This window comes from Canis lupus, chromosome 30, assembly GCF_048164855.1.
Source record: "Canis lupus baileyi chromosome 30, mCanLup2.hap1, whole genome shotgun sequence".
Lineage (NCBI taxonomy): Eukaryota > Metazoa > Chordata > Mammalia > Carnivora > Canidae > Canis > Canis lupus.
The window spans coordinates 17049690-17121778 of record NC_132867.1 but is presented as its reverse complement, the minus strand read 5'-3'; the positions used below and the strand labels follow the sequence as shown (position 1 = coordinate 17121778).

General features: G+C 34.7%; 1 long non-coding RNA gene across 1 annotated transcript; it reads left to right on the top strand.

Moving 5' to 3' along the window:
• The first annotated feature begins 32901 nt into the window (after positions 1–32901).
• LOC140621489 (uncharacterized) lies at positions 32902–53945 on the top strand. Its single transcript, XR_012021206.1, has 3 exons — positions 32902–33549; positions 33651–33700; positions 51715–53945. It is a non-coding gene; the product is annotated as an uncharacterized lncRNA (long non-coding RNA).
• The last annotated feature ends 18144 nt before the right edge of the window (positions 53946–72089 follow it).

Here is a 72089-nt window from a genome sequence, read left to right as displayed (position 1 = left end):
TGGATTCTGCAAATCACCTTGAATTCACTGGACATGTATGAAATGACTTCCAATGATGCCTTTAGGATATTCATGTCAATAATGAAGCATCTTTCTAAGGATTAATTATAGATAAACAACTAAGAAATCAGCAGAACATTTATGGAATAATAAAAATTAATAACTTCTTAAGAGAAAAGGAACTTCAACAGCTTTCCAGCTTTCTTTTGGGCTCTAGAATTAGATGTTTTCCTCTCAACTATAGCTTATTTTCATTCTATTACAGAAAATCCATACTGCTACTATTAAATTATCCTATTTGGTTTTCTGTCATTTCTTAGCTAAGGCATAAACATTAGTAAATTTATTCCTATACTTAATTGAAAATACAATTAATTTTATTAAAATATTTGTTATAATTTTCTGTAACTTTTTAAAGAAAGACAAATAACAATAAAGTGATTTTACCATCATTAATTTCTAAAAGGTACAATTTAGTTCCATTTACTACAAACTGCTCCCCAAGCAGAATTTACCATATATTTAATGTCAGTATAAATATTAAAGGCAAACTCAATTTCCCAGCTTTATCCACATGAGACTGAAATTCAAAATTTCTGGGGAAGATAAATGGCCTGGTGTCTTTGATAAACAGAAACAGGAAATAATAAGGCATTTATGGGAGACCATATTTGGAAATACTTGACTAAGAAAAGCCAAAAACCATATGGTACATACACAGAGAGTCCTTCTCTTTTCTCTGAAATGATGCAAATTAAAAATGATGTCCATGTCTATGTAAAAATTGCCTTACTACTATGTATTTTCAGATTCCTAAAAATGCATGCAAAAACATCATTTGACCTTCACATTAAATAGAAAATATACTAGCAAAAATTATGGAAGCCATCAAGTAACTTGTCAAGGAATAATATTTTGGTACTATTTTGTGTATTTGTAAAACTAAGCACCAATTATCTGCAGATGGCATGCCTTTGATGCAACACTAACAGCAAGCATCATAGTGGTTACAGAGAGAAACCTCTCATGGTATTAATCAAAATAATTTTTAATATGTCATTTTGATAAGCTGAATTTATTCCTCCTCAATGAACATCAATATTTATTAAATTGGAAAAAAGCACAATTATCTTATAGAAGTTCCAGTTAATATCTACATGAAACATTTTTTCTTTCATTTTCAAGTGGAATCAAAATAGTAATTATATAATCCATATTTGGAATTGTTTACTTAATTATTTGTAAAGAATAAGTTATTATGTTCCTTTAGTCATTTTATTGCTGAGATATTAATTAGCTTTTAAATATAATTTCTATATCACTGATGGACTGATCAATGATTGGTAGGTGATCATCTTGTGACTATGAATTAAAACAGAAAGGTTTTTTTTCACAAGTTAAAATTATATGCATGAAATGAGTGAGATTGAGTGAGATAGATTTTTTATCATAGATGACACAAATTATTATTAAACAGGATGTGAAAAAAAATTGTTGTTTCTAATTATTGTTTATTATTGCTATTTATTTGAGTTGGAAATCTCTAAAACCTCCATTCCTGTGACAGCCAAACTTTACCAAAGAATCACAGAAATCTCAAGATACAAGCTATCTAAGGCAACACTGTCCAATAGAACTCTCTGGGATGATAGAAATATTCTAGTTTGTTAACACCTAATAAGATAGTCAAAAGCCCTATGTGTCTTTTGAACATTTGAGATGTGGAGAATACAATTGAAAAAGTTAATTTTACATTTTATTTAACTTTAATCAATTTAAATGTGAACAGTCACATGAGCCTAGTATTGTAGAATGTGGGTTATAAAGCTCTCTGCCCATGTCTCTTTGGTTCCAGATCTCTAGTATTTCTAAGAAAGTGTGATCAGAAAGAGAGCTAATGTTGTAGCTCTAGGACAGCACTTTTCCATCTAAAAGACCTGATGAAACTGACTCTCATATCGTAATTCCATATGACCCTGACATAGCTCAAGATTATTACAGAAAAATACCTTACAGGCTGGGATGGACCAAGATAAAATAGAACCCTGGTATTTTTGAGTGCTCTAAAAAGAGTACTTACTCTTCCCACCCTATTTCTATCTACTCCCCTCTCCCTACCAAAAAAATGCCCACAAAAACAAAAACAAAAACAAAAACATTGCCAGACTCATCAAAATCTCCGAGGTCCGTACCTCATGAGCAATTTCAAGATCAACAGACTAAGATTGCCTTTCCTCTCTACTGACATGGTTGAGAAATTCCACTTTATCCTCACTGAAATTCTTAGACTTGCTCTTCCATGCTAACTGGCTATCACTGTCTCTATGGACTCTCAACCTTACCTCTGAATCCTTTTCATAATTCCTCTTCCCTATGTTCAATAAGAGAATGACTTCTGACTTTGGCCTTCTTTTTAAGTTTTTTTTTTTTCTTTTAAAATATTATCTCCCTGCCAATCTTATCTACTCTCACAGCCTTCACTGCTAAGTTTACATAGGTATATCTCCCCAGTGTCCACTCCTACTCTTTCCTAATTTCCAGTCCAGGATTTCTAAATAACAGTTACATATTTCACCCTGAATGCCTTGGCACCAGTTCCAATTCAAGACATTTTAAATTGAACCTTTCTTCCTTCCAAAAACAACAATAGCAACCAAGAAAAAAAAAAAAGAAAGAAAGAAAGAAAGAAAGAAAGAAAGAAAGAAAGAAAGAAAGAAAAACCAAACCAACCAAACAAAAAACAACCCTTTCAGTCCTCACCCTATTTTGCTAATGATTCTAGTTATCCATGATCAAAATCCTTGTCTTTGACTCATTTGTTTCATCCTTAAAATTTGAAGCACCAAAGTGGTTAAATTCAGAACTTAGATTCAGAAGAGAGCAAAGCTAGACCTGACCTTTGTTCCAACCATTTACAGCTTGCATAACTTGGGTATATTATCTCAATTGCCTAAACCTTATTTCTTTGTCACGAAACATGAAACTAATAATAATTGACATCTGTAGAGTTTAGTTCAAAGTACTTTATGTCTATTAACATATTTAGCCTTTACAAATCTATGAGGTAGATCCGGTCATTATTTCTTTCAGATAGATGAGAAAACTGAAACACAGAGAGTTAAATAAATTTACAAAAGCCACAATAGTAAGTGGCTGGGATGCAATCCCAGACATTCTGGCTCCAAGACCGTAACCACCATACACACTGTCTTCCTGATAATAACAGCTTATCTCACAGTACTGCTGTGAGGATAAAATTCAGTGAAGTCTATAAAATACTTGTCAATATCAGTTGCTATTATCATCATAAATTTCTAGATCACCAAAGACAGAAGTAACCTTTCCACTATATGATTTTCTATAGTACTTTTGGATCACAGTGTTTATGTACTGCCTCATACCATATCACTTGACAATCATGTCTTATTGCACCATATAGATTATAAACTGCTTGAAGCTAGAAATAGTGTATAAAATTATCCCATGCTCAAGAACTATGAATAGAATTAATGGATGCGAAAGACTTTTAAAATTGGTTCTTATGACCCATCTCCATTTCGCAGTCTTAAATCCTAGACTTTAGAGTTGTCCTCTAGTTTATAGATGGATAAACTGCTCACACTGATAATTCATGCTTCTCCAGTTTGTGATACCTTTGCCAGAGCTCTCCTCCTCTATATTGAAGTACTTTCCAGTTCCTGTTCACTTGTTTCTGAATGTGGCTTATTCCTATGTTCTACATGCTGTACCCCAGGTTGGTCTCACACTCTGACATGCCCAATCTCTGTGCATACTCATTCCAGAATGTACTCAGAACCTAGAGCTTAAACACAGATACCATGCCCAAAAGTTACACCCACAATCACCTAGACTACAAGGAACATATGTGGCATTACCAGGAAAGCACTAAATTGAGATGCACTTTCCTATCATTTCCAAATAGATACTCTGTGAAAATCAACAGAAAGGGGCTATGTTCTTAAGTGTTAATTGTTCTGCTTATTAAAAAATAATACTTAAATTTCTCAAAAACTATAGACATAAAAAGTTTTCCCCGGTATGTGTTAAAAGTGCTAATTATAAAAGAATGCATATGATATGGGCCAACTGATGTATATAAGGATGTATATATGTAGAAAAAATGTATGAAAGGTTGTATACCAAAATGAGCATAGGTTATATTTAAAACAGAGGTTATGAATAATATCTCTATTTCTTGTTCAGCTGCATCTTCCATTTTTTTACCATAAACATTGACCATTCATATAACAAATATAGCATTTAACAATCTACTGAGGAACAACATTTTCATAAACTCTTGCTATTGTTTTCAGGCCCACAAAATTAGCAAACTATCTAGCAGTATTTTACAACAGTATTCTGAAGCAATCAATTTTGATTATGGCTTTTTCTTTAGGATCTTACTTAACATCCATTTTTCAGGGGAATTTTTAATTGTTTTTTTTTCTTTCTGGCATCAGCTACATGGATCACTGATGATATATATGCTGCTTTAAATGTATTCTAAATTTCAAGGACATTTTTGCTCAATCTGTAACTATGCATCTTTCTTAGGCAGTCAATTTTGCTGGTCCCTTGAGTTGTTGCCTAAAACAAGATTTGCTTTACATGTGCAAGTTTTTTACATCATCTTTCCAGAAAATAGAGTACTCTAAAAGCAGGGTAAGTCATTTGGGTTTTACCTAGGTCTTTTTAAAGAACAAACTGGTCATTTCCTTTGGAGGAATAATAAAGTTTAAGGTGGCACGTAGCAATTAACAAAACAAATGACATGCCTTCTATACACCCATACTGAAAAAAATTCTAGCCCTATAAAGAGGTATGAAAAGAAAATATATACATTTTTATATAATAAATGTGGTCTTTAAACCATTGCTAACCAGCATATTGTATTAACACAGCAATCAAGTTATACAGTGTTCCCACCTAATAACAACCAGTCTGTTTTCTAAAGAGAAGTAATGCTGATGACCAGAATTTCAGCCCAGAGCACTAATAATACATGGATAATTCTAGATGGAGCTGTGATAGTAAAAATCTGCCTGCACCTGCATAAAGCAAAACATCAGTGAAGAAAAGTGAAAAAGCAATCCAGAAGAAGAAGGCAAGCAATAAGTATACTGTATAGACGCATTTGTATGAGGCAAAATATAGGTGCATACACAAAAATTTTAACTGAGATATTCAAAATTGTGTGAACACTGTTATGTCTCTCTGTGGTGGTATTGTAAGAGGTTTGCAATTCAACTCCTGCTAGCAGCTTTAAAACTGGAACTTTAAGATTTAGGGATAAAAATTATTCTATCCAAATATCTGCAGAAATTTCAAGTTTCTGCCCCTTAGGATTCTCAAAACTAGTCAGCTACAGGGAAGTTTGACTTTCCATTGATTGGAGCACCTGTGTCTAAGAAATTCTACCTAAAAGAACTTTTAAGTTGTGAATTTACGTATTTTTGTTACCATATATTTTTCTTGAACAAACTTGTGGACTAAGGATCCAGTATGATGAAAGATTTTCAATATTTGGCCCATGCTTACGGTACAATATGCAGCAGAGCATGAGGAAGAGATTAGATTTGGAATCAGAAGTCCTGATGTTCAGTCCTCACTGTGTGACTTATTAACCTTGTGACTTTGCCAGTCAAAACCCTGCTTTATTTTGGGAATTTTTATATTTTTAAAAGATGTATTTATTTATTTGAAAGAGAGAGAGAGAGAGAGCCTGAGGGAGGGGCAGAGGGAGAGAGAGAATCTTAAGCAGGCTCCATACCTAGCATAGAGCCATGTGTGGGGCTTGACTTCATGACCCTGAGAATGCGACCTCAGCTGACATCAAGAGTCACATGCTTAACCAACTGAGCCACCCACGCACCTGGATTTTGGGAATTTTTAAAAATAATATTTTGTCACAGGAATTTTGGAAGGATTGACATGAAGGTGAAATGAAGTTACATACAAAATTGCATAGTAAGCTATATATATATATATATATATATATATATATATATATATATATATATAAACGCTCAACTGCTGAGCCGCCCAGGCATCCCAATATTTGGTGATATTATTATTAATTCTCTCTCTCTCTGATAGTAGGTATGGAGTGTGAAGGGTTAAGAGTGGCCCTCTAGCTTTTATACTTGTGTTTAATCTCTTTTAACATATATGTATTTTGGTTCTGAAGCTCATTTTTGTGAGTCTACACTTCATGTATTTGTGAAATAGTGTTGAATTGAACTTCTTGTTACTTATATCAAATTAAATCTCTGTATCCTGAAAGCTCAAGTGGAAACAATAACAACAGCAGAAAATAAAACAATAATAAACACTCATCATACAGAACTTACTATGTCTCTGAGATGATAATGGGTGCCTTTAATTCTTCTGTAATTCCCCACAATGACCAGATTTATAAAAAGGAAACTGGAGGACTCCTGGGTGGCTCAGTGGTTGAGTGTCTGCCTTTGGCTCAGGTCATGATCCTGGGGTTCTGGGATCGAGTCCTACATCGAGCTCCTTGTGGGGAGCCTGCTTCTCTCTCTGCCTATGTCTCTGCCTCTCATGAATGAATAAATAAAATCCTAAAAAAAAAAAAAGAGGAAACTGAAATATACTGAGGACTAATTAATGTTGCCCAAGGAGATTCAAGTAAGGCTTTCCTGCCTTACTTTCTAGATTCTTTGGGTGTGATCTTATTCACTCTTAATCTTTATCGTATCAGACTAATGTTGAGCTTTTTAGATAAAGCTAACAGTACCAAATCACGTTGCCACATGTATCTTGACATGTGGCAAACATAAATTCAAACTCAAATTTAGAAGTGCAGGGATGAGAATAGACTATTTTTGCTTTTAGATGAATTGTATGGTTCCTCAAAAACACCTTTATGCTGTATCATACCTGGAAATTTGTTAGTCTTTTTCAGCATTTTTAAAATGTGCTTAAATTACATAACATCATAGAATTTATCACTTTAACTATTTTAAGTGTACAGTTTAGTGGCATTAAGCCACATTTACACTGTTGTGCAACCATCACCACTATATATCTCCAGAACTCTTTCATCATCCCAAACTGAAAATCTGTATCCATTAAATAATAACTCATCATCTCCCCACTCCCTGGGCCCATGGTAAACACTGCTCTACTTTCTGACTTCATGTATATGACTATTTTAGTTATCTCATATAATTGGAATCATACGTTATCTATTCTTGTATGTCTGGTATATTTCACTCAGCACAATGTCTTCAAGGATCATCCCTGCTGTAGTATGTATCACGAATTTCATTCCTTTCTAAGGCTGAATAATATTCTAGCACATGTATATGCCACATTTTTCCCCCATTGATCCATTTATCATTGAACATTTGAGTGGCTTTCACCATAAAAATGGCTTTCACTAATAATGCTACAATAAACTTAGGTAAGTAATTCTCTGTTCAGGTTCCAGTTTCCAATTCTTATTTATGTATCCAGAATGTTAAGCCTTCTTTTGATACAGTGGATCACCTATATTGTATCCTTTGGGAATAGAATTCAGTAATTCCTTGATCCCTTTATATAATAACAGCCTGAATTTCATCTTCCAAAAAATACTGTTTGATAACTGCACTATGCAGCCCATGCTGAATAGATTACATTTTTCTTGCCTCTATCCTTGCAGCTTAAAACATTAGTCTTTAAGCTACATGATAATAAAAGTTACCTTTATTATAAAACTAGTTTATAACTCATCATCTTTAATTTACTTGAAATGGTTGGAAAATTTTCAAATTCTCAAATTTTATAGAAAGAATTTCCAGAGTTAAAATATATTATACTTGATAGCATACACAAATACTCATTACATCATTTTTTTAAGATTTTATTTATTTATTCATGAGAGACACACAGAGAGAGAGAGGCAGAGACACAGGCAGAGGGAGAAGCAGGCTCCATGCAGGGAGCCCAAAATGGGACTCAATTCAGGGTCTCCAGGATCATGCCCTGGGCCGAAGGCAGGTGCTTAACCACTGAGCCACCTAGGCTGCCCTCATTAACATCAATTTAGGCTAATAACATCCTACCCTGACTCTAAGCCATAATTTGAATTTTTTGATTTTTGTAATGTAACATAGAAGATGTAACATAGTTTTTAAAATCATGTCAAAATATAGCATAAGAAAGACAGGACAGAAAATTAAAATACAGAAAATATGATGTGCTCTAATAACTTAGACAGTAACATATATTTTTGTGGCCTGGTTTCCTCACAATAGACTTATATGAATATTAAAATTACCTAGAATCTGTGCCTTTTTATGTCCTCACGCAGTATGTGCTGCTGTGTGATTCGAATCTGGTGCTGAATAAAAAAACATTTCCCAGATAAACTGTGGTCCATCCAGACAATGGAATATTACTCAGCACTAAAAAGACATGAGCTATCAAGCCATAAAAAAAGACATGGAAGAAATTTAGATGTATAGTACTGTGTGAAAGAAGGCAATGTGAAAAGTCTATGTACTGTATGACTCCAACTCTGTGACATCGGGGAGGAAGCCGACTATGGAAACAGTAAGGGGCAGCCAGGGTGGTGCAGCGGTTTAGCACCAGGGCATGATCCTGGGGACCCAGGATCGAGTCCTGTGTCAGGCTCCCAGCATGAAGCCTACTTCTATCTGCCTCTCTCTCTCTCTCTCTCTCTGTCTCTCATGAATAAATAAAATCTTAAAAAAAAAAAAAAGAAAGAAAAGAAACAGCACTAATATCAGTGGCTGCCAAGGGCATGGGTGGCTGCCATGGGTGAATAGAGAGGGATGAAGAGGTGAGTGCAGAGGATTTTTAGGGCATGAAAGTACTCCGTATGATGCTGTAGTGGTGGATTCATGTCATTATACATGTGTCCAAATCCATAGAACATAACCAAAGGTAAGCCCTAACGTAAACTGTGGATGTGGGTTTAAAGTGATATTGTAGGTTCATCAACTGCAACAAATGTACTACTCTGGGGGAACTTTGCAAATGGAAGAGTCTATTTCCCAGGATCATGTCTACTCCCAATATGTTGGGAGTAGGAAGTGTATGGGAAGTTTCTATACCTTTCAGTTTTTCTCTGAACCTGAAACTGCACTAAAAAATAAATTCATTCCGCTTCCATTCCAGACTTGGTTCCGAGTAATAGAAAAAGGCAAAAGTAAGTAATTCCAGTATTTCCTTAGTGAGTGTGGTTCTATTTCCCACACTTAACTAGATTTCTTTGCAGGGTAATTCACAAATTTCTTATTTATTTTATTCTTTGGTGACATGGCAAGGTAACACTTTTGATGGATTTACATCAAGTTTTTCTTATGGAAATTTCAAAATTCACTCTTTGAATAAAACTTTCTAAGGGTTAGGTATATTCATATGTCCACTAATTTACTCTGTGACACTTGTTGGTGATACTAAATCTATTAGCCACTCTGTACTAGACATTATGCTACATAATTTAAACATTTAGTTTTAAGTACATAAAACTGTGGGTGCCTGTTTTTAATCTATAGAAAGGCAATTTCCTATGGATCATTATGAGATTTTTTTTTAGCTCATTTATTCCTCATAAAAACCATGGGATCCTTATGTGACTGCTATTTTATTTTACAGATTATGAAATTGAGGCTTAGAGATGTTAACTATGTATCTTGCTCAAGGTTACATACATAGCAAATATTAAAGTTGAGAAAAGATTTTAGCAATTTGACTCTACAGGCCATTGAAAGAACTACTGTATTACATTAAAGCAAGATAATATACAGTGAAGTAGACTTTGTGGGAGTTTTGCTTCTCTTCCAAACTCCTTCTCTATGATTACCTACTCAAGGGATATCACTACTCAAAGTAGGGCGAGATCACAAACAGCAGCACAATGTCACCTGAGAGGCCTTAGAAGTGCCAAATCTCAGGCATTGTGATACTGAGTCTTAATCTGCATTGTAATGAGGTTTCCAGGTGATTCCTTTGTCCCTTGAAGTTTGAGAAGAACTGACCTCAGCTATCTTAATTTTTAAGACAATGAGCGGATGCAAAACACTTAATCTACATTCCAACAGGTAAAAAAAAAAGTAAGTGTACAAGTAATACAAACAGGAAATAACATTTTATAGGTGATTTCATTCTACACAAAATGAATCTTACAAATGCATGCAACCTCTCCCGCCTTTTTTTCTCCCCACAAACCTCTTGAACTTATTTAGGGACTAGGTATCTATTACATTCCAACACCCATGAGAGCGTGTCTTGTTTGCTGTTTTACTTCTTGCAATACACACAAAAGGTATCTTTTCCTTTCCTTCTAGAACTTTAGGGTTTTGGATATAATCCCTGACATGGTGACATGGATTATTTTTTCCCACTAGATGGCAGTAACAGCAATTTAATAATACATTTTATAAAGCAATTGCCGACTTGCCACATGCACAGCAAACAATGACTCTTTGTGAGTTTCATGAATTGCTGGTTTTAATATAGGGAGCAAGAACTTAGTGACAAATTAGAGTACACTTTTCTCTATTGATGTCTATGTTTGAATTTCATTTTGCTTGCTTTCCAAAATTAAAAGCAGTCTTGTTTGCATATCTCTTCCCCTTAGCTATTAGAATCAGCTAAGAATAATTTTCACTTGTAAGACTTTGAAAAAAACACAAGTGGTTACTAAAAGAAGATACTTTGTTAACATAACTGTCAATGAATTATTTCATTATTACAATTTGTGAAGAGATTTTTCAATTTTTTCCTCTATCAAAGACCAAATGTATAATTCCTAAGTTCAGAAATTCAAGATTTTCATGAGAAATCATATCTTGGGTGGTAAATTAATATCTTATTAATTTTTTCCAATAAATTTTTAGACATAACCACATACAAATACTATATACTAGAGAAATTAAGCAGTAAGAGCAAGCAAAGATTGGGTTTATAATAAAATAATATTAGAATTTTATAAATGCAGTCTTATTGACATTCTATTTAGTGTTAAACACGACTTTCTTGCATGCAGGATGTTTTCACATAAATATTTAACAATTATTAACTTAATGAAAAGAAGAAGTTTATTAACCAAACATAAATTCCTTTGGGGATATAATTAAGCCAATTCATTGTAAACTTAATGTTTTGAGGAAGTAGAAAAACAATACACTTTACTATTGATCAGACTTGTCTTATAATGATCTACGTTAAAATTGCAAAAGTGTTAGCCCAGTGCTTCTCAAACTATGGTTTGCCAGACTATTATTTTTTTTTCCAAATAGTCATGAAGTGATACTTTAAAATTCACAATAACAATAAATAACAAGAAAAATTAAATTAGAAAATTAACACAGCTCCATTTTATCGAGTCAACAGATATAAAATAACTCTGCAAGTTTTATAAAAATTTTTTAAATGCTTATTCTTAATTTTTATCTTTATGTTTTCTAATTGGTATCTAACCATTCTCAGAAGGATCTGGCTAACAGGTAGTGCTGCTCTAGCAAGTGAAGCTACATCTATGGGGAGCCAGTAAGGTTTTAAGCAACCAAATGTAGTAAAAACCAAGACTAGTTAAATAATACCACTGAAGATCTCTAGGGAAGGGGTCAACTTGAAGACCAACCTGAAGTGTCTCATTTAGTCTTACAAAAGTAGACTGTTTCACTTTTCTTTTTAAATTTGGTTCTTTGGTTATCCAGAATACTATAGTTATTCATACTATGCGGTATGAAAAATACTCCTATGTCAATGCTGGATTTACAGGTAGCACATGGGTGCTCACAGTCTGATACTCCTTGGCACAGAGGTGGTTTCTTACCTCCCAGCTGGGGTTCACCTGAGCCTTTGCCCTCCTTCACTCTGTACTCCTCCCCACCTCCCCAGTCTCTCCTTTCCCGCCTTCCCCCCCCCCCCCCCCCCCCCGCCCCGGTGAATACTCATGACCATATTCTCTTCCAGGGCCAAATCTAGACATTTAAAAACAGCAATTTATACTGTTATCAAGAAAAGCAGAGCCCTTGTCTCTGCTTGCACAATATAACAGCTTCTAGACATCAGCTGAACTGTGTACACTCTTTTGGTAGCAGGACGAAAGGCCAAACAAACAGCTCTCTATGGCAACATCTTTCAGAAGGTACTTCAGTGCTAGGCTCATGGCAAATAGGCCTGAACGCATGTTTTTATTTGTGAGATCTCAATTCCATTTGGACACTGTTATATTAACCTTCAGACTAGCAATTTAACTTTAAGATCATTCCACAAAGATTTATGAATGTATATTTATATAAATACTGATACATATGGTTTGGAGGTATTTGATGTATGTGAAACTAACTTTTGCAACATATGTTTTACATTTAAAATATAAAATGAGTTTAGTGTCAACTTTTATTAGTTAATCACATATAATTTAGCTGAGACTAGACAGAATTTTAGCATTAGAAGATTTCAAATTTGGCCTTAGATATGCAAATTCATTTATCATTAAATTGGAAATGTTTACTAAAAGACAAGCACTCATAGTCACTTTATATTCCAGAGTATTACTAATTCCTTTTATGATTTTAAACACTTCATTCTTCTAGTTCAATATACAAACTATGGAATATGTTGAAATTATCCAGTTAATTTACACACAAGATCGGTGTTCTAAGGTACATAAATTGGGTTGTCAGACCTAGATCCAAAAACTGGAATGTTTTATGTATACTATTTCTTCATTCGCTTAATGGTCTACTTTTGTTTATTTTGTTACTATATTAAAGGTGTATGTTATAAATATCAATCAGTATTTGAAACTCAAGTTAAAATTAGCACTATTCGTCATCCTGTCAGGCTAAAAAGAAAGCAACACCAAAAAAACAACACCAGATACACACATACTCACAAAATAAAAAATAAGCCCTTTGTTATAGAGCAGTCCTCAGGAAACTAAAGAAGTAGAAAGTTGAAAAACAGCTTTCAAAAGAACAATTTTCAATAATATGCTCCTCTCCATGTACCAAGGCATGGATTTCAAGGAGCACAGTTACTGTTATGCATGGCTGTGTATACATGTGTACCATCCCTATCAATTGAGGCTGAGCATTGAAAAAATTTTATCCAAAATAACAATATACAGAGAGCAGTCATATCTAAGGATTAACTAGTACTTTAAAAAGTTAACTTAAAATGAATATCTATATATATGGATCAAATTTTCATGCAAATGGGAGGGAAGCTTGATTAAACCTCAATTTTTAAAATGTTAATAGAAATAATGCAGATAGGTTTATTTTAGCTGCTATGTTTCCTTAAATTAGGTTATAATTATAACTTATGCCACAACTTTAAAGTGAATAAAGCAGTGGATGTTGTGTGTATTTTTCTTAAACAATTCTATGAAAAGCATGCCCCAAAACCCTTTATGTTTGCCTTTTAGCAAAGGAAGAAGGTCATATTTGTAAAAGCCTTTCAGGGGACCATTATTCTTCCTAAGGGCATTGTTTTCCTCATGCCTTTTGATAATGTTAATGATAACGATGATGATGACAAAGAGGATGAAGATAATAGTACTGACAGGAAACTCACTATATTGTTTGAAAGATTCTACTCATATTCTATTCTTTTGAGAGAATTAAATAAATTATAAATCAAACATCATGGTATTCAAATCATTCTATTTAAAAGCGCCTACTGGAGGGACACCTGGGTGGCTTAGTCGGTTGAGCTTCTAACTCTTGGTTTCGGCTCAGGTCATGATCCAAGGGTCCTAGAATCAAGTCCCACCTTGTGTGTGTGTGTGGGGGGGGGGTCCTGGCTCAGCGGGGAGCCTGCTTCTCCTTTTCCTCCCCACTTAGGCTCTCTCTTGCTATCTCTGTGGCTATCTACCTCTGTCTCTTTCTCTCATAAGCAAATAAAATATTTTAAAAAATTAAAAACAAAATAAAAGCACCTACTGGATACAAGTCCACTTTTCTCAAGTCCTATGATAAGTATTTAACTATTTTCTATTTTTCTCTCTGGCTATTATTTGCACAGCAAAGTGAATTCTTAAAAATCTAAATCAGTTCATATCTCTGATCAATAACCTCTGATGGATGGCTTTCTAGTTGACTTAGAAAAAAGTTCCAATATTCTGAACATGGCCAAGAAGAGCTTGCATGGTCTTGCCTCATTGTATTGGCCACTTTGGTATTGCTCAGATATGCCATGTACACTCTCCTTGGAAACTTGACTTAGCTTCTTCCCTCTGCCTGGATGTGCTTTCCTAGATAATAGTACATAGCAATTCTCTTCTCAGATGCTACTAACTCAGAAAAGTCTTCCCCAACCAAAAATAGATGATACCCTTCCCCTAGTTTCCCACTCAACTTACTTTTTCTCCACATTATTCATCACTCTCAAAAATAGTGTGATTGTTTTTATTTGTTTGGTTGTTGGTTAATGTCTACTCTTCCTCTGGCCCCATCACTACCACAAGAATGTAAGAATCATACTTGTTAGGACTTGTGTTCACTATATAACTCTACTGCTTAGAAAATTATCTAGCATATAGTAAATGTTCAATAAATAGTGGGAGATAGTGAAGCATTCTTGAATTGAATCAATTATTGAATCATTCTTGTCAATTTTCTCTTCACACATCAGCTAGGCTAAAACTCCCCGATCCACAATGTTAACTCCTAATGTAGGCTCGATGCTATGAATACATATTCACACACCATATCCTCACACAGAGACTTAAAAGCTTGTTAATTTGAAAACCTTTTTAAAAGCATTATCTGGCTTTGTCATACTGTTGTGTTAGGATTTAAATTTTATAAAATAAAAACATTCTATGGTCAAAAGTCAGATGCACCTATCAGTATGGAAGATATATCAATATAATATATAGAATATATAAATATATAATACATATAATATCAGTATAAATGTAATATACTTAAATAATGAAATATTATACTTTATATAAAAATATATATATAGCTTTCTGATGATCAATGCCATTGTAAACAAAATTGCTTAATGTTGTCATTAAGTAATGTTATTTACCCTCAAATATGATTTTACTGTTTATTTTCCTTGAATTATGTTCATTTGTAAAAGTCTATGGCTTAATTTATTTTTGCTCCTTCATGCTGCCTAATCTTAAAAGAGAATCTTGAATATTTTAACCACCGATGGTAGTACAATAGCAAATTCATCCTTTAACTCATTCCTTTCTCCAGAAACACATAATTTTATAATACGATTCTTTTTTTTCATCAAATATGATGTCTGAAGAATGCAACCATCACATCATAGGAAAGCGGCACATATATTACAATAAAGAACAGATATTTTTGGAAATGGATAACAACACATCACAGACCAGTACAAGAACTCATGTTTACTGAATTACTATTCACTTCACAAATCTTGATGTCTGTTCTAACATAATAGGCCTTAGTGTCATTTTCATGACTATCAGAGCTGGAGCGAAAATACCGCTGAGGTTTACCATTCATGGCAATATGGGTACTTTCTAATTTATGGCTGTGATAGAAAAAGGACAGTGAACATTCAGATTTTTATTTTCTTTAATTAAAAGTTAGTGTGCACATTATGGAATATTATGCATATTAGCCTGAAGGGATAGCTATGAAAAACAAGCTGAAGAGCTATGTTCCTGGTATTTTGTTAATAAAAACAAACATCAAAACCAAAAATGTCTCTTTCTGACAAAAGAGATGTAAAAATATGCATCTGTGCTCTCTGAAGTTGGAGAAAGTCCCTTGAATGATGTAGAGGGGCACATAGCACACTTGGACACCGCCTACCTCAGGGAAGGGCATGGAGACAAGAGGAGGAAAAGGTGAATAAGTTTCTCTTTATGTGAGTCTGTTTTGAGTTTTCCAACTTATTGCTTTTATAATGATATATCTACATAATTACATATATTTAAATATTTATAAATACTCACATAATTTACTTACATGTACTTACATAATTTATTTAAATATATCCTATATTATTATATGCTTATATGACATATAATTGCATATCTATAAAGTATGTAATGATATATTACTATTTAGCCATTTAATTTCTATGTGTGTGTGTGGGAGTGCACACACATGTATATTTAAATTCACCAGTTGTTTTGAATTTCACATTATTTTTCTTTGTTTTATTACTGAGGCTTTGTTATGTGCATTTTTGTATCAGCTGTCTTCGGGTAGAAATGTTATAATCAGGAAAGCATATTTTAATGTCAGGAGAGGAAGTAAATCTGTTGCATTAAAACAATACTTTATAAAATATTGCTTAATAATTTGACCAGAACAGATATTTTAAATTATTCTAATGAATAATGACTAAAGGTAAGATGTTCTCTGGTCCATTGTATAGGATGTATGTTCTTCAGAAGAAAACATATGGCTGATTGAAATAACTTATTATAAATATGAAACATTATAATTCATGGTTTAAAAGAGCAATGGCAATTTATATTATAAATATAAATGTAAGTGTATTACTAACAGGAATCATCTAACTCTAGAAAGGAAAGAAGGGTTCCTATCATACCTATCTCATTTGTTGTAATAAGTACAATCTTCAGACTACAAAAGTTTAAATCCAACATAAACATTATTTCCAGCACAGCAAAAGGAACAATATAATATATTGTTATATATTAATATAATATTGTTGCTGTAAAAACACTAAGTTTATAAGCCTTTACACCAAAAGGAAAGATCGTTTCAGGGAAAAAGGATATTGAATTAGAAGGGAAATACTTTGTTGACTTTTTGCAAAAATAGGACTATACTATAGAGTGCCAAATCCAAAAATTATTGACTAGCAGAGTTAGTTAAAAATATTTTGGTTTCACATAAAAATATACCTTGAGGTCTAAGGGTTTTTGCTCACGTTCTATGCCCTATACCAGTGTACAAAATTAGAAGGGAAAAAATTGCCAAATATGCTGTCATGTGCTTTAGTTCAACATTAAATGATATGTCTTTCAAATGGTTAAGACTTACTGTTATTTCTGAGTCCTCTCTTTACAATGCCATTTTAATGATCAATAACCTGAAAGGAAAAGAAATTAATCAAGATGTGGTCATCATTAAAAATTTCCTTAAACTTTGCTAAAAGAGTAGAACTTTAATGTTTTTACAATAGGAAAAAAATAAATATGTGAGGTGATAGATGTTTTAATTAACGATGTGTGTGGGGGGAATCCTTTCAAACACTATATGTATATCAAATCATCACAATGTACATTTTAAATCTCTTACAATTTCATATGTTAATTATACCTCCATAAAGCTGAAGTTTATTTTTTTCATAAAGCTAAAGTTTAAAGAGAAATTCTGAACTAACACATATCCAAAATATTCATTTTACATTATTCAAAAAGAAATCTTAAAACAAAAACATCCTCATTAAAATGAGATGCCTAAAGGATTTAAGTATTTCACTTTAAATTCTGTCACCTGGAAACACTTTTCCTATAATAAAAAGTTATTCTCTTGGATTCCCTAAAAGTCATTGCACAATAATAGGATCACTAATATCAATAAATTACTTTGCTAGGAATAATCAATCCAATCTACTGTAGTTGTGCTTTCTAAGTTTGGAAAAATCTGACCTCCAAAAATCAAAATTCACAGGAGTCAAAATTAATAAAAATATTAAAACAGTTAAAATCAAGTTCATATAAATTAACTATGAGGGTTCTTGTTATTGTTTATAAAATATTATAATTTTAGAGACAAAGGTTGTCATATGGGTGAAGATGTGAAATACCACCAATTAATTTTTTTAATATCTGTAAGTTTATAAACATTATTTTTTGAATCAGAGGGGTTATTAGTGGGATCCTTTTTTAAAATAGTTTTATTTTAAAATGCTAATATTAAAATATATCATCATAAATTACATCTAATGTCTAAAATTTTAATATTTAAGAAACTATTCCAGGTTTTTAAGAAATATTATTAAATCAGTCATTTTATATGCTTTACATACCTTTAATCTCCTTACCAATCTAATTTGCTGTCAAAGGCATTCAGAAGTTAATTTATATAAAACAGTAACTAAAAGAATTTAAAATGAGGTGAAGATTTGGGGAAACACATGCTGATTGATGAGGTTTTACAAATTATATTCCAACTCTGTGAGAGAGAATCTACAAATATTAACAAAATGATTGATGGGCTGGTCCAGTTTTTCAAACAACAGAATATTCATGTAGGCTGTCGAAAGAATGTTTTCCTTCATTGACCTAGTTCATTCACAGTTGGCAAAATACTTGGAAACTAAACCATTAAGGAAGGCTAGTATCCTTTCCAGACCATGAAAATGAAGAAAGAGGACAGCAGAATCTAAACTTGTAACCCAAAGTTTCAAGATTTTCCTTTTAGACTGATATAGTTTTTTTTGGTTGTTTACAAAAACTCTAAACAATATATAAATAGTTCAATAATATATTTTTTTGTTTAATAAGTACAGATGGTTATGGATCTATTTAATACTGAAGTGAACTACAGAAATATAGAGAACTTTACAACGTCTGAAGTAAACTACTAAAAATCAAGTACTATCACATTTGGATTTGTGAAGTAAACTAATATAAGTTTCTGGTCCGTTTTACATTTTTTACACTCGTAGTAGAGTATAAAGGTAAATAAACAAAGATCCATAATTAATTCTGTTAGTGGATTTAATTTAGTTCAAAATGCTCCAGTAGGTACAGTATAAAGTATATTATTTTAAATTAAGAAAAAATTAAGATTTGAAGAAATTCGGGCAGCCTGAGTGGCCTAGCAATTTAGCGCCACCTTCAGCCCAGGACGTGATCCTGGAGACCTGGGATCGAGTCCCACGGCGGTCTCCCTGCATGGAGCCTGCTTCTCCCTCTGCCTGTGTCTCTGCCTCTCTCTCTCCCTCTCGCTCTGTGTCTCTCATGAATAAATAAATACAGTTTTTAAAAAATATATATTTGAAGAAATTCTAGTCAAGGATTCATTCTCTAGGTTGGTTAGGATCTCAAGTTTCTTAATCAATAGTTTGAACTCCAGGAGCAACTAAGGCAAATGCTTTGGATTTCCAAATATTGATCTGTAAAATTATACATGGGGTGGGGGGTTGATAATTTTTAAAGAATGTAACAGTTTTTTATTGATGAGACAAGTGGGCTCCAAGATACATGATTGGCTAGAATACCGGGCAATCATCTCCTCCTTCAGAGGACAACATGTACAATTCCTAGTTAAAGTCCAAGAGGACTTTGACACTTGACATCTTTGACACTTTAGATGTGGATTTCTACTTAATTTGTCATCCATCCCCCAAGTGAAGAAGGTGGCTCCTTTGCCTGGTACTACTGGAAGGCTCATTGCTCCTGCCACCAAAATACTGCTGTGTTTGTTCAACAATGCACCCTACTTACAAGGTTCTAGATGGCATGCTGAAAAGGACAGAAAACATAGGCTACCCCCAGATTATTGAAATTAGCTGTTTGAAGGATTTTGTAACTGATTGTCAGTAAAAGCATGTTTGCAGAAATTGGTCTGTAACTTACTTGGGGGTTTGGTATTTTTTGAACAAACTATCTAGTAGTAAAGTTGTAAGAGAAGAGACATAGTACCTACCTATCTTTTATTGTCAAAGATGAAAGCATTGAAAGAAATCCCTGACCACTGTTGAAAAAACAAATTAGTTTAGGTCAGTTCCAGTCTATTTTACTAGAAAATAACTTAAGTCCAGTTTTTCTAGAGAAAATAGGTTGTGCTACAGTAATCACCAATCGCCAACCTAGTGGCTTAAAATTACAGAGGTGTATTTCTCACTCATGCTAAATGTCTGTTACAGACTGGTAGAGGAGCTCTGCTAATCATAGTAACTCAGGTAAATAGAAAAACAAGGTAGCCTCCATCTCAATTGTGGAGAAAGATACAAGAAGATGAAGGGACACTGATGTTTAAATGTTCTGGCCCCAAGTACAATACTTATTGGTCTCAACTCCTTTAACTGGCCCACTTAAATCACAAATCACAAGGAAATATGATAGTATTCTATTTTTGCTCAGCACAGGGAAAATCAGAAATATTTAGCAAACTTTTAAAAGTACCAGAGCAATTCAATGTCTAAAATTGAAACTGAGGTGCACCTGGGTGGTGCAGTCAGTTAAGCATTTGCCTTTGGCTCAGGTCATGATCCCAGGGTCCTGGGATGGAGCCCCTAAATTAGGTTCTCTGCTCCGCAGCAGGGAGCCTGCTTCTCCCTCTCCCTCTGCCTGCCACTCCCCTGCTTGTGCTCATTCTCTCTTTCTCTCTCTCTCTGTCAAATAAATAAATAAAGTATTTTTTAAAAAATAAAAGATAAAATAAAATTGTAACTGAATTTTTGTTTGACTATATCCTAAAGTTGCAGTATATCCTAAAATGATACTTTTTGCAAGAAAAAAAATGGATGGTTAAACTTGACTTTGCTATTGAGTTCCTTAACTAATGACCAGAATCTTTATGACGGAAATAAATTCTATTCTAATCCAAGCAATCTAGAATATGGGTAGGCAGGTTTAATTATATAAATGATAAAAACAGTCATTAAATTTTTTTGCAAAGGGCAATTCTTAAAAGGGATAAAAATACTACAGATTTATACACTGTAGCACGAGTGGCTGAATCTTTATAATCTTTATGTGCATACTAGTGACAATGAGTGTTACAATGCAGATTCTTGGAACATGGGCTAATATTACTATTTAATAGGTCTAGTATTTAAATTCAGAATTCTACATTTTAAAATACACCCATTCAAAAAAATTTTAAATGATAAATAAGTAAAATAAAATAAAATAAAATAAAATAAAATAAAATAAACCCATTCAATTCTGATGCAGGCAGTTCTGGATCCTGGAACCAGAATTTAAGAAATAATGGGTAGAGCTAACTAGTTCCAAGAAGCAAAAAGCATAAGTATGAAATAGAATTGGGGAAGAGCAAGTAGGGCTTCAATCAATTCATGTCATATGAATTTACTTAGTTGCCTAAATTATATTATAAAACAATGTAATAAGCGAACATCTGACTCAGCAGTCTCAAGAAGATGAAATAGCCATGCATTGACATTGCTTCTCTGATGTTGCATGAAAATTTTGAAAAACTGATAAGCGATTAATCACCAGTTAAATTATGAAGAATAGGGGCATACCATTCTTTTTATAGACAATTCCCAAAGTGATATTTCTAGTCCAGACTCCTCTCCTGATTGATAGACTCAAACATCCAACTTTCTACATAATATCTCCATTTGGACAAATCTAAGAGACATCTCAATCTTCATATATCAGAACCAGATTCTTGACACTTGCCTCCCAAACTGCTCCTCCTGAAGCCATTTCCATCTCAATCAATGACAACTATTTTTTCAATTACTCAGGTCAAGAACCTAGAAGCCATCTTTGATGCATCATCATTTTCACAACCATTTCTTAATCAGTCAGCAAAACTCCTCAGTGATTTCTATGGAGATGCCTTCCAGAATCTGACTTTTCGTATCATCTCCTTCACTACCATGCTTGTCTTATATCTAAGCCACCATCATCCCTCACTTGAACTGTTGTAATAACCTCTTATTGTTCTCCTCCAAGATGCCCTGGTAAATGTTTATTGACAACTTTATTTATAAACAATAAGTATTTATACTATTATGCAAGAAAGAAAGAAAACGAAGGAAGAAGAGGAGGAGGGATAAAGGAAAGAAGGAAAATAAGCAAGGACAAAATGAAAAAGGGGCAGAGAGGGAGAGAGACAGAGGAAAGAAATCCCTGATTTACAGCTTTTGCAGACTTCTATGGTATAAACATTCCCATCATGACTAATTTAAAGTGACATGATTATGTGTCCTGGAAGAGATGAGCACAGTGATTTTGGGGAGCCAGAGAGTGAGTTCTTCCTTCTTTCTCACAGGTTCTCCCTTCTTTCCCTCTTCCCAGTTGTTCTTCTTCACCATAAGATAGGAAGAGTGATCTAAGTTTGATGACATCATTCCTCAACCCAAAGCCTTCCAAACTCACCATTTCATTCAGAGTAAAATCTCAGATCTTAACACAGACTCTGAAGCCTGTCTTACAGTGCCTCAGGCCACCCTGTACTCTGTGGTCCCATCACCTCCTACTCTTGCATGGCTCCTTGCCCTCCAGCCACCCGGGTGAAGGTCCTCCTCACTTGACCAAGCATGCCCCCACTTCAGGGCCTTTGCTTTCAGTTCTCTCTGCTTGAAATACTTTTTCCTTAGATATGCCCTTTCTCTGAAATACTTTTCCTTAGATATGCCCTTTTTCCTTAGATATGCCCTTTCCCTATGTCCTCTGGTCTTTGAACAAATAGCATCTAAGCAGGGTACCCTGCCCAGAATATCTAACATAAAATGGCATAACAGCCTCTCGTCTCTAATCTTTCAGCTTGTTTTATTCTTTATAGCACCTTTTACCACCTGATGTTTATGTGTTTATGTTTATGTGTATAATAATATCTATATCAATATTTATTACTGTCTGTTTCCTTAAGGGCACACACATCAGTTCAGTTCCTATTTCCCTATCCCCAGTTTCAATGACATTGTCTGTCACATAATGAACTAATAAAATCATATTGACTAAAGAGATACACAACATACAAGCAAATAAATGAAGGTAATTTTAGTAATCAAAAATGCCATAAAACAAATAAAAGAGGATGGCGAGTGATCCATGAGGGGTTCAGTAGCCAGTGGGTTGTGGCTATCTCGAGAGATGATATTGAAACTAAAGTTAGAATGACATTATAATTAGTACAGCCTGCACATAAAAGTTTATTACAGCATAAAATAGTAGAAGCGGCTTTGTGAATGATTTTGGGGTTTCAAAAAGGAATGGGTAAAAGAAACTGATTGTTGGATGTGTTCTCAAAAAGTGTATACTGAGCTTCAAAACGATGGAGTATATAGTACTTCATTTAAAGGAGAAGGAAAAAGAGGCAGACAAGATCACCCCCTCTAATGTCCCACCCTGAAAGGGGGACAGGGAGGGATAGAAATAATCGAGGGAAGTCTTTTTAAAAAAATATTTATTCATTTATTTATTTGAGAAAGAGAGAGAGAGAGAGAGATGGAGAGAAAGCATGAGTGGGAAGGGCAGAGAGAGAGCAACAGAGAATCTCAAGCAGACTCTATGCTGAGCCTGGAGCCCAACATGGTGCTCGATCTCACAGCCCTGAGATCATGACCCTGAGATCATGACCTGGGCTGAAACCAAGAATTGGACACTTAACTAACTGAGCCACCACCCAGGCACCCACGGTGGAGTTCTTATAGTTGGACAGACTTTCATGCTTTCAAGGTTTATGGTTTTCAAATTTATTTGCCATATTTATCTCTCACAATGACTTTGAACATAGGAAGAGTTTATTATTCCCATAAGAAAAAGTGCCTAAGGCTCACAGACGTGAATGCCTTCTCAAAGGTCGACAAGCTAGCAATTTACTGAACAAGGTTTACCTAGCAGCCAGGTGTCATCACACAGTCCATTATATTGTGCCAAGTATGTATTCCACACCTTGATAAAAACTGCAAAATTGGAAGTCACCAATCTGCTCTATCTGAACTCAATTCTTAGAGTGGATTTGTGTTCAAATCCCAATTGACTTGAATTAAAGGTTGACTTTGAATGCATGGCAGAAAGGCCAACAGCAACCTTCAGAGATTCCTCTATGCCCCTTCCATTGAGCACAGACTTCCGTAGCTGGCATCCAAAGCCATCACAGTATGATTCCAATATGAATTTCCACCTTCCCTTCATATATTCCTTAAGAAAAGTTTAAAATTCTTTTTGACCATAACTGATCCCTTGCCCAAGTCACTCATCAAGAATGCAAGCAAAGAGAAGACAAGGCATGATTTGTTCTACTTGTAACATCCATTTTTTTTTCCTTCCTCCCCTCTCCTCCTGTCACAGTTTAGTCATCTTTAAAAAGTTTTTGCAAAGCCCTCAAACTAGCTCTATTTTTTACTTTTCAAGCATTCTTCAAAGTCTGATGACACCAGTCATATCCTGCCTGGTACTACAATTACTTGAGAAATTGTGAAATATCCCATTCCATAAGTAGGATATAACTGATGGGATAAAAGGATTGTCTTTTCTCTAATTTCTTCAATTTTATATTCATTTTGCAGAGAATTTGCCATATTGTGGGGAGTCAGTGAATATTTGTAGAATTGGATAAAACTGATTTTAAAAATGTAAACTTCAGATTAATGATTCCAATACTCTTTTGAAGGCAGAAGGAAAGATAATGAGAGGTTACAGAGCAGAGTGAGATCAATAGAAGAAATTATTTGAGAGAATGAAGAAAAGTAGAAGTAAAAGAAGCCAATCATATTTTCAGAAGTTGGCACCATGCATGGCACACAGTAGCTACTCAAGAAATACCTGTTGAATGAATAAATTAACGGTTGAACAAAAAGTGGGTAAATGAGGACACAGAACTATTGAAAGATAACATTAAAGCCGGGTCCATCATTTCAAGCTAAATGGGCAAACACCAACAGAAATTAGGGCACAAGATATACTATTCAAAGGATAAGAGGAAATAGCTATCTGTATTATCCCCTCTTGTGCTTTTTTGTTAGAAAGTATTTTCTTAATTAATTTAATTTAAACCACAGAACAGTTCCGTGAAAAGGCAAGGGAAATATGATTCCACTCATTTAATAGGTAAGGAAAAAGATCAAGAGGAAAAAGTCTCTAGGTCAAGATCAGAATCAAGGGCAAAGTCAGAACTTGAACTCCTTAGTTCTTTAGTCTTTGACATTCTAACTGTGCTCCACAGACAGCAGCATATGTCACCCCTGAGGTCTCATCAGAAACGCAAATCTCCCACTCTATCCCAGATGCCTGAATCAGACTATGAATACTAACAATATCTCTAGATGATATGAAGCATCAAAATTAACTGTTTACCTGATACAAAACCGGATACAAATCTGTCTGCTTTCATAGGCAGATGAATAGATAGAGCATGGTATATGATATACACCATGATATGATACCATATATGACACCACATATATAACATATGTATGAAATATATATATGTACATATGCACCCACATATATTGCTATGTATATAGCAATAGAAGAAACATCATATAGATATGTTACTTTTATTTAATAATATTGACTATTATTCATATACATATGATTTAGGTAAGATATATGATAATAAATATAAATTAGAAAGGAATATAGTTTAGGCCAATGGATATACCCCTTAAAGAAAAGAAATATTTAAAGGAACAAGCTTCTTTTTAATTAAAGCAAAACTGAGCAGTGTGTTGGACATATTAAAGATTCAATCATGTCTTTGAGGAAAAAAAAGAATGGGAACATAAATACAGCAATATATTTACAATATAGCAAGCACAATAGTTGGCATCCATCTATAAAAATAAAATGCTGACAGATGTTAACCTCAGAGAGTTCTTACACATACACACACTCATACACACAAAAAACAAAACAACTAAGTAGAATGGATATCATGCTCAACAAAAATAGCAGGATTGTGACACACAAATTAAGGGAAATTGCTTTTGGTGACCTTTCATTAGTAATAATAAACAATAATTTTTGGAAACCAAGGCAATAATGGAATCTAAACATGGCTTATTATAAACATATATATCTCATACTTTAGATAAAAGAATGAGCAGAGGTAGGAAGTTCATTTCCCCTTTCAGAAGGGTGAGAGACTGTTTTTACTTTGCATTTTTTTAAGCTTCAGACAAAACATTTCTTAAAAAGTAGTTGAAAGTTCAGAGCCAAATTTCATAGTCAGTCGCTACAGCTCCCTACTGTGAAGATTCCCGCATATATTTTTCAATTTGTCCACTGCCATCTACTTTTATTATTTTTTTTAACTTAGTAAAATGTAAACAGATGGGAAGAGAAAGTGAGTGGGTAAGAAAGACAGAAGGGTAGGAAACAAAGCTGTTGCAGAGAGAAGGAAATATTTCACAAAAGAGAGGATAGTTGAGCTAGGTCTAGAAAGACTAACTTTTCCAGAGACAAATTTAAAAGAACTTTTGTGTTATCAAAAGGCAAGAGAGCTTCTTAAAAAAACATTTAAAAAAGACTATTTTCGTTTCTAAAGTTGAAAAACATTACTCAGCTATTAGAAATGATGAATACCCACCATTTGCTTCTATGTGGATGGAACTGGAGGGTATTATGCTGAGTGAAGTAAGTCATTTGGAGGACAATCATTATATGGTTTCACTCATACAAGGAATATAAAAAATAGTGAAAGGGATTATAGAGGAAAGGAGAGAAAATGAGGGGAAATATCAGAGAGGGTGACAAAATATGAGAGACTCCTAACTCTGGGAAACGAACAAGGGGTAGTGGAAAGGGAGGCAAGTGACGGGCACTGAGGGGGGCACTTGATGGGATGAGCACTGGGTGTTATACTCTATGTTGGTAAATCGAACTCCAATAAAAAATATACATTAAAAAGTTGAAAAACAAGAGTACTTATAAATGTATAAATATAGTGCTTATAAATTATCTATCAAAAATCAAAAGTGTTTTCATTTAAAGACCTTACATCAAATAGTCACATAAGATCCTTCATGTGCAAATATTTTGCCTTAATATTATTTTTCAAAATTCTGAAGTACTCTTTGAAAGAAAGAAGAGTTTCAAGTTATGTGGCATAGGAAGGAGAATTTTCCAGGACTACAATTATGTATTACGTTCAAGATCGTTGATATAATGACAAAGTAAAACCTCTTACAACTTTTGATTGGCTTTAGAGTTCTCAGAAGCATAATATTAGTATGTTCAAATATTTTTCCAACTATTAGAAACATCTTATTCAAGGAATATTCAAACACGTGTGTCACACATATACACAACACAATGTTGTCTAAGTTGAATGCTTGTGACAATTTACATTGGGTTTAGAACTGATTATGTTTATCTTATGAAAATCGTGAAGTATTCTTTGAGAATTTTTATTTTATGTGAACTGCTTCCCTGCATTCATAAATAGGGTATACAGCTAGTTTCTATAATTTATCTGTCTTCACTTTTTCCTTAGGTCTATACTAAGAATCATGTCCATGCCATCTTGACTATACTGTTCATAATTGTAGATATGGAACTCTCTGTGATGTACCAACACCTATTATGTGCTGAGTCAAATACAGAAAGTATATGAGATTTTGGGATTAGACTTGGAGAATTCTTGGATTTGCAATGTGTATATTAAGGTAGATAAAGTTATATTTGAATGGTTTTCTCTCATGATGACAGTACATTTAAGCTGGTCTTTCTTCTCACACTTGACTATGAGCTCCAAAAACGGCAGAGGTCATGTATTAATCATGTTTGGAACTTCAAAGTATTTTTGGACACAATATTTGTACTAAAAATAGACAGATTAATGAACTAATTTGAGGGCCATATAAGCTGAAGTGCAGTGTTTGAGGTGCAAACATGTGATCAGGAAGGTATATTAGAATCATAATATAATTAGAAACGTAAGTCATCCCATGTATTGTCACAAACTAGATCACAGACGTACTTGAAAGCATGTCACTATAGAACTCATTTCTTCAAGCAAAAAGGCCAAGAAATAACCCATTCATGGATAATTATAATTTACTTATATAAATATATTTATATGAATTTATTATATGTTCATATAAATATAAAATATATTTTAGATATTTCAAATATATATTTATACATAAATATAAATATATAATTTTAATATATAAAATTTACATTTATATAATTATAAATATGTATATTTTATCTATAAAATAAATTTATTATCTCACTAAATATTTATTCTTATAATCCACTGATATTTAGAGATTTTACCTATAACCCACCCAAAGTAATTTGGTAAGTAAAAGATCAAATGGTAATTAAGCACCATGTCTGTCAAAAGTGTGTATTTCAGTTTTTCCACTTAGATTTTTCATCTTTGCTTTCCTCATAATAATCTCATCCAAGAGGTCAAGCGGGCTAATACTACTGATAAAATGTCTAAAATTAGATGAGATGCAATTCCAAAGTATAAATTACTTCAAAAATACCTCATCTTGATTTTTTAAAAATTCACGGGTAATGAAGTGAGTAGAAGTTGGAGACCCATTTAAAAGAAATCTGGAGGGACGCCTGGGTGGCTCAGTGGTTGAGCGTCTGCCTTCGATTCAGGTCAGGTCATGATCCTGGGGTCCTGGGACTGAGTCTTGCATCGGGCTCCCCACGGGGAGCCTGCTTCTCCCTCTGCCTATGTCTTTGCCTCTCTCTGTGTCTCTCATGAATAAATAAATAAAGTCTTTTAAAAAATAAAAGATGTCTGGAGATTTCCAGAACCCTGTTGTCACTCACTTAAAAATTAATTGACAATTATGTACCAGAGTAAATAAATATTTTGTTAGAAAGGAGATAAAGGAATAATCATAGATGTTTATTCAGGTAAATTAAAAAAGTCAGAAAGATAAATTATTTGACTTCCTGATGTAAAAGCTAAATATTTAAGGAAAATTTAGAACATCCAGTATTTTCCACAGCTGTCCTGTCTTTTGTCTAATCTACATAATTTAAATAGTTTTGTATTTTAGACAGGTTGATGAATAGAACACTTCTAAACTTATTGACCTGTTAGTAGTTATGATTTACCTACAAAGATGGATTCAGAGGGGAAATTAGGCAGCAGTGTGCTTGTGGATGTTTAATGACAGCTTCTAAGAAAAAGGAAAAAAAGGCCCTGATTTGCAGTACTTGCAGATTTCTATGGTGCAAGTACTCTTGGTATAGCTGATTTCAAGCAAAGAGGAAGATATCTCTTTAAGATGAAATTTAGAAAGGAATTATTACAATTAGCTCAGCCAAGCTGGTTTTAGCCAGCATCAGCATATCACTGAAATTAGGCCATATTAAATTAATAAATATTTTACGGGGAAGTTGGATTAAATATATACATACATATAAGTCAATAAGTATTCATGAAAAAATTAAATAACTTTGGAAAATATACCCCTCTTAGGGATACAATATATGCATTAGTTTTTTGATTGCATTCCAGAAAGTATTGCATATAAGCAATCCATCTAACCTTGTTTAATATAGCATCTCTCTCATATGTATTGGATTCCAGGACTTTTTTTTTTTTTCTGTCCCAGAAAGCAAAGTAACATCTTTTAGAATAATAGTGCTTTTAAGAATCTCATTTTGGGAATGTGGCTCCGGCTATACACTTCTAGTCTCACTGGACACATAGCAGGCATTCGTAATCATAGGTTACTGACAAAAAGTACTCGTTTGTATAGATAGATCATAACAAAAAAGGTGAAAAGAAATATATGAGTAAGTAGAGGAAATTCTTTCCTGTGTTTTATGAAACTGGATTATTTTTAGATAATTGTTTCATTAGTGCTAGAGAGATATTTTATTGAGCATCTACTATATTCAAAGCACTAGTAAATTTCATTATTCTTATTTTAAATGATCCTTCAGGTAAGGAAAATCTAGTATTTTTTTATTTTGCAGTAAGGAAGGCAAAATGCATTATTTATTCTAAAATTTAATTCTCAGAAATATTTAAATCCAATACATATTGTCATATGAGTGGAGTTTTTCTTGCAAACTACATGTAGTATGTATATAATACTGAGCTATATACTTCAGAGATAGAGAATCTTTTTTTTTTTTTTAAGGAAAGAAGCTGTCATTTCTCTCCTAAATACTCAGTATGAAGTGTCCTATCTGCATATTAATGTGTTAAAATAATAGCGTTTTAATAACTATCAATCTGATTCTATGACAATGGCTCCAAGTGTTTACATATATCCACATTTAGCAAGTTAGAGTAATTTATGTTCACACATAAATATTCATAAAACTGAGTATGTTTTGAAAAACAAAAGAGCAAGGCTAATGGCTAAATGTTAACTGGAAAAAAAAAATCCAGCTATCTATTTTGCAATAGATTTCATGGAATAGTCTCATTTTTTAACTACAATTTACAAATTATCATGCAATATGTAAACCTTAGTGCATTTGCTATTGTTTTGTTTTCCTTTGGAGAATTGACAGGTAGATTTTTCCACTGAAGAAATAACTGGCACTTGACCTTTGCCAGCAAGTATGATCTGTTGTTATATCAAAGAAACTCTGATGTTGAATTCTCTTAGCAGTAAGTAAATTATTTTTTAAAAAAACTAGAACATTCGTTTAGATAATATGTTCATTACTTATAACAGTGTATGAATTACTATAGTAAAATAGTGACACCAGAGTAGTTCACTTTTTTTACCCCAAACGCTTTTCTCACCATCCATGCATAGAAATTAATGTATCTCAACACACTGAAAGAAATAAAACCTCATGCATATGTTTAGCCATGAACCTAGCTCAAAACACGGCATCAGTATGGAGGAACATGACAAAACATTATCTTCTGATTTCTCAGTTGAGAGCATTAAATTGTGGCTATCATGGTCACCAACACTTAATTGCCTTTATAAAGCTCCAACATAATTTTCCTTCAAGGTGAGTATTTAAAATGAATATCTCCATACCACCAGACATATAGTGCTCATTTTTAGTAATATACAAAGCTTCTGAAAAATAAGTTTAAGGAAAGGTGTTTTATCCCTTGATCTTTGGAGCATTCCTTTCTTTTTCAACTCTTAACAATATATTTGCAAACAAAAATTACTCAAAAGATAGATTGCATGGAAGATCTATAGTTAACTGTATATCACGAAGGTAACAAACATGAGTTCTTCCAATATTTAGTTATGGTACATTGTTAGAGGGATGTCTTATCTATGTTAATTACACATATATCTGCATTTTGTGTAGCTAATATAGTAGAACTATCCTCAATAATACAGAATTTGCTCTTTTTATATCTGTCAACTTTTTATTCAAATAGATCAGCTGTTAGTATGTCACATCACAGGATCCAACTTAATAACTAAATATCTCACAGAAAGGGGAAAAAACTTTTTTATTTGAATTTATAGATTCACTGATGTAGCAAGCCACAGAATAAAATATAAATGCATGAATCAGAAACAGAACTATTGTCGGAGGCCAATGGTTTTGATGTAGATTTGAATTTTGAATATTTCAAAAGCCAGAGGAAACCACACACTTGCTTAGAACAGTAACACCACGCCAAAGAAGTTTCTCACCAAATCTCCTACCCCTCCTCATGGGAGCTAACCACAGAAATGAACATAAACATGGGGAAATCCAGGGCAGGAAATCAGAAGGAATCAGGTCAGAGAGAGAGAGAGACTCACAAGAACATACATTCAGTGTCATAGTCCGGCAAAAAAGGGAAATATTTCTAAATGATATCCATAATAAAGCTACAGTAACAAGACTGTACATGGTCCTGCCACGGGGGGTGGGTATTACCTTGACCCTTGACCTCTTCTCACATAAGAACCTGAGAAATGAAAATCATGTTCACCATCGCTGTTTGTTTTATACAAATTTACTGTCTTTATTTAAGCAGAGATAAAGGGGGAAAAAATTCTATTCTGAAATAGCCCAAGTCAGGTTCTTAACAGTCATGTGACTTTTTTTTCTGCCAGCCATGTGCTACTCCGTATCATTTTACTCTGAAATAACTATGTGGATTTCAGCTCAACCTGCCTTTGCTTATAATGCATGGCATACCCCGTGAGGGAGCCTGAGAACAGACTCCCTTGAAAAGCTAGGTTCTCATAGTTGGCCTGTAACCATGGAAGCAGATGCCGGTTTCTTCTTACCCCTGCTTACCTCTTTGCAGCCTCGAGCTGCTCCCTATTGTTAAAAGGGGTACGCCTTGATTTTTCTTCATCGTGACCGAACTTGCCTCTTCTTCAAAGGGCATGATGCTGCAGGTCATTGGTCTAGACTGTTTGCACGGTCCAGAGAACAGCCTTGATGTAACCCTTGCTCCGTCTGAGCCACACCACCAGCCGTGCATCTGTAGACTGTAGGGGACATTGGAGATCTGTATTTGAAAAGAAGTCTGTCTGATTTTGCCATTGTGCCTTTTCACTCATCGATCGAATGAATATCGAACCTTCTGTCGTTGCATGTGTGAAATAGATAGCTTAGCAAGCACTTTTGTGCCCAACCTGTGTGGTGGGCCAAAAGGTTTTCCTTTAGTCTCCAGAATTTTTTCTTCAGACTTTATAAATTTTCTGTTAGCTTAAATTATTTATATGCTTTTATTTTATCCAACAGTTATGACGACTGTTTGAGTTAATTCATCTGCAGTTACTTTCTTTTGCTACTAGAAGGAGTATTTTCTTTTCTGGCAACTATGGGTTTGTTTGTTTGTTTTTTTTTTTCTTTTCTTTTGTAGCTTTTTAAGATCTCCTAGCTTAATTTATCCGTAACTACATGTGGTGTAAATGTACCCTGTTAAGCCAAAAAAGTTGAGATATCTTTCTAAGAAGATGATTAGATGATGTCTATTATTTAACAGGTTTAATTCCAGAAAGGTGAACTTGAACTGCCTCAAGGTAATTTCAGTGATTTGTAAGAGTAAGTAAATCAAATAATCACATTGATTTTTAAGTTAAACAAAATGTTTGATAAAATCTGTTAAAAGGAAAAATTGTCTTTGTTTTACCCCTTTTAAAAATTTGTTTAAAAAATGTTTTTCTGGGGTATTGAAATATACTTTAAGGCATATAAATTGATTACTGTGATTTGGGATGTTAAACAAATACCATAGATTTATAATACGTATCTTATGAGATGATTTAATTAGAAAATATGTGATATGAAAATATGTTGTCTACCTTTCATTTTGAATACAATGACAATTCACTGCTTGTCCTCAATAACTGACATTAACAATAATCAGCCACTTCAAAACGCCTCATCTGCTTATCTTCAGTATACTGCTTAGCAAGCATTGTCTGTGTGTCACCAGTTTTGTTTTGTTTTGTTTAAAAAAAAAAAAAACCACTATCTCCTACTTCAAGGCATACCTATTTTCTCTAATTGCCACAGGCAAAGGGGAGGTCCGTGGAAGAATAAAGAAGGTTATTGTGACAGATGAAACATAATTCACAATGAGTACTCTTTTCATCCAGCCTTAAGTAGAGGAGGATTACTTCCAAGCTGAATTTGGTGGAAGAATGTTTGAGCTGATTTTATTAACATATAAGGACCGGCCAAAGACAGAAAACCTGTTTCTCTTCAGCCGGGTGGTGGTTATTTTGTGTGTGTGTGTGTGTGTGTGTGTGTGGTGTGTTTGGGGGTCTTATTTTGTTCACCTCAAATAGAAGAGATGCTGGACAGAAGACAATCTGGAGAAGCGGAGGGAGTAGGTGGGGAGGGCAGGAAATCAGAAACTTAAAGCAATAAAAGTTGGGTTTTTCTATAGTAGAGAATGAGAAATGATGAGTTAAATATATTTCTACATTCTTTGGCATGCACATGAAATAAAGTCATACTTTTTTTCAACAAACATATGAGCTGCAAAAGTAGGTAAATTTTATTTCATAAACTTAATTTACATTTCTCTAGATAATGATTATTTTTGTCTTTCATAGTGTTAATCTCAAATGGTTTGCTCGATTTCCAGATGCTGTTTAGTTTTATATGAGAGCTTGATACTAAACTTCAATTAAGTAGGTATGTGTTTATTTGGATATTTCATTTGCTTTCAATTGTTTGTTTTGTTTTCAGTGACAGGGCTTCTATTTGATCTTTAAGAATTCTTGTATTCACATATAAATATTTTTTTCTTTCTCTTTCTAATGAGATCAGATTTTAAATTAACTAAAAGATGGGCAAAAAAATTGGACTTGATAAACATCTATGCATCATAAGAAAATTCCAGACTTCCACTGCATTTCATTTGTTTTAAATGGATTCTGATTTACATTAACAATTTTGATTCTGTTATTCCTGAAAAAAAATTCCTTTTGCTTTATTTTCAAATACTTCATAAGGGTTGTAGTTGAAGTAGTGTTCTATATGTAAAAGGAAAAGTAAGCAGTTGTTCTCTCTGCTAGCACATCTACTGTTACAGAACTTACAACAAAGTGCTATTTTTCTGCTATGTTCTTGTCAATCACGGTTTGTTATTCCAGAAAGTGAAAAAAATCCAAATTCTAAATTGAAGTCTTTCTCAATATAATGGATATATTTCAGATTTCAAATATTGTAATGAATAATTCAGGTACAATGAATTTATGTAGGTATTTCCTGGAAGAAGACATAAAAATCATAATCTATATTTTTTCTTTCGTAAATATATATTTAAAACACAATAATATAGTTCTTTTCTGTATGTCTAATATATGGCTTATATTAACCTAAATGATTTTGCCTATTTAAGTTGGCTTTGTAGATAGAAATTTTATAAAATATGCAATCAGATTCTTTCCTCTTAAAATCGTTAACACAGTTAACAAATACTTGTTACTTACATTAAACCTTTGCTTCTATTAACCGATTTTTCATTTCTGTTTATACTGTGATTGAATTGTTAGTGTTCAAAACAACAGTAACTTAAAAATAAAGAATGAACTATTCTAAAATTTCAGAAAATATAGATCATATAATTATCTGTTAATTGGAATAGAAAGCTTTCCCTATACTCCCTACAAAAAAAGTACTGAAGCAAATCACATATTAGAGAATTTATTAGAATATTCTTTTATGTTTTTGCTAATATAAGAAATAGTCTTTAAACAATATAAGAATTTCAAAGTGAAAGTATAAAAATATATGTATTTATTATTGCCAGATCATCTACAGAGATTTCCGATTTGTAGTTTTTATAACCCTGCTAATATTTACTCTGTAAAAACATGCCAACGAACACACCTTTTGCATTCGGTAAAATTTTCCACTACTGCTCTTATTTCAAATTATTGCTTTATATCATTTGAAATAACCTGTGTGTTTAGTATTATAGCATATGAATGCAATTAATGAGGACTAAAGCAATATTTTTAATTAAACAGAGAGGAAAGAAGAAAACTTTAAGAATGAAGAAGTTGATACAGAAATTATTTAAATGTTCACAGTATAAATCTTTTAGATAATAGGTTTTATTTTATGCATAGTTGAACTTAAAATCCAATGGGATATGTTGAATGATCATATATAAAAGCAAAATTCATTAGCACTCACTGAATATTATAAAATATTATAGGAAAATCATTATATTAGTCTAAGGATGAGATTTCTTTTGCAATTACATGACAAGTTTTTTTTTAAATAACATCATGTAACTTGAAAGTGATATCATTATATTTATTTTTAAATTAAGATGTGTGTTCAACAGTGTCACAAAAATAATAAAAATAGGGGTAAGTATATCAGATTTTCATGTACGATCTTTGCAGAGTCCATCTGTTTTATTTAAAATTTACTTCCTGTGTTTTAGGCCAGAACATTTTTCATATCGCTTTCTTCTTCCTCCCCCTCCCTAAAACACATTTTGCTATAAACTTCTGCACCAATCACTAGGAAAGACACAAACAGCAGTAGCAGTTCAGGAAGCAGCCCTGTGAATGTAAAAAAAATCACAGACTTTGATTTTATAAGACAAGTTGGATAGGAGTCAAAACTGCCACATGCGGTGTGAAAAAATGCCACCCTGGTGTGAACAAAAGGTTTAAAATGGAGTCAAGAAGCGTGCAAGCTCGATGTCTAAGCCTTTCCTGTGAATTGTCTGCCACAACCTGCAGGGTATCAAGTGGGCTGGAGAATAGAGGGCTCTTGGAAGCTACAACTGAGAAACATAGGCAGTCAAATGTGTTAGTTGTTGGGTTTTTTTTTTAATTTTGTTATGTTTTGTTTTGTCTCATCTAGGCATCATTATACTAAACTGTTTTACTCAAAACATAAAACAAATCCCAAAAAAGTCACATAATGTGTGAAGAAACTGTTGCTTACAAATGAATTGTTAGATTTTTTTTTTTTGCATTCCTTCATTTATAGCAAAGTAAGTCACCAACTGTACTTCATATTTAGATTCCTTGTTTTGTGGGCTTGAGTTTTATTTACAGAAGGCTGAATAGGGGAAAATGCCTCATAAAATCCTGAATACTAGAATAAAAAATCTGATGATAGTGCTCATGTTTGATTATCTTCTCAATGATCACAATGGAGGAAAAAAAACTAATAGTTCACTCTAGGAAACAAGTATTTCATAACTTAATAAATAATACAACAACAATACTGAATGAATATGTAGCAGAAATAATCCTTCAGAAGAAATACTACTACGTTATACTAATGTTACACCTTTCCTAATATATTGCAATGCAAAAATTACTCCACAGCTCAAACTGTTTGTTAACCTAAAAGAGTCAAATGGATCCAAACTTAAACAATCATCATTTACTTAAGTAACTAAAAAAGGCAATTCAATTTTAAGGACAGTTAAAATGTATACCACTGTGTCATAACCCCCACTGCAATAATCTTAATATGTTTATAAAGCCATATATGAATGCTAATTACATGATAAATCATGAATAGCATTTAAAGAAAGTAACATTTCCTAGGTGATTGTGATCTAATCAATACAAACACATCTAAATTCAACAAGAAACATCTTTGATGAGCATTGAAAAGATCCTTAAACTTAGAAGCCAGTTTTATTACATTTGCATCTTATCTCTTATTAAGGATTGGGTCTAAAGCCAGCAAATCCCATTGGTTATGAATGCAGGTCAAGACAGGAACATTTTTCTATTTACTCTTTGTAACACTGGATAGAAATCAATCTGTTACTTTCATTACAACCACACAATCAATTCCATTTAAAGTATAATACAACAGCCAAGTCCAAGGACAATATGGATCCTTGGAAAAAGCTCATACCATTTGCAGGGCTCTATTTGATATAGCTCCTGGTGAACTGTTTTCTTTCTAATTAGTGTACATGGTCACTTAAAGCAAACATACCTAAGCTGGTTTTGCAATGCAGAATCCACCCAAAGATAAAAGTACCATTTCTGTCAAAGTCGCATTTTTAAAAAAATCATTTTTCTTAAACAATAAAAACCTTAAAAGGAAGGATTCTCTGTATAGTGTCCCTAATGTGAACAAACATTATTATAGAGCCATTTTGATATTTTAAGAAAAAGGCTGTACATACCAAAAATTCTGCCTTGAAATTAGCATAGGAAATCCTAAATTCAAATGTCACCTTCCTCTCTTCTCTCAATAACTGACATTTTTTTTTATCAATCTTATCTAATGCCTCAAAATTACCAAGATTTTTGCTACTAGGAGTTTTCTTGCACAAAGCATAGCTCAGTAAACAAAAGAAATACATCCACTGTGTACTCCTTTTACACATAATAGAATCATCACTTCAATTACTTTTAAACACTAAAATTAAGATAATATTCATGTTTATAAATTACTTAAAAGCACAAGCTAAGCCACTGTACACCAACACTAGTGGTAGTTGAATGAATTATTTTCTCTTTATTTTATAAATGAGGATATTTTCCTTCTTTCACGTCAGGTTTAAACATTTCATTTTACATAGTCTTCTGATTTCCTCAAACATATAGTAAATGGATGTCCTCAAGAGCATGATTTACAATTCTCTCAGATATAATCTTTAAAATACATGTTTATTCAAAATGCATTCTCCCCTTCCAAATAATAGGGATAATTCAAATTCAAATCAACTCACTCTTGGTTGTTTCATTAAAAAGACTGTGTCATGGATGCAAATTGCATGATCTTGAAATTTTGGAGTTTGGAAAAGTTTCCTCCACTTAGTGAAATATATTTCAAATTTAGTGTCAACATTTCATTCTTTCTGCAAATCTGAGAACATGCTTCCCTGTCACCATTCAGTATTGTAACTGTTGTTAATGAATTCCCTTTTTAGTGACAAGAAGTAGTTCCTAGGACTGAACTCTCCCCAAACACAGCCTATAAATAAGCTCCAAGACATGAGGGTACTCCCATATGTTCTAAGGGGTCTTAAATGTTTCAGAACAGAAAGGGGTGTGTTTAGTGCTATACTCCTTGCATAAACAAGCACAGGCCAATGAACCCAGAGTCAAAGTCTCCAGAGAGACTGTCACCGCCTAGAAGACATTCTTCTCTACCTCCATTACTCAATTTCTGATGGCCTTGAGTGGCCTTCAGACTCTTGTACAGACTACTGTATAGTTTTGTTTTCTGGTTTTCAATGCCTTTCACCACTGAAAGCATCTAACCCTATTTCCCTGCCTTCTGGTCCACCTGCCAGGCTACCCTGTTCAGACCCTGCAAGCACCACACTTACAGACAGCTTGAACAAATCATGCTCTGGGCCCCAGTGAATTTTGAGTAAATTTGGAATGCAGAGGTTCAAGATGGGTAGACCAAGCCTCCGGTGGCAACTAAGAAGACAGCAGGAAGGACCAGGGCAGATGGAGTCATTTCAGAGTGAGGTTTGGCTTGGACCATTTGTAATACAAGTACTTGAAAAAGAAAAAAGGTCATTTCAAATATGTAGGCCAAAACTTAAAAGGAAGATGGAGATCACCTTAATGTGTAAGCCCAGGCAAGTGAACTAAATAACCTTTGTGCTGATCTTTATACGTTTATTGGTTTTTACTTTAATTGTCCTGTTGTTTTTAAATGTTTGTAAAGACACACAGGGAGTTCCTAAAAACTATAGCCTTTAAATTTGCATCCCTGATATGGTATCATAGTATTCAACATTTTCTTTACTTTTTTTTTTTTAAAGAGAGAGAAGGAAATAAATTTTTAGCAGACTCCATCCCCAGTACAGAGTGAGTCTGATGTGAGGATCAATTTCACAACCCTGAGGGCATGACCTGAGCCTAAATCAAGAGTCGGACACAACCGACTGAGCCACCCAGGGGCCCCTAATTTTAAATTTTGTATTCAACTCCAACATTTATCCTTGTAAAGGACAGCTGAACTTGCTGAAAATTCAGAAATGGACTCATCCTTTATATTCTGAGTTTGCCTGGAATGCCGGACTTCCTAAAGGAAGATCAGAATCATTAGCTGTATTTCCTTATTTTCTTTATTTTTACTTAACACTTTTTTTTTATTTTTTTATTTTTTTATTTTTACTTAACACTTGAAAAAAATAGGACTAAAATGTGACTTTTTTTCTGTTTACATTTAAATTTGCTTGTGGAAGCTCAGTTTTCATTTATCAAATGATACAATACATAATACTTTTATACTAAAGGGATTTTTAAGAAAACCAATCAATATAATTTACTATTAGTTTTCTTTTTTTAAATATGTTTTTAAAGATTTTGGTTATTTATTCATGAAGAGACACAGGGAGAGAGAAGAAGATACATAGGCAGAGAGAGAAGCAGGCTCCCCACTGGGAGCTGGATGCAGGACTCGATCCCAGGACCCGGGGACCATGTCCTGAGATGAAGGCAGAAGCTCAATCACTGAGCCACCCAGGTGCCCCTACTGTTAGTTTTCTATTGGATGCATTACATTTTGGTAAAAGTAATGAGTTTAAATTACTAAATATCTAAAAATAAATGATGTAAAATATAGTTTTTAAATGTCAAAATTTTATATGTAATATGTGTCACAAAATTATAGGCCCATACTAAATATGGTTATAATATGCTTAGTATGTCTTAAGAGGCAATGAATACTTTATATGCTTTCATTGTTGATCTGGACTGCAGGTGGAAACCCTACCTATCAGCTATGCTGTTCTCTAATCAAAGAAAATATGTGTCACTGTGGTTTTGAGGAAAAATATATCTTAGTTAACATTATTTCTCAAAGCAAAATCTCAAGTTCAAATCTATTGCTAGGAGCTCATACTTCTCAATTTCTATTTAATAATTTAAAATATATAGTTGATGGGGCACCTGGATGGTTTGGTCATTTAAATGCCTGACTCTTAATTTCGACTCAGGTCGTGATCTCAGGGTGGTGAGACTGAGCCCTCCATTGGGATCCGTGCTTGGTGGGGAGTCTGCTTGAGATTCTCTCCCTCTCCCTCTGCCCCTCCCCTGCTCATGTGTACTCTCCCTCATTCTTCAATAAATAAATCTTCAAAAAATAATAAAATAAATAGAAATAATAAAAAATACAATTGAGATACAGTATAATTTTTGCTATCAGAAGTCAACATTCTTCAGTTGTGTATATTTAATTCTGAAATGCTATTTTAAAAATGGAAAAAATCATAGACTTCTAAGCCCATTTTTTACTTTAAAAAAGGTTGGATGAACTTTAAAATATAGTATTTCTAAAGACTATTAATTCTTCCATAGGTTGAGACCAAAAAAAGGTATAATAGCTTGAAAGATTAATATTATAAACAATGTAAACTTGCAATAAATTGGGAACTGTTCTTTGGGGGTGTGAATCATTTAATAGAAGTCTGCTCTCAAAAAGACATTTCTAAAATTACTCATAAAGTGAAATAGATATTGACAATGTTTTCTGTCAAGTAGTCCTTTTGTCTTAGATATATTCACTCTTTCAACTAACATTTTTTTATTGCCTTTGTGCTTTCCCAGGTTTTGAAGACACTGATATATTCAATGCATATTTGTTGCAACCCTATTTAGCACCATTCCAAGTGCTAAGTGTGTAATTACAATTTTTTAAACAATTGCTTTTTTAAATAACTTTTTAAGAGGATTATGTGTTATGATGGAGAACAATGAGAGCTGGAAGAAGAAGAAAGAGTTCCTACATAGATAAGATAGTCAGAAAAGGTCAAGGGGAAAGGTCTCCAGAAGCAATATGTGAAATGATGTTTGAAAAATGAGAATGACCAGGCAAGGGAAGAACAATGTATAGTTTCTCCACTAGAAAGAATAGGTTGTGTGAGGGACCCAGCGCAGAAAGACTAAGTATATGAGAAGCAATAAAAGTAGACCATCGCTCCTAGAGCATAACCAGAGAGCAGGAAAGGAGTGACTTGAGGCCTTTGGGATAGGAGAGTAAGAAACTTACCCTCACAGATTTATAAGGCCATAGAGAAGAGTTTGAATTTATTCTCAGGGCAGTGGATAACTCCTGAGGCAGAGTCTCTTAGGAATGAGATATTGAAATACATATTTTTTAACCTTCCTAGATTTGGAGACTATCAATTGTAATGAAATGCATTAAGCAGTTGTTCTTAACAATATCAAATAATAATTCCCACATCATTATTTGGTGAATAATTCAGGCTTCCTCATTTTTCTTAACTGAAAGCTGCATGCTTGGGATATTTGTTTTTGGATTTTGTTCCCAGAAGCTAATGAAACAAGGAGCTTCCTAAAAAGCCAGTGTTAACTTGGTTACTCTGGTTATTGGGTAAGGTACATGATTCTGGAAACATATGTAATATTTTCTATCAAGAATAGTTATATTCCCTGAGTTTGTATACTCACATGGCAAAATAATTCACTGATAAGATTTTATTTAATTTTATATGTGTTTAAGTATTTAATTGAAAAGTTTAAGGGCATCACTCTATGCATTAGAAACACTGAATCAGGTATTTTCAGTTTGTTCGCAATTGAACCAGTTGAATAGCACACACATGTAGGTTACTTTATGTTACAAGTAAATGTAATACTATTCTCTACTGAACAATGAGTAATTGTTCTCTATGAGTAATAGTTAATTAAAATATCCTTTAAGTTTGTAATAACTTTTAAAAGTTAACTGATTAGACCTATTTAGGGAAGATAAAATATGTTCATTAAACCAAAAGGAGAAGAGCTCTAAAGATCGGATAAGCAGTTGGAGTCATCATTAATAAGCTGTGGCCAAGGCCACAACTTTGAAAATTAATAAAGCACAACTATTAAGCTAAATTACAAGGTGTTTCTGCTGAAATGTTTAATCACAAGCTTCATTGTACTTTTTAAGCCCCTTAATGACAAATAATTACAGCACTGTAAATTCTAGATATTAAAACACATGACTAAGAGTAACATGCTTTAAACTTACCATGAAAGTACTGTAGTTGACATTTTTAATTGGGGCTTCTCGTTAGTGAAGTTTTCCCCAAGCAAATATCTTACACCTTTTAAAAGAATAATATACAGATCATTCCTTCCAGAAGATCTATATTTAACCAGGTATAAGAGGAAATTAGGCTTCAACGAATGCTTAATGCACTTACATGTAGAACTTTTTACTTAATGTTGAGAGTGTGCTTTTATAAATGCATTCAATATTTTGGTTTCCTTTAAAAAAATTTTGATATAGGACATCTATACTAATCTTTATATATTGAAATGTCTTTAAATGTTCAATGTGAAAAATCTAATTTAAAACCAGACAGTCAAAATTGTCACTTTATATAAGATCTTATCTACTTTACGTACATATCAATGCATTACATGAAAAGGTTTTACTGGGGTAACAGTATATAAGGGATATTAGACCACAAAGTGAGTTTCAAGACAGACTTCCTAGTAGCAACTTCATTGTAGGTACCAGTGAAACTATAAAAGGCTCAGAATAAGGAGATATGAGAGTATTTTCCAAAGACTGTTTTGGGGAGCACTGTAACTGCTCCTCCAATCAATTTGAGTGATGGAGTTTCAGACCAATTGGAGAGCTAAAGTTGGGAGACAGAATGGAAACGCTCTTGTGGGGACTACGTAAGTGACACATTCATTACTAGCTGCTTTACACATTACACATTCATGAGCTAGCTGCTTTAGGGTCAGATCAAAGGAGAACTTCCTCCAAGGTTGACATCTGGTTAAATTTCCAGAGCTTGTAGATGCAAAGAATGCATGAAGGAGTATGGCCTGTGGACCAAGGCAGTTCAGTTCCAACCATGAAAAGAAACTGCCCGAGGAAGCACTTGAAAGGATGGTAGATGCCATGAGGGAGGTTGAGTGGAGTAAATACCTCAAAAGACGAACTGAGGATGGCACAGCTATGAGATGAAAATCTATTATCCAATGCACAGGAAGCATAGTAGAATATTCCCAATAGGGATCTCTGATGTACATTCAAAAGCACCCCATGAGCTTTAGACAACCGCTTAGACAATGGGAAGCCCACTTAAGACAATAACAGTAAAATGAGTATTTCTTGGACCCTCACTAATCTCTACTATAGCTTTGACACTATGTAGTAGAAACTACCCTTAAGAAGATGCTGGAAGGGACACCTGGGTGGTTCAGTGGTTGAGTTCTGCCTTTGGCCCAGGACATGATCCTGGAGTTCCAGGATTAAGTCCCAAATCGGGTTCCCTGCATAAAGCCTGCTTCTTTCTCTGCCTATGTATCTGCCTCTCTCTCTCTCTCTCTCTCTCTCTCTTTCTGTATCATGAATAAATAAATAAAATCTTTAAAAAAAAAAAAAAAAGAAGATGCTGGAGGAGGAATGCAAGCCTGAGGTGGGTATAAAAAGTGTAAAAGTTCTTCTTTCTGTTTCCTGGGCCACAGATACCATACCTGCAGTGGATCCCATTCTGGGTAAAAGGAGAGATGAGTTTAGAGGGATAGGCAGTAGCCAGTTAATGTAGAGCTGGTCTATTTTTAAAAATTAGACTATATTTTAGAGCAGTTTTGGGTTCACAGCAAAATTAAGTGGAAGGAATAGAGATTTCCCATATATCCCTGCCCACACAGATGCATAGTTTCCCTCATTATCAATATTATTCATCAAAATGGTACTTTTTTTTTTTTCATAACTGATGGGCCTACCTTGACACATCATTATAAACCAAAGTCCATTAGAGTTCATTGTTCCTGTTGAGCATTCTATGCTTTTGGACAAATGCCTAATGACAGGTACCCACCATTATAGCATCATACAGATAACTTTCACTGCCCTAAAAATCTTCAGTGCTCTATGTGTAGCCTTTTCAGATTGGCTTCTTCCACTAAGTAATATATATGCAAGTTTCTGCCATGTCCTTTCACGACTTGGTAGCTCATTTCTTTTTAGCATTGAATAATATTCCATTGTGTGGATGCATTTGGGGCCTTTTATTTATTTATTTATAAAGATTTTATTTATTTATTCATGAGAGACACAAGGAGAGGCAGGGACATAGGAAGAGGGAGGAGCAGGCTCCATGCAGGGAGCCTCATGTGGGATTCCATCCCAGGACCCGAGGATCATGACCTGAGCCAAAACAGGTGCTCAACCACTGAGCCACCCAGGTGCCCCCTTTTGTTTTTTTATTTTTTAAGATTTTATTTATTTATTCATGAGACAGAGAGAGAGAGAGAGAGAGGCAGAGACACAGGCAGCGGGAAAAGCAGGATCCCTCCAGCAGAGAGCCTGACATGGGACTCAATCTTGGGTCTCCAGGATCACACTCTGGGCTGAACATGGCACTAAACCACTGAGCCCCCCAGGCTGCCCACCTTTGGTTTTTTAAAGAAAGTTTTCAATCCATGTGCAATGGAAAGAACTTGTAAAGTTTTAAGAGGAGTGACATGATGAGATTTGTGATTTAAAAGTATAAACTTGGCTTCTTTATGGGGGAAGAGATTAAAGGATAAAGTCCAAGAGAACAGTTGGGGTGCTATTACAATAGTTCTGGTGAGAGAGGAGAGAGCTACACTCTGGGGTGATAGCAGTTGAGATGAACAGAATGAAATGGTTTAAAAATATATGTATGAAGAAAAGTATAATAGCACTTGTTGATGAATCAGATTTTGAGAATTATAGAAAGAGAGGTCAAGTATGAATTATGGGGTTTGGGCTTAAGTAATTGGGTGGATGAGAGTATTTAACAAGGGCGGGAGGTGAACTAGGCCTGGAAGTCCAACTGGAGTGGATTGACGCCAGGCCAAAAACTCTGCACCTCAGAAATTTTCTATTTGAAGTTTATAAAAATCCTCACCAGACGTAAATCTCATTTCCTTTTTCTTGCAGATTGTTGGCCACTCCTTCTAGGCTCCAGGGATATGAATAATGCTCTTAATAATGTCAAAGAATTTCCATCAATCCTTAATTGCCCACTAATCTGTTTCCACTGTCCTAACCATCTTTTTGATGGTGTTCCCAGCCACTACCAAACTTGACATTTTACATCCGGCATTACTTTCTCAGCTTATTCGTCTGTTTTATTTCTTTCTTTTATTTCTTTCTTTTCTTTCTTTCTTTTTCTTTCTTTCTTTCTTTCTTTCTTTCTTTCTTTCTTTCTTTCTTCTTTCTTTCTTTCTTTTTCTTTCTTTCTTTCTTTCTTTCTTTCTTTCTTTCTTTCTTTCTTCTTTCTTTCTTTCTTCTTTTTCTTCTTCCTTTTCTTCTTCTTCTTCTTCTTCTTCTTCTTCCTTCTTCCTTCTTCCTTCCTCCCTCCCTCCCTCCCTTCCTCCCTCCCTCTCATCCTCCCTTTCCTTCCTCCCTTCCTCCCTTCCTTCCTTCCTTCCTTCCTTCCTTCCTCCCTCCCTCCCTCCCTCCCTCCCTTCCTTCCTTCCTTCCTTCCTTCCTTCCTTCCTTCCTTCTTTTGGTTGTTTTTTTTCCCCAAAAAAACTTCTATTATTTGCAAACATTTATGTCAGTTAAAATGTCAAAATTCTTTTTGGAATTCTAAATAAATAGCATAGAAGGAGTCCATGACAGAGTGCTAAGATCATTTACAGTAGGTTGTGATCATAATCACTGGCTAAGAGTGTACACTCCATCATAGTAGCTCCCATTGGCTAAAAGATTAAAATAAGGGCAGCCTGGGTGGCTCAATGGTTTATCGCCACCTTCAGCCCAGGGCCTGATCCTGGAGACCCGGGATCGAGTCCCACGTCAGGCTCCCTGCATGGAGCCTGCTTCTCCCTCTGCCTGTGTCTCTGTCTCTCTCTGTCTCTCTCTGTCTCTGTGTCTCTCGTGAATAAATAAAATCTTTTAAAAAAAAGATTCAAATAACACTCAGAGCATATAAACAGTTTTTTATTTTTTAAAAGATTTTGTTTATTCATGAGAGACACAGAAAGAGAGAGAGACAGAGAGACAGAGAGAGGCAGAGACACAGGCAGAGGGAGAAGCAGGCTCCATGCAGGGAGCCTGACGTGGGACTCTATCCTGGGTCTCCAGAATCACATCCTGGGCTGAAGGTGGCGCTAAACTGCTGAGCCACCCGGGCTGCCCTAGTTTATAATATTTTTCGTCCTATATTCATTTTTTAACAAAAATGACTGAGAAATGAATAGCATTAAAATCAATCTGCAATACCAATGTTAATTTCCCTGTTTTAATAATTGTATTATAACTATATAAGATATTAACATTAGGGGAATTGGGGTCAAGGATCTATATACACTCCATGTACTATTTTGTAACATTTCTATAGGTCTAAAATTATCTTGAAATACCAAGTTAAAAAGTAAACCATTCCTGCAAGGGGAGAATTAAAAGGGAAGTACATTTCCAAGATATCTAAAACAGACAGGTGGGCAGCCTGGTGGCTCAGCAGTTTAGCACCGCCTTCTGCCCAGGGCATTATCCTGGAGACCAGGATCGAGTCCCACGTTGGGCTCCTTGCCTGGAGCCTGATTCTCCCTCTGCCTGTGTCTCTGCCTCTCTCTCTCTGTTTCTCGAATAAATAAATAAAATTTTAAAAATAAATAAATAAATAGATAAAAGAGACAGGTATTCAAATATCAGCACTAAAAGAGTGTAATTCAGTGTTATGCCTTTACTTACTCTTGATTAAATGCATGAGTTCGCTTACATTTGCAAATGAAATCTGATTAAATTATATGAAATAAAGTAAAACAGGAATATATGAATAAATATATGACTACATAAAATGTCTTGGGGCTTAATGAATAAACAAGAATTAATATTATCTCAAAGAGTTGTAATGGAGTTAAGAATCCACCATAAATCTAAATTCAGACTTTCTTACATTCTAAACCTGCTTGCCCTTGTTCTTAAGAAAAAAATATTTTATAAATTCCCTTAGTTCTAAACCATGTCTTTTAGTTTAAATCACACCATTTTTCTTTACTCAGGTACAAAATATCAGAGTCCTCTTTTACTCTTCCTTCTTCATTTTTGCTTTTGTCAAGTTTCTAAGTCATGCCAAATCTTTGTCTTCATTATCATCGCTTTTCACTTTTTTTGAGAGAGAGAGAGAAAGAGAGAAAACGAGAGAGAGAGAGAGAGAGAGAGAGAAAGCAGGGGGTGGGGTGGCAGAGGAAGAGGAAGAGAGAGAATCTTAAGCAGGCTCCAAGGCCAGTGCAGACCCAGATGTGGGACTCTATCTCCTGATCCTGGGATCATGACCTGAGCCAAAATCCAGAGTCAGATGCTTAACTGCCTGAGCCACCCAGGTGTGCGCCCCCACCCTCCCCATTATTTTCACTTTTATCTTACATTAAGTCCTTATTGCTTCTCTGGGGTATGACATAAGAATATCCTCCTATATACCATCCTTATTTTCCCTGGCTCAAGTGGTCCATTCTATATATATAAGATAAATTATTCACTATAAATTATAGACCTAGTCATGTGCAAAAGCTTTCAGAGGAAATATATCACTTTAAAAAAGAAAATTAAAAAAAATTCCTCTGGAATCTGTATATATATATCATGGCTCCTTTAAGTCTTATAAACCTCAACCTACCCTCTTCTTTCTACGTATGTTCCCTGCCCTCCTGCCAAACTGTATTGTTTGCTGTTCCTTTAAGAGGCTCACACTTTTCCATCTCTGCCTTTGTTCATGTTGTTTCCCTACAGCTGAAATTTTGTGTTCTCTCAGTTATTTAAAGGACCAGCCTTAATGCACAAAATCAAGATATAATAGTAAGATGACAGAGTGGTCTTGCCCTTGAAATGCTCCTATTAAAGGACGTTCTACATGAAACTTTCCTAATCCACTTGTTAGTATTTAGGCTTTTCTCTGACCTGCCTTTGTTATTGTGAAGGCATAGATAGGAGTGTAACCTGATAACACCCTCCCAGGTGTTAATTTCATAAGCCTGACTCTGTTTATACACATTTTTTTTATACCTTGAAATGTCCCAGAGAAATTGGCACTCAGAAAAGATCAATAGAATTAGCAAGAATACTGAAGAAGCAACCATTACTCAAACTCAGTTCTCAATCACCTCCTCCCTTCGCTAGCGAAACTTCTTACCACAACTAACTAATGTACATATTTTTTAACTTTAAAATATTGACAAGCATGCTGCTTTTCAGATTTTTGATTAATAATAATCCAAAATTGTGGATCAGTGATCCACAATTACATATGACATGATTCTAGATGTAGAAATCATATGTCTCCTTTATTCTGCATACTGTTCAAATTTCCAGCTGAAGGAAAGCATAACTGAGCAGGAATCATGACCTAAATGCAGTTCACTCTATTCAGAATTCTATTCTCTTACCGTATTTATTATCTAATATTTACAGAATCCCTTCATGTGGTTGTTTGAGCTGTGCCCTGTAAGAGGGACAATGGCCAGGGAGATGAGTGAAGCTGAAATCCAACCCGTACTCTGCTTACCAAACCATAAGTATGACTCCAATTACACTTGCAAGTATGCATGTGTCATCTGCACAGAGAAAAGAGCACCATTTTACAATTCACAGAAAGTACAAGGGGGGGATTAATCTAGCCAATAAACTTTAATATGTTATATAGAAAAACTTTTCAATACTGAAATCCTTGGTGTGTTTTTTTAAATCCAATTTTGCTGAAAGGAGTGCAATTTTCATCTAAGTGTATTCCAACATAGGAGCAGTAAAGAATTCTATGAATTAAACATACACACTCAACCTAGAAATAATAAAAAGATACATTAGGTCATTGGATCGATTTCTTTTCCAATGTAAGATTGTTCTCTCTTGTGTATTTTTCATTGCTGTGTCCCATACGAGTTTAAACTATTTAAACTATGGTTCTTATTCTATTTCCCAAGGGTGGGTATTTAAGAATCTAATAGAAGTCCATGATAATGAATTGAAGGGTAGGTATTTTCACTTTATGCTTTTTTGGTGAAGTAAACCAGCCTAGAATTCAGGGCACTTGTTATTACCCTTATGTTTATTATTATTATTATTATTATTATTATTATTAATCAGTGATTATCTATCTGTTGGCCAACACTTGTATTCATTATGTCCATTATCTCTAATTCTATCTACAAAGCAGCCTAATGATTCTCATTTTTCCAAAAGAAAATTCAGGTGTTTAGTAATTTCCCCAAGTCCAGATGGCAAGCATGTGTTTAAACTTAGACTTAGATCCAGTCTTCCTGGCTACAAAGATTTTCTCACTCATTTATTTTTTTTAAGATATTATTTATTTATTCATGAGAAACACAGAGAGAGAGACAGACAGAGGCATAGACAAAGAGATGCACAGGCTCCAAGCAGGGAGCCTGATGTGGGACTCGATCCCAGGACTCCAGGATCATGCCCTGGGCCGAAGGCAGGCGCTCAACCACTGAACCATCCAGGCGTCCCTTTCTCACTCCTTTAAATGAAGTCTTGCAAACTATGTTCCACTTTCTTTAATAAATTTATTCACTAAATACTTGCAGAATACTTCTTATGTGGCCTTCATTTTCCTAGATGCTAGAGATGAGCAAGAGAGAGATTACTTGCTCTTAAGGGCCTTACATTAAAGAAAGAGACAATAAAAAATTAGACAAATACATAAGCTCAGGTATCAACAAGTACTATGACATAAAACAAATCAGGGTAATGAAATACAGAATAGTGAGTTGGAAGCAGTGGTTGGAAAGTTAGAGGAAGTCTTTCTGAAGAAATACTATTTAGTAATGGCCAGAGTGTAGTAAGAAGAAAGTCACGTGAAGGTTGAGTGGAAGAGTATCCCCAGGTAGAAGAATCATAGCATTTTAGAGAAACTCCATGAAGGTCAGCATCACTAGGACAGGATGCACAAGTGGAAGAGTGGTAGGAGATCAAGTCAGAATGTAGGTAGATCTCATAATGCAGGCTCAAGTAGGCAAGGGTAAGGAGTTGGTGGTGGTAGTGGTGGTTGTTGTTTTATGATGAGAAACCATCGGAGAGCTTTATCTAATTTAGGTTTTTTGAAAAATCACCTAGACTTAGGTATAGGAAATTAACTCTAGAAGACTGGAAACAGAAATACCTGTTAGAAGCTATTCCACAGCCTTCACAAGGGATGACAGTGGCTCAAGAAAGAGTGGTAGTAGCTCTAGAGGTAGAGAGAAGTGGTTATGTTAGAACAGAGTTGAAAATAGAGTTGGCAGGTCTTGCTGATGGAAAGGATGTGGGTGTCAGAAAAAGAGAGAAACCCAAGATCACACTTAGGTTTTACACTTGAGATACTTGGGGGAGGTTGGTGCCATTTACTGAGACAGGGGAATATTGGAAAGGAGCAGGATTTTAGGAATGGATAAGTGGGAAATTAAAAAGTTTGTTGCATAAAGTTTATGGTGTTTTATAAGTGTTTCTCTCCCATTTGGTCTATAGCATTACAAGTACATCAGAAAAGATCAAAAGGGTGTTGGTAGACACCTCCCATAGATATGTGTAAGATGTGAAAACAGGTCTCTACTCATCCACAAATACAATACTGCCCCTAATATTTTATATTATACCTAGATAATTATTCATTGGACACATGGTTTGATTTGGATCATCAAATCAATGATTGAATAGAGCCAGAGAAGAAATATATAATGACTATTAATCTTCTTTTTGCTCATCAATCATTCCTATGATGTCCAGGGGCAAATCATCACGGGTCCACTCTTTCTATCTAAAAATGTGTGTTTTCCCATGGTCCTGAGGTTGGAGGCAGACATATAGAGTTTGCTGAGATTTTTTTGCCTTTGTTGGTTTTCTGTCTCTTCCTTTCAGAATTATTCTCAAAACATGTCTCTTCAAAAAGGATTCCACAGTTGATCCAAGCCACACAGCAAAGAGCCCTAATATTTACTGAGGTTCTGAAGAGGGTATCATTTGTATCACTCTGGAGCCCTTAGAACTGACTACATTTCTTAGCTTTCCTTTTGGTTCTAGGTGCTTTCTACCTAGTAGGATTGTAACCTGCTTAAGGTAAGAGGTGATGTCTTTTGCATCACTCAGTACTAAGTACAGGGCTCACATAAGACGGCTTTGATTAGTTTTTGCTGATTTAAAAAGAAAGAGAAAGGAAAGTCTCTTTTTCCAAAATTCAGAAGGATGCAAAATAGCAAAGTTTTTTTTGGTGACTTTCATCATATATTTGTGAAATAATAAGCTGCTAACTCTGGAAGCAATATTACAAATAGCATGATCCAATTCTATTCTGCATTTGAATCATTGCTAGGTAAGCTGCCACTTGCTGAAATCAAAACAGACAAACAGAAAATCAAAAAGAACCAGAATGTACATCTGTGTCTGTCAGCGAAATGCTTTGGTTTGCTGGTGACTGGTTTGTTCTTTGGAGTTTTATGGTTTTTTAGTTGTTTTTGCTATTTTGAACCTTATTAACATTCCTATGGTTTATTTTACCTGTAAATGGTGATCAGCAACATGAGTAGTAAGAAGGGAGGACATAACGTTTGAAGGAAGCTTCTCACCAACCAATTCGAAGGAGCTTCAATCAAGTTGAAGAGTCTCTCCACTTGATTGGAATTTCAAAGCAATAATTACATGGTGATAGTTATTAGGATTAATGTGGGCTAGTTTGATTTTATAACCTGTAAGAGTCATCCAAACACTAACAGCATTTCCTTTTTTTTTTTAATATTTTATTTATTTATTAGAGACACACATAGAGAGAGGCAGAGACACAGGCAGAGGGAGAAGCAGGCTCCATGCAGGGAGCCCGACGTGGGACTCGATCCTGGGTCTCCAAGATCATGCAGCGGGCTGAAGGCGGAGCTAAACTGCTGAACCACCGGGGCTGCCTCTAACAGCATTTCCTAAACAGTTTATTATACAGAGAAAAAATCTTTTGACTAGCAAACAAATACATGTGTCCACATATCCTTGGTGGTTTGCTTTTTTCTACTGGCTAGTCTTTAACAAACTTGAATTTGTGACAGTGAAATTTCAAGTACTTTGTCACTTTCGAGTAAAATGATCTAATAAGTTTTCTGGCCAAACACAGCAGAAGCCTGGAATTCTTAGACTCGACAGAGGTATAGATCCTTTTTAAAGTTCAGCCTAAAATAGTGAGCTTTTGTCTTTATAAACTGGAAAAAAACATGAAAGATTTATCATGAAAGGAAATGTGGCAAGAAGTGCATGTCTATATTCTAAGATTTTTCCAATTACAAATAAAAACACTAGAATTATTTTTCTCAAGCCACAAGTTGAAAGTAGAGTAACCCCCTCCTATTTTACATCTATTCTCATTGATCAATGTGGCTAGATAATTCCACCTCCCTTTCCCACAGTTTTGATTCAATCTGTTATAAGTCCATCTTTTAGAATGCTTGCTGTGCCCAGTGGTCAGAAACAAATTTGGTTCAATACTAAACTGAGTAATTCAAGTGGACAGCCAAATAGCTGATATTATACTCATCTGTGACTGAAAACAAAACAAAACAAAAAAACCCACAGAGATAAATTGGATTTGGTGAGAGAGATGATAAAAGACCTTGGTGAAAATATAGTGAACAGGTTTGTCAATATGGAGAATTTCTATTTCCCTTCTTAAGTATGTTTTTATGTGTATGATTTTGTGATATATCTTATGCTTTTAGCATAGTGTTTCTTAAATTTCTACTACCAAAATGGCTTGTCAAATTCCCACAGGTAGGAGACCATCAGGGATTCTCCAAAAGAATCTTACTTAGCAAATGAGCTTGCATCTTCTAATAAACAAGTCATGAGAATATTAATGTTAATACTAATTGCCTAGAAGCAGTCTAAGGGGAAATAGAAAAATAGGGTCCTGATTCTTTCCTCTAGAGCAAAAAAAATCTCAGGGAAGAGGAAATTATCAAAATGTAGTTCTAGAACATTGAAACTCCTCTTCATGTTGAAAAGGATGTATAATAAGCACATCTGTGTTTGGGAAGGTGAAGTTTAACTCATCTTGTGTCAAGTATCTTCAAATACGGCATGAAAATTCTTGGCAATTTCAACATGCACTCACTTCCTCCTGTGTACCAGGCAACATGGACCGAAAGAGGATACATAAGACAAGGAACTGGAAATTCCAAGACAAGATGATAGAGTTGCTCCTCTACTAAGGCATCCTGATTTTTCTATAACATGAGGATATTCCCTAAACTTCCTCTTAACTTGAGCAGTTAGAATCTTTGTGGACCTCAGTTTCATGCCAAGTCTAAAACCTAATTTTACGAATCCAAAGAGTTGCCAACAGAATCATAGAGGAGGAGGTGAGTAAAGTATGAAAGATAAAAGATAGAAGGAGAGATAGATAGAGCATGAGCCAACATAGAGAATGGATTTAGCTGAATACAAAGTTTCAGTTGGAAAATATCAACATGGAGTTGTCTTAGGTTGATCCTTCACAAAAATACTATTAAGACAATGTCGGAAATGCACAATGTATTTGAGCTGTATGGTAATGGACCGTTGCAGAAACATTCTAAAGCATGGGTATGGCCAGAAAGCCATGCAGAGAAAATGTGGTTTCTTTTGGGACCACTAAGAATGAGACAGAGATGGAGAGACCAAGAGAGGTAGATAGTAATCAGAATCCTGCAAAACTAAGATAGACACAAAGTGACTCTAAAAATTAATATTAAATTTGTATGTAGTATTCCAAATTTGAAATTGCTCCTACCCTGCACTCAACAAATTGTCTGGAACATCATGCTAATTCAATAATAAATGTAGAGCAGATGTTTAAAACTGTGTGATTGTAAAGACCAATCCTATTCCATAAACTGTAATGTTAAACGTGAATGTTGATGAGAAGGCACTACCACGGATTTGGGATGGCTTCATCCTTTAAAACCCTTTGGTGAGCATAAAATAAGAATGGAGACGATACAGCGACATTCTGTTTCCTGAGGACACCGCTAGTACTGAGTCAGCATGATTACTTCAACAAACATTCTTTGATCATCTACAATTGTTTTTCGGTTCACAATGCTTACATTCTAATGAAAAGAGAGCCAATAAAGAGAAGATAAACAACAATGAGGACTTCAATTTAGCTGAAGGCAGCAAAAAATTTTAAAAAGAAAATGTCATTGGTAATTGGCACTCAACTATCTTGTAAATTGCAACAAAAGGGTTTTTTTTTTTTAAGAATATAAGAAGAGGCAATATTTCCACAAATATTATATGTTCTCCTAAAATTGAACACGGAAAGTTATACTATTTAAGATAAGATCTCAGTCTTGGGTCTCTGTTTCTGTAGGTTATAATTACTTATAATTTTTTTTTAAAGTCTACCCTCTGAAATATTTTAAATTCAGTCAATCATGCAACATGGTACCTCCTAAAAACTTGTTTTTCAATAGTACCTCCTTGGATCTAAAAGAGTAGAATAGCCCTCCGCCCCCCAGATTAGACCCCAAGTGGCCTACAGGGTAATTGAGAAAGACCAAATACATCATGGCAATTCCTACCTTACTAGGAGAAAAAAAAATGAATATTACCTTAGGACATCAAGGAATACTAACTAGACTCACCTTCCAAGAAATGAGTTAAATGACTTGTATTAACCCTCCATACAGATACACAAATACTTATATTCCCTTGTAAAACTGATTGGGCACCAAATGATTATACAAAGGCTGTAGGAATTTAACTCCTGTCTTTAACCACAGTTTTGGTAGTTTTTTAGAAGAATGCTTTAAACAGCCTTAGCACACACTAAGTAGATAACTGGGAGAAAAAATAATTCTGTAAAATTTAGGATAAAACTTCTCTTTCACCAGAAAGACCCTAATTATTTATTATGTTTTGATCATGGGAAAAAAATATTTTACATCCTACCTATCCTTCAGAGATGTATTTCCCTTAAACAGATGCCAACTATACCTTGATGTATATTTGAGACAAGCTTCGATTCACAAAGATGATTTTCTTTAAACACTATTTCAAAATACATGACCATAGGAGAGGGAGATGTAGACAGCCAAATCCCATCACATATGCATACATTTAACTTCAACAATGTCTATAGGGCTAAGCACATACTAGTAATACAAGGTCTTGTGGCTCTTTTTAGCTTACTGACTGTGTTACAGTGGGAACTTTCAGTTAAATTTCCAACTCAATCATTTCCTGGTACCCCAAATCTTTGTAAAATCAGCAAATGACTGGCTGCTGTTTCGTTAAATACAATTGGATTAAAACTTAACACACAGGGTTCCTTCCACAAATGAAATTTTAGAACAAACTTCTAGTGAACAATTGGAAGTCTCTTTAATAAACTACGACACAGATTGATAAATGAACTTCTGTGAATCAAGAGCTAGAAGAATTTTGACTCACAGTGGTGGGGCCCAAATGTATTATTTTTCTTTGCTTACATTCCTTTCCTAAATGACTGAGCAAGCTTATTAGAGCAACAAAGTACTCCGTGTCAAAACCAAAAGGGAGATTGAGGATGAAACTAAATGCGTTTGGTACAGCCTATGTGCCAAAATACATAGGACAAACGTAGAGGGGGCATTTCTTTCTACTTAATCTTGTAATTCTGTTTGGTTACTTCTCAGATAAAGAAATGAAGGTTTAACCTGGAGGATGGATGTGTCTTATCCAAGGTCACTGGATATACATAGGGGACCCTGGACATTAACATATTGGTTTGATATTAAAACTCCTGCTTATATTTTATTCCACCCTTTCAGTTTGCATTAATTATCAGAAGCTATAACCTTGATTAGAAAATCCTGAATGCTCATTTTGAATCTGGTATTGCTTTGGGAGGAACCAAGGGAGTTTGCTTAGCATAACCTGCTTTAATGATATCTGTTGCACTAATCATTTTAATTTCTTTTAAAAAAATCAAACACTTTGCTTATATGAGTTGTTAGTGTTCCAGCTTCTCACATCCATGAATTATTGTCACTGTCTTTATGACACCGGCAGCAAACACAGAGGGAGTGATATAGTTAAGGGAAAGCATGTCACCAAGAGTAAGATCAGAATTTATACAGTCCTAAAGTGTGACATTTTACCCTTGATAGCATACTTCTTTGTAGCATAAACAATGAGAATGATCTATTTATCAAGTAAAAAAAAAAAAAAAAAACCCTTTATGTACTATTCTCATTTTGCCAGCTTTAAAATCTACTTGTAAAAAAGGTCAACTTCGAATTACAAGCCTAGGAAAAAAATGAGAGGAGAAATTTTCATTTTCTCAAACTTCAAAATTAGTACGAATTAACTAAAGTCTTTTTCCATGTGGCTCATTTTTAATTATCTTGGGCTGATAGAATGATGATAGCTCCCAAGTCTTTGAAAGTAATAAATAAGCATAACCCCCCCACCCGCCTTTACATTCTAGGAACGTATCCCATACATATATCAACAGAAGTACACTGTGTATGAGAAAATAAGCGAAAATATAAACATGGTATGTTTGACATTATGGAGCATCCTTGGAGAGACATTGATTTGTAATTCAGATCACATAGCATCTTTGATTTCTCCCATTTGCCCATGCCCCCTCCCAAATAAAACACAAAAGCTTTATCTGCAATGGATGGAGAGCAACCCAGGAATCTGTGCAGAGACTATCCATCACATTTCTGTCTTAATTGAATGACACCAGAATGAGATCGATAAAATGTAACAAGAGACAGCTTTGCATTTCCACACTCACTTATTCCCCCTCTCTATTACTCTCAGCCACTACCGTGACCAGAAAGCCCAAGTACAGAACATGAACCCTGCTGCCAGGCAAGCTGTTAGGATATGAATAAACTTGTCAGAGAAACAACCAAACTTATAAACGTTAGAAGGGAGATGGGGAGACAAAAGCTTATTAGAGGAGTTGAATAGGGTTCTTTAAAAAGGCAATTTCATAGATGTATTCTCAGCCCTAAATAACCTCCTCAAATGCAGTGTTTCAGATAGATAATCTGTACAGCTCTCCCTCTGTACCCAAGATTTCTTGAGAATGTATGAATGTCTGTCTCAAGAGCAGATGTGGGGACATCTCAGCTCAAATCTGCAAGTCCTAGAATAAACGCCAGGCAGCTGTGATGTCCGTATGGACAAGGTTCCTGAGATCTCCAATGCATTATTGATAACCTCATCATTCTGCTAAAAGCAAAGGCTGACATTGTTATAATCTCAGCCTTCTCCTGAAGAGCTCTGGCTTTGCCTTGGAATCGATCACAGGAAGAAGTAAACCAAAGAGCAAAACTGTGCATGTAAAAATCAAGAAGGTTAAGAAGTGTCTACGACATTCACTTCACTCTGAGTGTGTTAACTAAAATCACATGACCTGCTTTAGTGTTTTAAATACCTTTGGCAGGTTACAATATAGCCATACTCTAGGCTATATGCTGCAATCATTCATGTACTATAATATTCCTCATCTTGAACTTATTAGAAGGAGCAAAAGTCTGTATTTTAGGATCAACATGTCCTTAATGTAGTTTCCAAAAAGACAGATTTATTTCTTCATTCTAGCAAATTTTCTCTATAACGTTTTGAAACTTAATTAGATATAGATGACTGCTCTGTCTTCACACAGTTTTTTCATTGCCATGGAACACCTTAAGAAAAATGCACTTCCAGAAATCTTCTTCTTACTTTTATTTTACTTTTATTATTTAAATTATAATGCAAGATTATAGCACATATTAGTGCCTAACTTCTTTATAATTTTTAAGTGTTTAATTATCTTCAGAAATACTTGGAATAATATGACAAAATATAAAAGTCACATCTCATCCCAACTCAGTTAAAGAGAGAACTAAAATGTATACCCAAAGCATGATTTAGAGCTTGAATATTTTCCATGTTCATACTTGGAGGTAAAATCTTAAGTAGCCCATCTTTGCTGTTAAAAAGAAAAGAGCACTATTTTCTTAGCTGAGAGATGGCTAAGTCATCTGCAAGATAATCATTAGTTGCAGGTTACTACTGAATTCTGAATAAATGAGCTTGCAATGAAATCATTATCTGCGCATGAAAACAATGGGTCATATGGAACAAAGGGCAAAACATACACAATTTCATTTTATCTGCAGACAGTGGTCACCTGAGGCAGGAGTTGAGGGCTGCCTGACCAGGTAAGAGTCACGGCATGCATCAGTGAACCTGCTTCATCCACCTTTTACTTGTTGAGGCTTGTGCCTGAAGTCATGCACAATTTTCCCAAGTCACAGACTGATATTCCCCAACACAGAAAAAGGCCCCAGAAAATGTGGATAGAAAAGGAAGAACAATATGCATCTTTACACAGGTATGCGTATATTGGGAAACATAAACAATTTTACTTGGTATATTCTAAAATAGTTCAGACTTAAAGCACCTCAAGGCTTATTATCACTGTTTCATTATGGCTTATGCTTTCCAGTGGAGTCACTGCCCATTTTCCCAAGTGCTGCAGGAGGCTCATCCCTGGGAAGAGACAAGTTTCATGCAATGTGGAACTTATCTGAGCAACATAAACTTAAACTATGTTGGAATAAATGTGTTCTATGTCTGATCATTTTTTATTTCACTTATTGCTTTTTTGCTTTAGTTCGTGGCTAGTTGTGGCTAGTACATTTGGCAATAAGAGAGTGAGGCTATTTCTGCTATGAGCAAGCACATCACTAGGAAAAAAAACAACAACGCTAAAATATAACAAACAGCATGGGGGTTTGGGAGCATCAGAGTGGGATCTAGTCATCTCAATAAGTGTGCACTTTCCATTGGGGAAGTTGACTAACCCCGCATATGCCATACAGGTCAGAGGCTAGGAGCTGAATGCAACTGCACAGAGTGTGAGTTCACACCAAGAACATAGCTAATGCTGTGGGGTGCTTCTTCTTGTTGATGATATTGCATGTGTGTTGTTTTTAATTCATAAAACGAGGCTCTGGCTAATTAGGGGTGTTGGCACAGCTCGGACTGATGAAGAAAACGATTACAATTATAAAGGACTTCTGGGGCCAGGGCAGTCAGAGATGCTGACGGCTGCCCGTGCTAACCCCAGCGGTGTCTGTATGGTTGTCAAGTATGATTATGCTAGAAGCAGCCTGGATTTATTAGTTTTTTTTTTTTCCTATAGGATTCAAATGCCCATGGATGTGGCTCATAGTATCACCAGACTCCTAGTTCCTCTCTTGTGTTTGCCCTGAACATTCACAATACTCAAGAAAGAAAAATCCCATCCTATTTTACTCTCTAGAGGCTGTGATAAGGCAGTATGAATAAAAGAGACAAATGATCTTCCCTAAGTAAATTTTATAAGACCTTATCAGTCTTTAAACTGAAAATCAGCCTCAAACTTGTTTATTTTTCACATTCAATATATGTGAACCTGGTAAGGAACAAGAGAACATAGAGGGTTTACACCAATACAGTGAAAAAAGAACAAATCAAATTTTATTCTGGAGAATTTATTTGGGAGGGGAGGGCACAAAAATGAAAAGGATAGAAAGAGAACCTTTTTTAGTCCTGCAGTATAACCTATTGAAATGCAGCATCTAAACATAGTGGATGTTTGAGTTGCGCCCCCCCCCCACACCCTGAGTATTCTTCAGTTAGGAGGTGTGCATTGATTACATCACATTACAAAAGAGGCTGAATGGGTATTCAAATCACTGCTGTAATCAAAAGATTCTTTTTTTCAAGGCAACAACTAGATTTTTATAGTTTTTGCATTTAGCCATGGACATCCTCAAATGATAGAAAGATTCTCATTTGTGTATTCCCCCACTGGAAGCTATTGAATTGTCCTGGTTTTGTACAGTGTAGAACAATCCTGCAATAACAAAACATTTCAACTTTGTACAAAAGGTGAAGCTTTCCATTTGAAGTTTTTCTTTAACAGAAAAAAAAAAATAGAGAAAATGGGCTGACAGCTTTAGAAAATTTAAACAATTCCCCTTGCCAAGATACGTATTTCATGAGTTTTCTCCAATTTCAGATTTAGTGCATATGTGTCATGTTAACAATGAATGCTTTCAATTTCAACATTCAGTTTCTTCTCTCCCTGCTCAAACCAATCTTCACCTTTTAATAGGCAATTATTTTTCTAATCATTTCTTAAAAACTTGTTTGAGGATTGTGAGACATGAGCTCTAAGTTATACATTATGGAGGCATTTAAAATAAATGGAGTGCGTTGTAAACTCTAAATGCACTTGATTGGTAAAAGTATCTCAGAATGAGGAAAAGAAGTAAGGAGACTAACTTCAAAGTATTAAAAACTTTTGTAACTTACAAATTCATAAAAATCACAGGGGAATTGGTTGAGAAGAATTCTTTTAAGGAAAAAAAATGAGCAAAGTAGCATTGGTTGTTATTGTATTAATGGGATATGTAGTGTTTATACTATTTTCTCCCATCGGCATTAAACCTCTCTGCACAAAGTAGAATATTTTCCCATTTTCTTTCTTTATATCCTATTACCTACATCGAACATACTTTCCTGTGTTGGAAAAAAAAAAAAAACTCTAAAAAAAAACCACCATAAAACCAAGCTTTTATAATCCCAACTGTCCATATATATACTTTCATTTGAAATATAGAGCCTCAGAAAACATTCTCGTGTGGCAAAACAAAACAGAAGAAAAACTAGTTAGAAAATAAATAATATACTATATCTTCTGAGAATCAACTTAACTTCAGGCATGGAAAGAAAGACAATGCCATCCAGCCCTGTGATACCTTAGAAAAACGCTTGTAGCAATGCTGGTTTCAATGTTGCAGACACAATCGGAAAGATGAAAATTCATGTGGCTAAGCAGTTGAAATTTGTAAAGGTGATATTGTAAAGATGATTCCAATAGCATTCAATTCAAATCAGAAAAATCAGTTGATGTTTCATGACCCAACTGATCAAACCTATAAGAGCTTCCATCAACGTTTTAAAATTAATTTATGACAGGCTGTTTAAAAGACTTGCTAAATTATTAATAGAAACATTTTATCTCATAGATTTTTTTTAGTTGCACTTGATAGTCATCTACCACTGATTCAACATAGAAGGTAAAATACAGAAAGTGGCTGAGCCAATACTGCAAAGATCCTAATTAGTATCATGCTATAGAAAAACAATGAAGTGATTTTGTCACCAATTACTGACAATTAGCCTAAGTACAACAGTTAATTTCATGGAAATAAAACCACTGTAAAATGAAAGGAACAAAACCTATCATAATTAATGGCATTTGCCTGCATTCCTCTACTGGTTATTTACTTCTCAAACCATAAAAGTTCTGAAACAACTTGAACAGCTAAACACGTAGGCAAAAATCAAGTCTGCGTATCTGGATTTTCTGATTTTTAAACATCTGTGGAAACATGTAATTTAGCAACAGAATTATGCATATCGAATTTTTATCCCCTAAACCTAAATATATTATACTTCCAGCTTGTGTATTTGCTAAACAATAAAATCTAGGACATTAAGTTGCAGAGAAATATCTCGTGATAGCTTGCCATTATCCTGTTGTAAGGAATCTAGATATAGCGAACTGCCAATAATTGTTGAAATGTTACGATGTTAAAAGTTCTTTCTCTCCCTTGCACTTTTGACTCTCTCAAACTTTTTCTCTCCACTTGCTTCTTTTTTTTAAGGAAGCCCTGCTGTTTGTGCTCAGGAGCACGAGGATGTCCAGGCTTGTGCCCCCACGTCAGCTTCACCTCCTGCGTTAGCTCTGCCCCAAGTTTCAGAGCTGCAGTACCAGGAGGCACCCCCAAGTCAAATCAAGCTTTAAAATGTTGTCCTGGCCACTCTAAACCTGGAAATGATTCTCTTTGCAAGGTACCTACCAATCAACAAAGTAAAGGCAATTCAAGGCCAGCGACTTCTAACGCTAAACTTCAAAAAACGTACCCTTGCAAATATTTTTCTAGTTGCTACAAGTTCCGAAAACAAGACTTTAAAACCTAGCAAAACATCACCATAAACTATTGCTTAATAAATAGCCACTAGATTCTAAAACTTTAGGTATACAAATAAACATTTTCGAGGTTTTGGGCCACGCAGAGATAAGATCCTCTCTGGGGAGACCACTAGAAACTGCTTGGTCTTTTGTGCAGACTCCTGGAATGTGCTTGCTTTTCATTTCTTTCTTTGTGTCTGGCACACTGGCCTCACAGGCAGTGTCTTAAGCCATGCAGGGTCAGGGCAAACAGAGAACTGCATTCATGGACAGATCAAGTTTATGTGAGAATCTGCTCCTCCACTGCCCTCAATCTCCATATGAATTGTTAATAAAATCTCAGCCTGAAAGCTCATCACCTCAACAGTGGGGAAGTCATGCAGAGAATCCTCTAGTTCAGAAAAACAAGATTTCTTTATCTTTTTCATCCTTCGCCAGCATTCGTGGGAATTCGGCATGTAACCTCCTCCTGAACCAACCACCCCCCAGCACACACCCCACCTCTCCCTACTGCTCTCTTGGTTGCACCTGATCATCAGGGAAAGCGGGGAGCTGAGAGACAAAAGCAGCGTTCTGACACCCACAGCAAAGCTACCACCACGCCAACTTTGCCTCTGCAGTAATTTGCTGCTATGAAAACCTTCAGACAAGAGGAAATATCAATGCTTAATTTTTTCCAGTTTGTGTCAAATAGCTGGGAAGAGTTTCCCATAGCTTTATGACACCACATGAACTAGAGAGCTACAGATATAATAAAAGGTCACATATAAAGTGAAGAACAGAGTCCTACCCTAATTAACTTGGTATCTCCATGCAAATACTGGACAGGAACAATACTCGATGTATGTTGCAGGCCATCTTGCGTGCGTCTTCTAACCTTGCTACAGGCTAGCGGGGCCTCCTGTTTCCTCTGCTTTTGCTCCTTGCAAACTGTTTTAATATCGAACGCTTTTCAGAGGGATGGGCTGATGAACGAAAACATGAATTTCCTGCTTGCCCTTTAAGGTGGGTTAAAGGGGGTGCTAGCAATCAATTACAGAACAAAAGAACAAAAAAAAAATGACTTAAGAACCTAAGGAGTGAATGTGTTACATTCTTTGCAGCCTGGTTTGTTTTATGTGATATCTATCTATCTATCTATCTATCTATCTATCTATCTATCTATCCTCTATCTATCTATCGAATATATATATACATATAAAGATATATAGATATATATATATAACTGTTTCATTTTTATTCACCCTTATCATAAAGAGAAAACAATATCTATTTCAAGAAAGAAAGGAAGAAAGAAAGAAAGAAAGAAAGAAAGAAAGAAAGAAAGAAAGAAAGAAAGAAAGAAAGAAAGAAAGAAACAAGTTTCCCCAGGAGTAGCTCCTGAAGGAAATCTGTTTTCTGCTCAGACAGGCTTCAACTGCACTAAACTTTCATTTCAACCTGATAATGATTTTACAAGGAATAAAAAAGTTTGAAATTTCATCTGAATTTGTGCTTTAGATTTTCAAATTGCTTTAACACAGGTCCGTTTCAGAATTAAAAGGTATATTTTCTTTTTCTTATAGTTTCTATTTTAATTGACATTTTTGCCCTATTAAATCTTTGTTTTCTTACTTTATTCTAAATTTTTTGTCCACAGGGTGATCCAAGATATGTTCATTAAACTTTTTTTCCTGTAACTGCACATCAAAAAAGTTGAATATCATTTTAAAACAAAGATTTCTGAAGTAGACTTAAATAAATGCAAATTTCTATCACCATATATCTAGAAATGCCATATTTGAGAAGGTAAAAATACACAAACACGCACAAACAAAAAGTTTCTTAAAAATAAGCAAAGTAAAAGGAACACAAAATGACTCCTTAACCACTCACATAGTGTATATAAATGCATTGACTCACTCAATCTATCTAAAACAAAGTCACGGTTACAAAAGCACGTTTGTTTGCTCTATAACCATAGGTATCACTTTAGTATGTGAAATCTAGGAACCACTAGTTCCAAGAGTGCTCTTGCATAAAGTTTAAGTCACAGAAGTTTGATAAATTTTCAAGACAGAATTAAACTTCGTTTATAGTACACATCCCAATGCTTCCTGGAATTCTGTTTAGGTATTATGGCTGAGAAACTCATTAAACTACTAAGCTGAACTACAAGTACAAAATAAAGTTCAATATTATCCTTTAGCACTGATGTAAGTTATTATTATAATTAATATGTGTTAAACTGTTTCTAGAAGTATCAAAATTCCAACTGTTCTTCACAATATATCTAAACAAAATTAGTCTTTAAATACATAAAAGTCAGTAATTCAATAAATGTTAACAATTTGCACAGTTAATATAAATATGTGAAAAGTGTTATTTTAAGGAAATGGAGAATGATCTGAAATATTTATTGTTCTTTTATATAGTAGTTACTCAATAAGCTAATTTTATAGTTATGAGTTTAATATTTAAGTAGGGCTATGTGAAACTGAATAATTTTTATTCACAGATTGTTTTTATATCCACTACACTCAATTTTTTTAAAAAGACTGTGTTACTGAATTGTATCACCTCAAAATTTTAATGTGTTGATTTGCTTCCATTAATTTGCAGACGAATAGTAATATTTTAGTGTGGAATATATATTACTAAGCCTCATTTTCTATTGTGATGGCTATTTTCTGAGAAGCAAGAATTAATGGCTTGGTAAATTCCCTTTCCCAGCTTGCTTTTCAAAATACGTGTGTTGAAAATATTAGTGTAGTTCTAGAGTAGGGCTTCTCATTCTTCTTCTACAGAATGTGTCTCACCATGGGGCCTTGCAATTCATCACGGGGTGGAGTAAGGGGCCGAACTGAACATGCATGTTACTGGTAGGGTTGGAAGGTGGCAACCAACAGTGCTTTCGTCTGACTAGAAGCCTGGTGAACCACAGACACAAGAGCTATTTCTTAGAAACCAACCACTGGGAGATAGCAACAAGATGAAGCAATTGAAAACTTTAAACTGAACCCGTGTGTTTATATTCAGACTACGTATATATCAATATGGCCATTGCATGAGGTTTATCAAGGCTGTTAGGGAGACTCCAGATAAACCCAGAGACAAGTTGAGGCTTCCATCTTGTTACGGATTGAGTGTTTGTGTCCCTTCAAATTTCATATATTGAAGCCCTAACCTCCAGTGTGGCTGTATTCAGAGGTGGGGCCTCTGAGGAAGTAATTAAAGTTAAATGAGGTCATAAGAAAGGGTGCCAGGATCTGATGAGGATTGGTGTCCTTATAAGAAAAGATGCTAGAGTGCTCATACTGGCTCATGCTCACCATTTCTCCTGCTCCTCCTCCTGTCTCCCCATATGCACTGAAGAAAGGCCAAGTGAAGACATAGAAAATGAAGGTCTGTATGCCAGAAAGAGAATCCTTAACCAGAAACTGAATTATTCTCTCCTTGATCATGGACTTAAAGCCTCTGGAACTGTGAGAAAATAAATTTCTGTTGCTTAGGTCACCCAGTCTGTGATATTTTGTTATGGCAGCCTGAGCAGATTAGCATACATATTAAAACAATGGCAAATTGGAATAAGTATTGAACTACATTCTAAGGACAGTTCTGATTTACCTGTTATCTTTTCCCCTCTTGTAGAGCTATGTGAAGTAGACAAGAATTTCTGTTTCCCTGCTCCTGTTGTAAAGTGTTAAGCCTTCCAGCCACCTACTGGACAGCAAATTTGTCTTTAACCAGCATTATTGATCAGATAGCTAAAGTAGAGAGTGCAATGTTTAATTTCTCATAGAGTCATTTTCTTTCAAAATGCCTAAGTGAGAAAAATCATTATAGCATAATGAGGAGGAACATAGATTTTAGAGTAAAGCCTTAGGTACAGATGGGCTTCAGCTACCTAGTTGTTCTTTGACTTTTTATGTCACTTTGGCCCATCCAAGCTCCAGTTTCCTGAGCTGCAAAATGGGAGCAACATCATTGATGTTACTAAGTGCTGCTAGTAACATTGTCCAAATCTTCGTTATGATTATGATCACTATTTCTCTCTAAGGTACCAGAACTAAGGTGCCAAAAGTTCAACCAAGGTACCAGAAGGCTCCATTTGGATTTGCACACTTTTTTTAAATTCCAGCTTTATTGAGGTATAATTGATATGAAAATAGTAAGATATTTAAAGTGTATATCATGGTGATTTGATATATATCGTAAAAGGATTTTCTTCAATGAGTTAAGTAACACATCCATGTTCTACTCTTTTAGCAAATTTCAGTTATATAATACTTTATAACCCACTATAGGCATCAGGTTCTATATTAGATCCTCAAACCTGATTCATCTGAAGTCCGAACATTTGTACCCTTTTACTAACGTCTTATTTCCCCTGCCCTTTTGCCCCTGGCAATCACTTTTCTACTTTCTGTTAGTATGAGTTTGATTTTTGCTTTTTTTTTGGATTCCCCATAAAAATGATACCATACAGTATTTGTCTTTGTCTGACTTCTCTCACTTGGCTTAATGCCCTCCAGTTTCATCATGTTGTCAAAATGGCAGGATTTCCTTCTTTCTCATGGCTGAATAATATTCCATTGCATATATGTACCACATCTTCTTCATCTTTTCATGCATAAATGAATACTTAGGTCATACCCATATTTTACCTATTGGGAATAAGGCTGCAATGAACGTGAGTGTGCAGATAACTCTTGGAGAACCTGTTTCCATTTCCTTTGGATATATACTGAGAAGTGGGATTGCTGGATCACATGGTATTTCTATTTTTTAAAAATTTTTCAAGGAACCTCCATATTGTGTTCCACCATGGCTGCACCAATTTACATTCTCAAGGACTAACAGCACCTTACTGTTCTCCTAGACTCACCTTCACAGAATGATTTTTTAATGTAATGCCTGAAAATTTCTTCGAAGTTCAGTATGAGAAAGAGCAATATCTTGTCCTGACGCTGTGATGTTTCTGAGAACTGTGTCATACAGGATCTTTGAAGAGTGACAGGTATGAGTTCTTCATTCACATCACGAAAGGTATGCCTTCTCACACTCTGTTTTCAACCTGGCTCCACACAGCTTATGTTAAATGGCTATATGACTTTTGCGATGGACATACTCCCACTGTTATTCCCTCTATTCAGTCTTCCTTTTCCATTTTTCCCTGTAGTGGTCTTTCAAGAAGTTTCAGATTTAGAAAGTGAAGACAGATGTAGAAAGTGAAAGGCAGTTCAAATTATGGGACCAGGGGCAGCCCCAGTGGCCCAGCGGTTTAGCACTGCCTTCAGCCCAGGGTGTGATCCTGGAGACCCGGGATCGAGTCTACATGGAGCCTGCTTCTCCCTCTGCCTGTGTCTCTGCCTCTCTCTCTCTCTCTCTCTCTCTCTCTCTCTCCCTGTGTCTGTCATGAATAAATAAATAAAATATTTTTTAAAAATTATGGGACCGAACTGTGGGGTTCACAGAAACCATGGCCCTTTATGAGCTATATGACCTTGGGCAAATTACTAATCCTTCTTCTTGGTTTCTTCATCTGTAAAATAGGTGTAATCTCAATGGATTCAATGAGTTACCATCCATATACCAGAAGAGTATGTGGGAATGTTACCTACTCAATACATGTTAGCTATTACTGCTGTGTCAAAGTAGGCAACATGCAAATTAAGAAGCCCAGCTTCATCAAACAAAACAGGAAAATCTTGATTGTAATAGGTATAAAGAAATACAGGAATATGACGTTTGCCCTCAAATACATTAAAAGTTAATTGGCAAAATAAATTCTGATGTTAAAGAAATTTTAAAAGAAAAATAGAGAAGACTTTTGACAACTTGGTACGTGATTAATTTATAAATGAGATACAAGCACAACATGGCAATGTTTAAGGATTTCCAGAGTGATACCTCTTCAGACAGGAGATTGTGCTAATGTGTTATTTCTGATGATCTGATGATGGATCAACATGTAGTTGGAAACAGTATTCTTCTTTTTGCTTAAAAATGAAAGTTTAAAGAAGGTTAAGGATGTTTTTTGAAAAATTATTATTTGAGCCATAAAGACTATGAGATTATCAAAGTAATATTTGCTGAAAACATGCCACATCTGCAGGCTCGATGTGAGACATTTTGAAGCCATTTAGGCACTTAATGGGGCCATATAATAGAGGATATTTTATTTCTAGCCCTATTTCTGTTTTGTTTTGTTTTTTTCTGTTACTATGTATTGCTTCAAAGGTTATAGTGAGCAGCACCTGGGTGGCTCAGTGGTTGAGCATCCTCCTTCGGCTCAGGTCATGATCTTGAGATCCTGGGATCAAGTTCCATACTGGGCTCCCCACAAGGAGCCTGCTTCCCCCTCTGTCCATGTCTCTGCCTCTCTCTGTGTGTCTCTCATGAATAAATAAATAAAATCTTTTTTTAAAAATTGCATGCTGGAGAAAGCGCAATGGCATTGAGAAATAGTTAAAACACAAAGATTTCCCTAAACCTTCGAAACTCTTCTTTTTCCACAGATTATTTTTCTTGGCCTGGCAACAAACAAAAAAACAAAAAAGCCTTTCAAATTATTTTAGGACTACTTCAAATGTGGTAATTCTTACTATGTAAGTGCCAGGGATACTACCCTTATTTTTAAATATGTAGACAATTGAGGAATTCAATTACATACAGGTTGCTTATTCAGCTTTATTTAACTCTGGAGATGCTTGCTCTCCAAGGAGTCCCAAGGTCTTTGGACTTGTGCATTTTGTCAAGAATAAATGAGAATCAGGTCACAATAGGATCAAATGCAGAGTTCAGACGGCTCTCTTCGATTCTATGTTTGGCAAAACACTCTCCTACACTTATTTCTCACAACTGTAATTCAAAGGTAAGCTTTAGATAGAAGGTTCTGGAAAAAATTCTTTAGTCAAAGTTAAGCTGAAATCTTTAGATTATGAGAGGACAAAAGCATGGTTTATAGATGACAGTGACAATGTTTCATTATCTTTCTGAAATATGAAATTAAACTGTGGTTACAATATGTATTGTGTATAATAGTTTATGGTGAGCTGAACGGCACATGTGAAATATAACAATGAAAATATAAGAAAACCAGTTGAAGTAGAATTTGAGACAGAAAAGAATACATCTATTTCACAGAAATAGTAGTTTAAATGATATATAATTTAATAAGAATAATTTAGCAAATGGAAACATAACTGTCACCATTACCAAAACAATCATAGCTAACACTGAGCCCGTATGTTATTCTGAAAACTGTTGGTTTTATAACACATAATATTTATTCCATTTCAAAATTGTTGTTTCTTTCTTATTTTTTAAAATTTCTTTAAAGTAGGCTCCATGCCCAGCATGGAGTCCAATTTGGGGCTTGAACTCATGACCCTGAGATCAAGACCTGAGCTGTTATCAATTGGATGCTTAACAGACTGAGCCACCCAGGCACCCCTTAAACTGTTGTTTCTTAAACGTATATTGTGCCCTAGGGTAAATTATTTACTTCTAGGAAGAGAGAAATAAGACATGATAAAATCTTTGCCTGAGATTACGAGGGAGCTATAATTTTCTCCATATTTAGAAGATGTACAAAGTGAAGGCCATAGTGGTTGAATGCCTTGTCAAACGTCACACAACAAGTGAGAGGTAGTGATGGGATACTAATCCATTGCGCCTAACACCAAAGCCCACATTTTTTTTTTATTTATTTTTTTTTAGCCCACATTTTTATAAGCCTAATGGAGCAGAGAGATGAACATTATTAATTCAAACTTCTTTGCTTTCCCATGTCAAGATCCCAGTATTCATTCTTTTCCCTATGTCTCCCTCTCTTCTCCATGTATGTGTTCACACACCCATGCGCATGTGTGGTGGTGGTAATAATGATAGTTTCTCTATATTTTCTTTGACATAAAAATTTGAATATTTGGTAAGGCTCAGAAATTACTTGAAAGAAAAATTCTTGCACTCTACTTAAACCATAATGATTCCTATATCTATTTTATAGATTTCTTGGTTTCTTTTACATGGTTTCTGGGTCTTAAGAAACCGTGGAATTTTTATGAAATGAAGGGCAAAGACCCTTTTACAAAAAGGAAACAAACAATTAATTATTAAAATCTTTTTCTCTTTCAGCATACAATGTTTTTGTTTAAGAAATCTTTAATTTTAATTATAATACTTTCAACCGATCTTGACAAGAATTTTTCCAAAATGCCTTTTATCAGCATTATAAAACACAACCAAATATTACTCAGGGTTTAAGGATCTCAATAATAGGGCCCCAAGTAGTGGTGATACAGTAGAAGAGCACAGTAAAGAAAACATCTGAGTGTGGTTTTAAGTTTCTTACAAATAGGAAGAGCCATGGCCTATACAGTTCATTAGAGTTAGAACTGACTTTTTTACTAAAAATTTTAAATACAAAAATTTTACTACCATAATCAAACACAATTGAGATATTGCTCCAATGTGAAATTTAAGCTCAATGTTGTACATGTCAGAAATATCCTTTGAAGAGGTTTATAGAACAGTATCTTGGAAGGTTACCACTTAAAAGAATAAGATAAAGATTTACACACACAAAATGAGCTAAGAGCCACTTAATTCACCAAATACAATCTTCACAGGGATATTTAGTGATCTATGAGTTTGATTAGCACTCATTTATCTCTTTTTTCCCCTGATGCTCCCTATATACTAATATGAAGGGAAATGTTGCCTTTTCTTCAAATTTATTATTTTATCCTATGCTTTATAACAGTTGTTTGTATAGTATTTGTTGTGCTACTTTCATTGGGCCAGAGGTATTAACTTATTTTGTTGGTTACGTAATTTTTACTGCAACATTTGTTCTATCTTGTTTACTCAATAAAGGTACCTGCTTTTTATAGCCACCAATTATGACACATAACTTGATTTTTATCTTTACAACAATCTTTACCAATTACGTAGTATGTTTTGTTACTGGTTTCTTAACAGTATTTTGTGATTCCAGAATTTTTTAAAAGCTGTGGTATGCTATACTTTATTTTAAGGTAGGTAGAACATTACTAGATTTTGAGAACTTATAAATTCCTGTTGGATTCAATTATATAATTTACTGTATTTCTACAAAGTATCATTTCATCAGCACCAATAAACCACTTGAGAATCACTTTACATATTTGATCTTTAAAAAACCCAGTGAGCATATTGTACTGATATAGATCAAATGTACCAGCATTTCTTACTCCCAGATATTTAAAATTATTTTTAAATACGTCATCTTAGGAGACATTTTTCTACTGCTATTCTGATCCTTAGCACTTGGTTTTAATGAACCATCAAAAACGAACTGGAATACTTCTCCCTGCCACCATATTATAAATTTCTATATATATAAGTTTACTTATTGTTATAAATTATGCTGTCCAATAAAGTAGCCATTAGCCACAAATGGTTAGTGAACATGTCAAATATTAACTCTAAGAACATGTTAATCTTTGAAAAGTTATTTCAAGGGTCTAAAAAGTAAGAGTCACTGTTCTCTTTTCCTTTGCATCTCTTAGTAGCAATGGTTCTAAATATTTTTGGATTACAGCTCCTTTGAGAAAAAAAATTTAAACTCTAGATACTTTTTAACAACAAAAAAAAAGTGTTTATGAAGATACATAGAATATTGCACACATTGTCTGGGTTTCAGTGACCTTCAGCCAAATAATAAATCAAGTTAAATCTCATGTTATAAAACACATTGTCTGGGTTTGAGAGACCTTCTTCAGCCAAATGGTAAATCAAGTTAAGAACTCACATTATAAAAGTTATTCTGCTATGTGATAGCACATTGACATACTATTCTGTATGAAAACCTGTTGTGATATCAGTAGCATGGGTAGTCGGAGCCTGGACAAAGAAATCAAACACAGAGGGACAGTGACTAGGCTTCAGATAGAAGTTCCAGGTTGGGGGATCCCTGGGTGGCTCAGTGGTTTAGTGCTTGCCTTTGGCCCAGGGTGTGATCCTGGAGTCCCGGCATCAAGTCCCAAATCAGGCTCCCTGCATGGAGCCTGCTTCTCCCTCTGCCTGTGTCTCTGCTTCTCTCTCTCTCTCTCTCTCTCTCTCTCTCTGTGTGTGTGTGTGTGTGTGTGTGTGTGTGTGTCTCATGAATAAATAACTAAAATC